Here is a 72,089-nt window from a genome sequence, read left to right as displayed (position 1 = left end):
TTGACGACTTACCGCCACACGGTCAATGCCTGCTTTCTAGTTTGTTCCCATTGATGAAACTAAAATCATTCTCCTTGAATCGATAAGGTCAGATACGATTCGTTTTTACTTCAATGTAATTTTTTTTTTGGTGTAACCAAGAAGTCATACCTATTTCACAAAGCTTTGTACATTAAATTGCTAGTGATATTGAAATTTTGTCACGTATTCGGTCTCTTGTTGGATTCTTTTATTTACTACTTCCTTGAACGGATTTGTGTATTATTATTTTTGGCAACAATTTGATTTTTGTGTTTTTGTTCACCTATTCCTAACAATGTCTTTTTCTAGTTGTATAATAGTACATACAAAGTCATTGAAATCAGCACGTATCCATAATCTGTTCCCAACGATGCGGACGCTACCTATTAAGGGGTTCAAGAAACTCTCGTTACATCAATTGTACCGAGAACATCGACCAATCCGAATACCACAAAATCTCATTATGCACTCAAACACCGAATGACCAAAATGATCAATTAAAATCGCTCCCAAACAAATTCTAAAACCTATTCAACGTCCAACGTTCAACATTCGAGAGGCGTGATTGAGATTCTGCCTCGTTAATGTAATTAGAAATTATTAGTAAACGAGTTGTTATTTTTTTTGCTCATCTACATTCAGAGACATTTGGAATTCGAAAGTCGGTACGAATGAGAGCAATGTAAATGAAATCATTGGTTCCGGTGTTATAAAAAAAATATAATCGAATACATAATATAGAGTTAATAATATATATAATTTTATAAGACGACGAGTTTAGACTAAGTTATTTACTATTCCGTCTTCAGTATAAGTTGAATATAAATGACTCTAAAATATTGTAATTTTTTAGCCATTGATAAAAATTCGTCTCTCGATCTTTGTCGAACGCACAGATAATATCTTATATTATTGTTACACGAATATTGTATTTCGCATTTTAGGCACGTATTTGCTAATTATACACTGTAACCTGACGTCGACGAGTCTCATGTTCAATGTTGTGAATATTAAATAACACTATTTTTTTATGAATCTTGATAGAAAATATTAAGTTAACAATTTTAATTTATATGTGGTAATATTATAGACGCATAATTATCACTGTCTCATCATCATCATGAAAGACTAAATCGCTGAACCGGTTTTGATAAAACATTTTTTGGAGGTAGGATTTAAAATAATTTCTGTAAGGAAAAAAATTTTATGTTATTAAATTTGAAGTTGTTTTAATCTCTTCATGTTGAAGCTCGGTGTCACTAACGAGTAACGTTAAAAGTAAAAACTCCGAGCTCCAACACGGTCGGAGATAGAATGAATCGTCTTCCTGTAATTACTTCTCGTTATACAAAACGCAAAAACTAACTATTCCGTACCTGCGAAATGGAATCCGTTGAGTCTGTAGTATTGAATATGAATTACGTGATTTTAGATACGTTGAGACGCATTGTTGGGATATTGATAATGTTATGAGATTTTTTGCACTTAAAAATTTACTTTAAGGAAGGAAGCGAGATTTCTAAGGTGTATATAAGCATTTTTGTTACATCGTTTCTTGGTATATTCCAGTTTCGATGCCAATACGTGTGGTCAGTTTTGGTGAGCGTTGACAAATTTATAGTTTTATGGGCGTGAATAAAGAACGACATTAATTATGTATTTCGAATGTTTTTGGTCATGTAAGCGCCGTAAGTTAATCTAAAGATTTATCACCCGTCCAGTTAAATGTGTCGGATGACATTAGAATCTTTTATATAGTTTTTATGATTTGCATAATCCCGTTTGCCGTTCCGTTTTGCTTTATCAAGTGAGGTGGGTTTGAAATACCTATTTCGAAAATCATTTTTAAGCTTACACATCATCATAATGCCCTTTTAAAGTATTTTTTTGCTAGGATTGAATTTATTAAGTTCTCAGCCAAATGTATCTCATATTTTTAACCGTGACAGGTATTAATTAAAATCAAAGGACAAGAAGAAACAACAAATTAATATGAATATACATATTACATACATTTACTAGGTCTTATGTAATATTTAAATTTATTAATATTAAAACTTTCCAATTTAGCATCTATATTATTCCATATTCTCCGAAAATAATTCGTTATCCCAATAAAGGTATGAAATTACTTGAAATTTTTTGCGCTTTCCTTTTATTATATGATAAAAATCACAAGGTTGTATTTCGTAATATAATAATCAAGAATAAAAGATCTTACGGCATTCGCGTTGTATGAATATCTCACTTTTAAAATTCATCACGGATCATAGAACATTATAACTGACAAAGAAATCTATTTAAAATACCCACTAAAGTTATAACCTATTCATACATCAATAAAGACGTTAGCACCTAGATTAAGCACAAAGAGAGCGATTTTGTTAAGCACTTACTACCTATAAAACCTGTCCTCCGGCTAACAGAAGCGGAGAAAACTACGCGTCGCCAACGTATCTTGACCTTTCGATGTGGCGCTACTCGCTTTAACGAGTATCGTTAAATCATACTGTTATTGTAGTTCGGACGCTGATCGTGTGCTAAGATAAACTGGTTGTCTGTAGAAAGTCTCGAGTTTACCATATAGAGTGGGCTGTCAAGACCCGCATGTAACTGAATATCATATTTTAATAAGTCGTCTAATATTGAAGCTTTGTTATAAAGTATTAATAGGACCATCCCCGTCTGGTTTGAAGATATTACTTTTTATAAAGGCACATGCAGAACAAAAATCATAATCGAGATATGAACATTCAAATAGTGACCGTATTTTGAAAACATTATGAACGCTTTCTTTTTTGTTTACTTTTGAATGGAACATAGAGAGTATATCCATTAAGTTTATTAGAATTAAATTTTATACTTGTTATGTTTTTATCTTTTCTTTACCATTCTAAAAACATATTTATCTTTTGACATCAACATTTCCGTAAACAGGCCTTTTATTAATCTGTTCTTTTTTGTCAGTTATTGCAACATGAAAATAGTATTGGCCTTAATTAGCACTTTCAAATTACAGAACTGGTACCGGTATTAAATGGTTAAAACTAAATGAATTATGTACTTCATATATATCAAACAGCCCCTCCTCTATATTTGTTATCTGTACACAAAACTTACGTTACGCCAGGTTAATATTCAAAGCTCGCGTGACCAAATGCTTTGAGAGCCATCATTAGCATGTGTATCGGTAATCTATTTTACAGCCTTACATTAGAACATACGTGTAAAAACACACAGAGATCTCTAGATCGAATTACGGACGCTTTACAATGAGCGTGCTACAGAATAATGTAAACATGGCGGTTTGAGAACACCGTTACAGATAAAATATCTACGTCTTAATATGTAAGTAGAATTCAAGCATCTGTTTCAATGCAAACAGATACACAAAATATAAAAAAAATAAGCTTTTGTTACTATTTATATCAATCATTGAAACGGCTGGGCGATTTATAAATAGTATTTTTTATCAGTCAGCTTATATTATATGTTTATTTAATGTTTATAAAAAAACAAGGTGTTAAACAATCAAAGATGTGGACAAAGTTACGTATAGCAACCGGTAAAGATTGCATTCCTAAATAATAGTTGAAAACACTATCACGATACTCGCTTATAATATTACATTTACATATCAATAGCTGTATTATTTAAAAAATATCAACCCAAATATACTAAAGTATTGACAAACCACGAGGTGTTAAAATTATATATTATAAAATATTTTAACTCTTATTAAGATTATAGCATCAACAGCAACAAAAACCTTGAATAAATTCAAATGTAAATTGTTCTAAGATTTTAAATTGTTTATTAAAAAGTCTATGGGATTATAGCGTGGTATCATAGTGTACAGTATGGAGGCTTCGCGGCTTTTGACCTTAGCGAAGCAACAGATGTCAGTGCTTGTAACTGCCAAGTCTCAATGGTTTTATTGGAATTTATGTGCCTGATTGCATGCTTTTCTTACGAAATATTAATTTATTGTCAGCGTCGGTTGAAGTCTGAGCTTCATTGACTATACTAAATAATGAAGACGTCTATTTTATGTGTTTAGCACGAGTCAGTTTCGAATACCTAAACGCTGATTGTTTCTATAAATTTAATGCTAAATAAATATCGTATTTATCTAACTGTCGTCTATGCATATAACCGTTCATATATTACGACCAAAACGAGAGAGTTACGATGAAACTGTGGGTGTCGTAACAGACTATTAAAACACGTAGTAAGCTACATATATACGGATACTACAATTATTTTTGATCATACACATTATATTAAATGAACGGCTTTGAAACTAAAACCATGTATAGCAGATAACATTTTAACAGTTGTTTGTTTCATGGAGATAAGATACCTGACGTTATGTCAGTGGTATTTATAGATAGAAGTAGGCCTGATAAATGTGACGCTATACACTGACGTCAGTTTAAACAAAATTAAAATCTCAGTCTGAAGATGGGAGAGATAAGAAGTAATTACTTCACTGCATCACCGCAATTTCTATATTACAGTTACATGAAAATTGTTTCTCTAGTTTGTGTATCTAAATTCGTATTTTTATTTATGACATTTTTTATATCTGTAAAGATTTTTGTCAAATCATTTCAGAAATTTTAAGATATTATTATGGAATAAAAGGATTATTAATTACACAAGTGAAATTTCACAAAATTTGTCTTTTAATTGTCGACCGATTATTTTTATTAAAATCTCTTGGGTTTACAAAATTGATTTTCAAATTTTTTTTTCAATAAAACTTATCTAGAACGGGCGAAGATGTGCCATAATATGACCTTTCAGCCAATAGCCTATGACAATTGCTATTTAATTTTTACCTTTATCGTTTATCAAAGAAATAATTATGTTGGTATTTAAAAGGAATGTACAATTATTAATGTAAAGAAAAAATTGAAAATTCTTGATATCTTTACATAATTTGCTCATATTCCTAAAAATAATAAATCTCCAAGAATGCGGTAAGAAGCTCAGTTAGCACTTAATTAATTGAATGGAAACAAATTAACCCAGTAGGACTCTACACCCAAAGAAAAAAGGTGACATGACGAATTTTTTATAAGCTTTGAGACGTCTTATTCCAGTTTTCAGACCCTGATTACAAAATGTGGACACGTATTTGAAGTTTCCTATGATAATAAGTATTTTAAAATGTAAAAGTAGACAAAAACATGTGGTCTAAGGAGCAAAAAATTATCATCTTCTTCTTGGTCCTATGTGCCCTAGATGGGTCAGACGACGTCTTCTTCTTCTTGGTCCTACGTCCCCTAAATGGGTCAGACGACGTCTTCTTCTTCTTGGTCCTACGTCCTCTAAATGGGTCAGACGGCGTCCACAGTAAGCCACCATCCCAGCAAAAAATTATAGTACCACTAAAATATATCCCTGATCGTAAACATTTCAAAGAAACTGTTTAGAAAATTCCGATGTTGCTTTTAACTGTCTACTTCTCTTTTAGAGAACGGAAATCTACGGACACTCAAAGCTTATTATAGTATTTGTTAAGATCATTGAAAAAAATATATATTTAATTACTCTATTAACCACGCGGTCATAATGTCCTTGGCTGCTCTATCTAGCTTCTTTTACCTCTTCTATTCAACATGCTGGCTTAATGCGACATGCTGATAGACGGATAAAAAAAATTTATGTTAAAAAATGTTGCTATGTTTGAACTTCTACAACATGTTTTGTAAACAAAAACTAACATCATATTACTGTTGAAAAACTAATAAGTGTTAATTAAAAAGTACATACCCTGAACCAGGTTAAGTAATGGAGGGTCAGATCTGCGTGCAACTGATGAAATTTACTGGTCAGTTCATATACATATATGAATTTTACATACTTTACAATTTATTTATCCTTAAAACGGGCTCCGGTTTGGACTATAATAATGCTTACGTGTGAGAAACAATACAAGATCCCAGAGAATATTTGTGCGTCGGCGTCAAGACCAGGCATATTTCTGTATTCTCGAATTTTATAGCGCTGTGTGTTAATAAAGCTTACGGATCATTGAGAAATCAAAATCCCCAAAGATAATGCCAACGAGGTCTGTAAGTATTACGATCTCACTAACGAACTAAATAAAAATGGGTTTCTTGTAAATTTGTACGCGATAGAGGTGGGAGCGAGCTAAATCCCTAGACAGCGTACTAAAAGATTTGGGCCTGTCCAGAACTAGCATTAATACATTCTTAGAACGTACTTCAAATCTATCTCTAGTAGAGTCGTTTCAAACTTGGTGAGGCACAGAGAGGAGCTTAGATAGGGGCCCCTTTAACCAACACCTGAGTCGCAAGTCCCAGGCACTCTTGAAGCTCCTCTCCCTGCATCTCTCGCACCAGTACGATGAATTCCTGGAATGCTAAGAGTCTGTTTTCTTCGATCATTTTTAAGAAAATTATTTAGTTTAATCCTTATATGTATTGGAATTGTCAATTGATTGTGCAGTAAAATTATTATATATTTAAATAAAAGAGTGACCACTTCAGGATTTTATTAATTCAATATAATACAGAAAATCCATTTCATGATGTTTAAGAATAAAATATGCGAATATATATGCTTCTAAATTTATTATAAGAGTCCCAACGACTTAAGACACGATAATTTACTTTTACCTTTTACTACATAAGATTAGTTCTCGGAGAAATCTTCAGCAATAAGGCCGAAGACATCAGACAGAAACGTTTTCATAACGAGTTTTATTTTCGTTTCATTTTTATTACCATTGGTGGTACAATAAAAGACTTCAAACATTATTACTTCAGGTATTGATTGATTTTAGCTCATTCAGCTTTACATCTAAATAATTAGATTATATATCTGACAGATTATATAATAAGTATAAATTGAAACTAGGGATATCCTTATATAGACCAATATAATCTCGGATTTTTATATACCTATTGTATTTAGAGATATAATTATAATTCCGGAAAGCGTTATGGTGTACTTGAGCAGCACATTACTTGAATAAAAAAATATAGAATAAAATTAATATTTTGAGTCGACAATACAATTTATATATATGAATTACAAAAACATATAGTAGCCATCTTGCTTAAATTCAAACGGTTCTGACATAACAGACGCCATATTGACAATTGTTAATTTGACAATATTAGTGAAACGTCAATTTGGTTCATATTAAAAACAGAGTATATGTTACAATGAACTGTGACACAATTATTGGCAGTCCACTGTAAGCATTGAGAGTATTAAAAATATACATATTTAAAAACAGTAGAAATATGAATAATTAAAATAAATTGTTAGCTGGAAATTGTTAATTATACCTTCATTAAAATTATAATTAGATTATTCACCAATACAATTATTGTTTAGTTCAATGAACTAAACAGGTTTGATAAATAAAATATATTTATATATATATAAATGTATTAAATGTACACATATACAAATAAAATTGGAGTAATGTATGTATTTTAAAAATAGCCAATTTTTACTAAATGCATATTAAAATTAGGATCCCATGTGTTAACAAAGTCCTTGTTATTAGGGGTTCACACGAAAAGGTTTTAAGTGTGTTAAACGAAATTTACCTACGGTTAGAAACTGGCAATACATGACTTTAGCTGTAAGATTGAGATGTATTGTTTTTATTGAAAAACGGGTAAAATTTAAATTAAAGTTAAATAACTTTTTTTCCAATAGAAATATTATATAAATAATTAGAATTATGGGATTACGAAAAGGTATTTTAATATATATTTATATAGAGTAAATATTTTTGTTACTATTAGTTATTCATCAAGTTTTAGAACAAATTATTATACGGATTCTCTGTATTTGTATATGTAAGGGATGAATGAGCAAGCATACCCACTGACAAAAGCTAGTTGTTACATAATCCAAAATTTGGAGGAAGGATAATGTACTACTGAGTGATAGGACAAAACATGACAAAGAGAACTTAGCCACTTGCTGGATAATGTAATTCTCCGATAAGAATATGAATTAGACATTAATTTTAATTTAAGGATGTAAATAAAAATATGAAACGTGCAATTGAAAAAAAAACTGAAAAAAATTGAAAAAAAAAAAAAAAAAAATTGAAAAAAAAAAATGAATACAGATTAAAAATGTATTTTAATTTAAGACATGAAAGTTTTTTATGGCGTCGTTTATCACCGTACAACTAGAACCAGAAGCCTCTATTCTTTCGTTGCAGACCTTCCTGGCATCCGGACCTGCATACGGACGATGCCCTACGCTTCCTTCTTCCTCATGAGCACAGCAAAAGTTTTGACAAGTCGGCTTGAGTCTGTTTTTTTCCAATTATAATATGGGTGTCTTCAAGACTAGAATAAATATGCTGTTAGCAAGACAATGTGATAACCACGTAAGATTTCATTTCCACATACCAAAGTATGGAATCTCATTCAAACCTCATGGAGGCGAAATTGACAAAAAAGTCTGCTTCCTGTCACTTAGAATTTGGATGTCATCGAGGCGAAATTGACAAAAAAGTCTTGTTGTCACTTACAATTTGGATTTCTTCAAGGCAAGGGAAAGGCTTTCGTTGGGACAGCGCATAAACTATATACGTCTCCATATCTTTTACTTCGGAACTATAAAAAGAACTATAAAACTTCGGAACTATAAAGACGTACAACAGCTAAATCACTTTACAACCTACTAAAAGACTTGGGCCTGTTCAGAACTAACATTATTTCATTCTTAGAAAATACTCGTACTTCGAAGGCAGTCCTAGTAGGTTCGTTTCAAATTTGGTCAGGTAGAGAGAGGAGCTTGAACGGTGGAGGTGAGCGTTTAACGCGCGTTAGATAGGGGCCCCCAAAACCTATACCTGGGTCACAAGTCCCAGGCAAAGCTCCTCTCCCTCTAACGCGATGGACCCAGCACCCGCACAGTGAATGTATGGAATGCTGAGAAGTTTTTGTTTTAACGGAAGTTATTAAATGTGAAACGACAAACGCATCGTATATTGTGACGGTGGAAAACTTGTGCTAAACATACAGAAAGAAAGAAAGGTAATATTTTATTCTAATGAATTTATGAGTTCTGGAATCTTCTCTGAATGATATTATACAGACGTCTGTATACGAATAGGTTATCAGTGAGATCACTGATAAGACAATATGTGTAAGTAACAAGATGTGATTTGATCCGGTCTCTTGTAATTGCGATCATAAATAATGGTTTGGAATTATTGCTGCATCACTAAATAACATTGATCTCATTATTTATATCATCGGGAGAACTCTTTAAACTCACTTGTCACGTATATTTTTATTTGTATCTTAAAAGTTTTATATTTCGTTTCTTATTATGAAAACTATTTAACTAAATAATGGTGTTATAATCGAAATTGTTGGTTGTAAATATTATATAGTTATCGTAATGAAATTAAATTATCTGTCAAAGATCATTACAATTCTTTCCTTTATTCTGGCTGATAATATTACGCAAGATTATTTTGGGTCGCTTTATTTTTATTCTGTAATATTTTTTATGTTTACAATTATTTTAAAAATCAAGTTCATTTTATTGCAATCACGACGTTTACTTACAACAAGAAATTTCTGGAAAAATATCACATAAAAATAAACAGTGGGTTAAAGTATATTATTAAAGTAAATTTAAGTAATATTATATATTATGAAAGATAAATGATTATTTCCTTAAAATCGTTAATCGTTCCAAGTCAAAACGGAACGTTTAAAAAAATAACACTATTAAAACACAGACTAAATATAGAATGTAGTTAAAATTTAAAATTATCATAAAGTTTGTACCTAAATATAGTATCTGTAAAATAACATAGAATATGGGCAATGAATCAAAAAACCACTAAGTTCCGGGTACATTCAATATTCTCAAAGGTACTTTCAAAGTTTAAAGCGTTATAAATCTGTGAGCATTAGCTCAGTCTGTCCGCCATTTGCAATTCAGTTAATCATGAGCTCATCATTCATCACGATATACCAACCGGTTCCATTGATTCAGACGTAAGATCAATTCCTATATAATGACATACGTTTTTTCTGAGCTAGTTATTTTGTAACTCCTAACATTCGATTTTGAACTTGTATTGATTTGGAGAAAGTTTATATATGAATATTGGTGCCGCACTTCAATTGGCGTTAACCGAATCCTTATAACATTTGTTTAGTTGTCTGTCTGTTTATAAAATTTGTAAGAATTGCTAAGTTTTGTTTAGTTTTACATATTATGAGACGTTTCGTATGCTCTAAGTACAGGTGAATTGTAAAATAATATAAAAAAATCACGTAACCGAAAATCATAGTTTCATTGTAATTTGTAGACGGGAAAACTTTAAATGTAAGATTTAATTAATACCTTTTTTTGATGACGCAGGGAAACTCTTTTTACGAGCCGTCTCACCGGCCTTGGATGAGGATGAGTGATAGGGATATAATTAATACCTACTTTTTCATTTAATCAGATCAATTTGGATGTACTTAATATTCACCATACATTTAAAAATATATTGTCTAAAATGTTTTTAGTACGGTACCTAGAATACGATCTTTCATATAACGTATTTTTATTCTGTCCTTTTCCTTCAACTTGATTTATTTGTACGTTTGCTTTCTATGATTGTTTTTATATAACATAATTTCACAAACGTAATAACCTGCTTGTGTTAAATCAAATAATAATTAATAAGGTATTCTTGTTTGACAAACTGAGTCTCGGTTCTGTTATTATATAAATATATGTTTATGATTTTTATATAACACTTCTCTATCACATGTCCCATTACAGCCGTCTGCAGAGTGGGGGTAAAGCGAAACGTATTTTTAAAAGGTTTGCTTGTCACGAATGAACTAGGAACTATTTTGCCACCCATTCGTCTAAGTGCGCAACTTTTATTGTGTGCTGTGTGATTTAAATTAATATTGAGCTTATTTTTTAATGTCTCTTTATCTGAATGGTTTATTAGGTGTTCCGTACTGTAATACACAGGATGAAATTAAAATTTATACTTGGATATCTTCTTAACTACATATTGCTTTCTCATAATTTTTATTATTTATCAATCATTATGATAAAAAGTGTAAGTAATTTTTATTTACATTTTAATTCCTATAATCTGAACAAGTTTCATACAGAACATTGCTGTCGTTATTATAAAACTTACACAAAATACAAATTAAACATATCAATACTTATCTCAAAATGCAATTGTCAAAGTTTTGTGAAATTAAGTAAACTGAATATGACATATGATTGAAGAATAAGTAAGTAAGAAGATTACAGACCCGAATCAAGGCGATAGCTTGGTTGGCCAAACAACTGTAACTTATGCCGGAGTCTACAAGTTCGAAACCCGCTCGTGTTGATGAATTTTTTCATTTAATATCTTTTATCTGATTTTTAATTGCATTATAAGCTTAACATTACTTTAATGGTCAAAACACGACTAAGGTTAGTTTATTTTACTTTATAATATAAAACAACCAATTAGTGGAACCCCGTGGATTACTTTGGAAGACCAGATCAGTGTTGGTTTGGTCAAGACGTAAATATATAAAGTAAAAAATAAACAAAATGTCCGCCAATAATTTAGGTCTCCTATCTAATTAAAGGCTTTTCTGTTAGTTAAAATAGCTGTTACCCTGCTGAGATACGAATGCACAGATAATTAAATTAATTAGAATTCTGTTTGAACTAACTTTTTTTTCTATAACATCTGTAGCGAATTTAAATTGTCTTACTTTAAAATGCCATTTTAAGATTGAATTCTTTCAATTGACTTTTCTTTGAATTCACACGGAATAAATATTAATATTATTTTATATTTACTCAAAGCAATTATAATGTAAGCAGGCTAACTAAATACAACGTGGGTGTAACCAGACGTGTGCTGGCTTCGCTTGTACAAATTGCAATAAACTAAAATTATATGAAGTTAAAATTTTTCAGTGTCCGTAATATCACAGAATTATTATTAGGGTATAAGTGTATTGGGCGATTAACGTATTAGTTTGTAGATATAGATGTGTTTAAAATAATAAATTATATTTACCTTCATGTTTATTAATATTTATTAACATAAACGTATGGTTGGCGCCTTTTGTTTTTTTTTTTGTAATATAAAAAATGTGTCACCAAGCAATTATTTTTAAATAATTATATATTATTAACAAATTATAAATTTCTTTGACTATATTAGATGGTATCATTTAATTTTATTTACATAACAATCACTTTGACGGCATTTAACAATATGCGACACATTTCTAATATAATCTGTATTAATGTAATTCACACAATTACGAGTGTTGCCAGCTCATAATTACAGGTTCGTTAAAGTGCATATAGATAGATTTCTGATTAATATTTATATCGAGGTTGGTCTCAGCCGTGCGGCGCCCGCGACGATTTATGTACCGCACTTTATGAGGTCCCAGTATTTGTAGTATGCTAACAATTTACTCTGTAGAGAGTTTTTAGAATAAATAGAGCTATAACAAATAAATATCAATATAGGATAACTTAGCTTTCCATATTTGAATTTATAAAGTTTGAATTTGGAATGTTCAAATGTTTTTTTTTGCGTAGTCCTAGATTTCATTTATAATATCCATAAATTAACAACTACCAGTTCTTAATTGGTCTTTGTATATTTGTTAAATTAACATTGATTTATGTGTTTTGTAAACTTTATCAACATTTTAACATCGAGCTCTGATAAGTTTTCATTTGCCAATCAGGAATTATTAAAATATTTTTATAGTCGATAACCTTTTGCTGACTTGATTTTTTTTTTCTTTATGATATTTTTACCTGCTAGTAAGTTTTTTAAAGTAATTGTCAGCAAAAATTTATCTAAAATAAATCTTTTTATAACGTTTTGCGCTCCACTGATAAAGGTATTATTTACAATATCATAAAAAAAACTATAATATTTATTCACACACGAACAAATAAAATATAAATATCAAAATACACGATGCAAGGATATAATTATGATATCAGCGGCATTAAAGAACATAAATACCGGCACTTTATTATGTTGCACAACCTGTACCATGTGTGAAATGTTCAAACAATATTCTACTCTTGTTACCCTTTACTATAATTAAGACGATACTATTTATTTATTTTTTAAATATGGAACGTTCTTTTTATGTGCCTGCCAAGTATAACATTTTTATCACAAGGCTTTCCAGTACTAGCAAAAACATGATGGCAACAAAAAGGTTGTATAATAAAATAATGTGGGTAGTTTTGAGCGGCTACATTTTGTTAAAATGCCGTAATCGACATTCATTTGTGCCTGTTGTGTGTCTAATTGATAGTTAACGTTATTTATTTAAGCCGCATACCTACCTCGAAGCTGCAAGTTTATGGTTAAATTGAAGAATTCACGATCGACCTCGTTGGCAACTATAAGGAATTTTATTGAGGTAATTGTAATTTTTATAATATTACTATTTTAATACTTTAGATATTATTCCTCTTTATATATGACTGCATATAAATAAGAGTTCGTAAATAATACCTTAGTATATTTTCCAGTGGCTTGTTATTTAAATTAAAATTAATGAGCATACACATGGCTTTATTCATAGACAATATGGTGTCATCAATGCAGTTGCCTCGTTATAAACCTGAATCCATAGACAATAAGTGAAGTCTGCAATGTCCGATATTAGATAATATTTAAATTATAAATCAATGCCAGTTAAGCATGGTCCATTATTTATAGGTGAATAGTTAAAATTTACGTTTATTAATATGTATGAAATGAAATTTGTAGGTCAAAGTCGGTGGCTAGATACCATCTGCATTAACCAAGTTGGAATCATTTATGAATACGAAGTCTTCTTTACTTATATAGCATTATTTATTAAACTATATATTAAAGGCGATATGTAAAATAAACGTAACTATTTTCGCTTTACTTATGTAAGGCTCGACAAACTGCCTATGTAGGCGGATAGCTACAACTGTTTTAAAATAATTTCAAACATAATGTCCTTTTACTGCAGCTGTTAAATATGTAATACATACTACTTATATGTAAATATGTACTAGACTTTTTATTACATTTTAATACACGGTGTAATGTTGGAATATTCTGACGATCTAACTTTATATTGAATAGTCTTCGTTGTACATTGAACGCAATAATTGAATATAAATTTGATTTACATGAATATAGTATTCGATGTATTGTAAATCAAGCTTGTTTTCGTTTAACAAAACAAGTATAAGAGTTGACGGTTTGGTGCGGTCGGTGGCCGCAAGGACGTCGGTGCGCGGGCGGCAAGAGTTGGTTGTTAGTGTGCGTGCGATCGTGCATCTCCGGCAATGTCGTACGTTTCCGAAGTTTGGCGGGGATTGACGCTGAGAGTTAATGCTGCCAGTTTTTAATGTTCTCCCTCTCTTGGTAGCAATATTAATATAAAAATTGTATTTAATATAAATATGATTATGTTACTTGCTCAAATGTTAAAAATGTTAATTTATTCATTTTATACTAGATATTGTAATTCATTAATTAAATTGTTTAAAATTTGAATTGACAAAGATTTTTTTTAAATTACATGTGTTTTTTTTTCTCTTTGATGCTTTATTTATTTTTATTATTTTATCAATCTTTATTATAGTTTTATCAATATTAACGGTTTATCACTTTATTATCGCATCGAAATCAATGTGTGAGATACTAGCAACACTATCTATCAGCCGAGGTAAGGCGCGCATACGGTATGTTCATTCAACCACACACACATTGTCGCGTACTTCGTAAAGTCGAGAGCGTGTTGTGGGTTGTGGCTCGGTCTGCAACTTTTATTGTTTTTTTTCTTTAACTTTCAAGTCCACCAACCGCTTGTACGGTCGTCTTTACCTGCGGCTGTTTTAAATTATAAACTTTTATTCCTTATACCTTTTACAATACTCTAGTGCTAAGATAGTTTTATGTTAGTAATTAGGAAGTGAAATCGGCAAAAGACCAGATGTTTTAACGTAATACATAAACTTCAGTGTCAACAATCAAAACAGTGTTTAGGACAAGTTACTCTGAGGCTTTTCGTCTTGTGATGCATTATACGAAGCTCTAACCGGATATCCAGGACGAGAATGGGCTTCATTTATCGTTGTTTTAACTCGATTTTTTTGAGCATCGCAACTTCACCTACATTACATTTATGGTAAGTAAAAAGTTTCGTGTTTCGTTTCGTAATATTCAACTTTTTCGCGAGTCGTCGCTTAGTTGCTTTTTTTTTTACGATGCATCCAAGATTTGTCTCGTTTGTTTTATAACATGTTTAAAAGTTGCGGGGGCAGGTTGAAGTTTGCGAAACTATGGTAGGCTGTTGGGCGTAAGCCCACGCGTAATATAGTAGTGAGGTTTATAGAAGATTAAGTGTTATAGTTGTGCCATTAATATTTGTAGAGTTATAAAAAAACTCGTATAATTCACTTTTTGAAAAGTTTACGGTAATATTTAATTAGTTTTTGCAGATGTTCGATAATTATTTTTGCAATAAGTTATATGTGTATTTTCGTTTTATAATTTATGCGTAACATTGTATATAATTAAAACTCAAATAAAATTTGTAATTATACTGTAACAATTTCACAAACAGAAATAACATGTGTCCTGACCATAAATAAACACAAACCATACATTCATTTTACAATAGGAAAGAAAACAAAAGAAAGCTATACAGCCCGAGTGTTATGTCTTCATTTAAGAATACAATGGTAACTAAGATTGTTAGGCATCTTTCAAGTAGACAGTTCAAATAGATGCAAATTGCTTACAATGAGTACAATATGGAGTCATTATGGCCCTGTGCAATTTAGATGAGAACAAACGAGTGATTTTGAAATTACTTTCGTATGTATAATCACCTTTAATTTATTTTGTTTATTTTGTTTATTGATATAAGCTTTTAATATATGTATAGAAATAATATGGTCAAACTATTGTATAGATTTCAATTTACATAAGTTTTATTTCTTAAAGACAGTCTATATCCAAAAAAATAAAAAAATTATTGCAAAGAAAGTTGTAAGAAATATTTTTTCTCAAGTACTCCCTGTACTTGTCTTGCATATCCGGAAAATGTTAATATAAAAAAATACCTGATTATTTTGATTATTATTTTTTTGTATTTTATACCCTATAACGTAAACAAAGTATGTTTTCACATTATTTTCATAAATATAAAATTGTCATATATAAATAATGTAAAAAATAGTCCAAAATCCCCATAAGCTATACACCGCCCATGTTGCATTACAAGGAGCTAGTAGGTCCGAAGTGTTTGGTACCGAGCAATAATTCTAACCAAGTCCAGTTCCGTTGAACCTTTCCTTGAACCGGCGGGATACCGGTTTTAACGCTGACCTTCCCAACCCTATCATTTATGGTCCTCCTTAAGACACCCATAAAACATAACATATATCATTAACTTAGCTATTACTTTAAAATTTTAATATTCCTTACAAGTTACGTACATTGAAAATGGTTCGCTAATCTTATCCGGATTCCTTATCTTTATTACAATACTCACTGAAATAAAACTACCGGTATTTTACATTAGAAAAATATATATTTTTAATCTACAACCATTTTTGATACAGCATAAATTATAATTGAACAGCCTTAGGTACGCTATAAACAGGGGGTTATATTTTATAGCTGGTTAAAAAAAAGTTTATAGGCGAATAGGTAAGGTTATAGCTGGTATAAAGTTTGATCGCGTCCGTGATCTTAACCAGAACAGCTTTGATCGGGTTGAACGACACCGTTCGTATTCCAAGAAACAGTAGCTCCTTGTGTTCGATGGGTTTCTGTGAGACTTCCATTGTTCCTATAGTTTATAGGTAATCGCCGTTTTGAGATACGTTAGCTCATTGTGACCGACATGACGGCGAGCACGTAGCTTTGTACAGTGGTGCAAAAAAATTTAATAATACAGTAATTTTTTGCGTAACAAAGCTATCGAGGCTTTTGTTTTTATTTACCAAACAAAGTTACAACCAAGCCAGTTAGCTTAGATAAAAACTCTTAATAAAATCTTCTTAATATTCGGATCTAATTTCGTTGTTATTAAGCTTTGCTAGAGATATGATGGCAAGTATAAGGTCATAAGTAGGGACCTTAGATAAGCCTTTTTTGATGTTATTAGCATGCAACAATTCGTTTGAAGTGTACTTGTTTCTAAATATATTATTGAGACATTTTAATTCTTACATAGAAATATTAAGGTATTAAAGAAGGCATGGGTATGAATTTCATTAATTTGGTAATTAAGGATTTCTGGATGAGCGTCTTAACAAGTAATGAGAAATTTAAACACTCCTGTTAATTGTATGTAATCATCGGGGCGTATCATGAACCGTAGTTTATATATATAGGAAAAAGACTATATATATATATATATATATATATAGTCTTTTTAATGCGAGCGTACTCAGTAATTATAAGTTTTTTTATCAGCTTATCAGTTAAGAAGTTTACTACTATGAGTAAACATGTTATCAATGTCGGTCAATTGACTTGATGCGTCTTATCAGTTTTAAGTGCTGTGGAATTATCTAATAAACTTTCAGTATTTACTTTAAAATTACAGTTTTGCAATGCGTTAAGGGCTGTGTACGGTTGCTTGATTTAAAGAAAAAATCATCTTCAATGAGCCTAATATAATAATAAATTTTCATAACCCTAATTCATATATATATATTCATGTTATTTTAAAATCAAACTACAAGAAATTTCATATTTTTTTGGAGTTTAGTGTTTTTTTAGTGACTCCGTCCTTGACTTCGAACCCACAAAAAATATAAGAGCTAGAATATTCGCACACGTTTAAGAAATGTTGCCATATATCTTTTTAGATATTGTTTATTATATAAATACTGGTAACCCTGATTTTTAAGTCCAGGATAAAAAGCACTTATCAGAACAAACACTTAATGCTGGTAAATATCCCGACCATCGACCAATATCAAAACAGATCTCGTTATCGCGACTACTGAACCAGCCACACCTGTTGCTGGATGCGGTAAAAGCATTTATTTATAGATTTTATAACTAGTCATAAATATTCACAAATCGATTATGACTTAATGTTTTTTGGAACTAATCTTCGCCACTTCCAGTAATTTCGTGTCTGTGCAGAAATTTCTCAAATACGTATATTCTATATCAAAAATGTTTAAACGGAAATGTCTCGTTGCCCTCTCATTATGTGTTATGGCGGAAGCATAAATTTGCTAGTGAATTATATCATTAACCGACTTCTTAGTAGCAGGTAATGTATTTCATATTAGTATAGTTGTAAACACTTAAATTATATTTATCAAATATTCACGTCATTTAATGGATTTATATTAAAAAATGGGTTTTAATGAGCGTGGAAAAAAATATTCTTATAAGGATAATTTTATGTACTATTTGAAAAAGATCTAAGAACTTATCGTAAGTACAAGTAATTGGAAAATAATAAGTTTCTACTTTTGTCCGTATATCACACCTAACAATTACAACCATTTCGATCGCCTTGAAACTATGACAGTTTTCGTTAACTAAAACTCATGATAAGCTCATTACTTAGTACAAATATAGAATGTAAAACGCTATCGTATTTGTATCTATCAAAATTAACGATTGCCTAATAAATAGGCCGCGTCTGGCCAATCGAAGAGGTAATAGGGGCAATAATTTAAAGTTACTTGCATTCAACTATAAATGCTTATTGGTTAAAGTGGTACATGTATTACTCAAATGTATACATACAAGGTTTTAACAGCGACTTCGTCTACGAATTTTGTTCAAATAATTAACAATGAGATTCGAAAAAAATGTACATGCACACAAAACGGCAGTTCCATCTTACGACTGTCTCATGACTTCAAACATAACACAACTATAAGACTGTGTTTCCGCTAGTACTAAACTAAATTATATGAATGGATATAGGCTATAGTTTATTTTGATGTATTTCCTACATTATTGTAAAGTATCGTTGATGTAAATTAAGTAGTTTTTAAGTTGAAGAGTTAAAAACGTACACATCCATACAAACCTGTACTTTAAAATAATAGTGGAATACCTTGATACATATAAGTATTGTAAGATCAAAGCTAAAACATTCTCATTCTAAGACTACCAAAGAAAAAATTCTTTAAAAATCTTCAAGTAACATCGCATTAAGAATCCAAGAACGTTTAACAGGAACCTGGCTGTTAAGAACATGAGATAAATGTTACGTATCAAAGAGAAACTCCAATACTATTAAGATATATTAATTTGTCATACTAATAGGAGATCATGCGGAATTCAACAGCATTGATTGCTAACAGGTGGTTTATAAAAACAGGATTCCGGCCGTAATTACACGAGAATATTAGAGACGGATCGTTTGTTGTAAAAAAAAAATACATCCTCTACATACTGGTTTTCGTGTAGACTTTTTTGGAGTAATATTTGGACTGACTTTGGCCGAAATGTGTTTTTTGTTTAAATATTTAATGTCTTATACAAGGACGGTCAACATAACATATTGTTATTATATTTAAGACGTTTTATATTAAAATTTGTGATAAGAGATGTTTGTTTAAGTAAATTTTAGCGTAATCGGAGTTTTCTTTAAAGGTCGCGTCAAACGTTTGATGTTCCCTGCGTGATACAGTAAATAGTTTAATATATATAATTGGACAAATTACACTATTAATATTCTTCTTATAACTACATTAAATCAAGTGGTTTTTAATGTTAAACTTCGAGTCTATTTACATTACTAGAACGCTATCTGGCATCAAGCAGATAAAGTCGTAAGCAAAGACACGTGAAGGCAAAGTCAAGATAACAATACACAGTACTCTAAGTTGTGAGTATAGATTGAAATTTACAATACATTAAATAATAAAACAATAGGTAGGTGTAGTAAACAATTTAATGTTAAATAAAAGTAAAATTTTTGGGAAAAACTGCGTTTTGTATTATTTTAAACTACATATGTACTGCTAATATTTCGGTCACTTTGCAGCAACCGTGTCAGAATATTCATATACAAAGTATTTTTTTGGTATCGACCTGTAACTTAATTACACAATTTATATATTATAAAAGATTTTCGCGAATTAAAAAGAAAATAATTTAAATTACTAAATTACTTCTATAACTGAAGTAACAATAATAACAATTATATTCTTGTGTGACATTTAATAATATCTTATTTCATGTTAAAAATCCACTTGAATTTTCAATTTCAAAATCAAATTTTTTTATCAACATAGGTTTAAAAACAAATAATATCTTAGAAGACTCGTAAATTTCAAATTTTATTTAAAGCCTACTAAAGTTCATAACAAGGCCCTTAACGTCTATCTCAATTGTTTAAGCTCAAAGAGATGAATACGGCAGTAAACATGAGTAAACTTATTTATAGAGTAAAAGTTCTATAAAATATCAATATTAACAAAGTAAAAACCGTTTACTTATAAACTGGAATGAGCAACAAAAATCCATACATTAAAAGATACATATACATACATATATTATGGTAGTAAATTGTATTGTATTTTCATGTTTTTTTTAAAGTGGAGAATCCATTAAATGACCCCTCTTGTCCTGGGTGCAAGAGGGAGTGTCAGACTCCTACTGACTAAAACCCCCGCACCTTCTTCTGCTTCGAGGCCGGCCGCGGTACATCATTGCGCTTGCACCCGCAATCCGGCTTGAAATTGTATTGTATAAGACTATAAGTGTGCGTTTTGTTCCAGATTGTTGTCATTAAGTGGTCAGGATGAGTGTAATATACAAAGTGACAGCGATCATCTTGCTTGGAGCTCTCAGCAAGGGGGAGTTACCGGAAGACGAATTTAGGATAATTAATAGACAAGGTATGTATGAGTACACCAGTAATATGAACTACGTTAGTTATATTCCCTACAATAGTTGAATCCAAATACAGTATCTTTTATATGTTACGTTGTAATAAAAACATATTTCCCCCAATACTTTTTGTTACGTTTCTTTAATGATCCAAATTCTAAATCACTCGCCCACAAGACGGTGTGAGTAAAAAACTTTATAGGCAACCAAAGTTATTCGGCTATTGTTATTATTTGTGTTCACGAGCGTAACATAAAATATGGCGGTAATATTTTTTTTTTTAAGAAATAGGTGCTGAGTAAAAAGGTTTCTTATTTTGTAATAATATAAATAGATGCATTAAAATTTTAAACACATTTGTTATTTTTAATATAGAACCGTATAACTTATTGTCTATGATTTGACACGTGGCCTGTAAACTTGGATTTTAAATTTAAATATGGATGGCTTTAGTCGGAGGTTTTTGGCCGCGTCTGAGCTCAATAAACTACATTTTTTATATTGGATCTTTTATAATACCGTTATAACTCTGTCTATGTAATAAGAACATAGAAATTTTATTATTACATTGTCGTAAACGAGATTACATTCTTATAAGAACTTCTGGAATATTTATATGATAGCGTAAACTTGAGTGTTTTAAACGAATGTTTCTTTAGACTAAGTATAATATGTTTCTAAAGTATCTAATATAAGTCATAATAAATTGTACACAAGATATGGTCGCTATTAACGGACCTCGCATATCTGTAAAAGGAAGTTGACAAACCTAGCCAATATATCGCAGGATGTCGTCTGTAGGAATTGCACAAGACCTATGTACCTACCACGAACTTGATTTGTTGCCAGCTTTCAAAATTACTATGTAATGTAATTTTTTTGCGGGGAAAGTTTTTTTTGTGGAATTTAATATAAAAGTTTTGTGTTTGTTAATCACGTAAAGTGTAACAACATTTCGTATTTAGGTAATTTTGATGAATAACTAAAGCCACGGGTAAAATCTGTTCAACATACATATTAATGTCAATCAGGCAAAAGCAAAGATAAATAAAAGAGATTGTCACAAGGTCGAAGTTAAATTGCCACCAATTTATATATAAGAATAGTATAAGCACATTTTTTTGTTTCATTGTAGTATAATTAATACTATTATCAGTAGTACTATTAGTTTATTAGTACTATTAACTTTGATTATATTAAGAACATAATTTATTAATAAACAATGGTCCAAGTCTAGACGACAAGACAATAAATTATAGTACAATAGACAAGTTATAATTCCCAATAGTTTTGTAGAGTACTTTATCTACCTGTGCCGTCTCAAGGAAAGCAAATAAGCGTTTTACGAACATATACCTTACCATATAATTTGCTGGAATGTTTCTTGTTCTTTTATGCTAAAATATGAGAAATACATTTTACGGTTAAATAATATGTATATACGTATAAAATTAATTGATGTTGCGAGCGATTCCGTGTGAAGCAACTAGTCAGTAATATAATAACGATTGTGTGGTGTTTTTAAAATAATTATACACCTCTATATGAAAGGTGTTTTCTAATAACAGCGTTTTAAGATTTCTAAAAGCTTTTTAGTATTCATGTCATAAACTTCTCTTGTGGAGTTCAATATTTAGATTTTGGAGGATTACCTTTGAATAGGCAATGTGTTTAATTGATTATATTTTGCTTATTTGTTTTGTTTTATATATGGTAAATAGCATATTGTTTTTGGATGTATACAGGATGAGAAAATTAAGGAAGGAGTAATAAATTATAGAAAAAATACAAAAAAAATTAAATAATTCAGTACTACTACACATTTAATTTTATTCATAAAACGTATTAAAATAAACGTAAATGGGTGTTGGTTTTAACGAAAAATTCGCTGAAATTTTAGTTAAATTAACTTAATAACATATTGACATATAAATATTATTAGAGTCGAACACCATTGTGGAAAAATATATGGGTCGAGACAGACCAACTAATAGGAATGAGATTGTTTGAAGAGTGACTTGAGATGCTGATAGGTAAAAGCTAATAGGTAAGGTAGAAAATAAATACGCTGTAACTCTGTAGTGAATGTGAGCTGAGAAATCAATAGCATTGCAAGCAATATAATGACAATAAATTAAAATTATTTATTATTATACTAATAAATTTATATTAAAATTACTTAGTACTATGTTTAATGTTTATACATTCGTATATGTCAACATTAAATCCAAAAACAAGGTGATTTCTGTTACGTATTTACTAACAATATTTGCATATTATGATGTCTGATTCATTTAGTATGTGATTATATCTATTCGTGAACTATCGATTTAGTGATCGATTATAATTTAAATCGATTTTATACATATACGTAATAATATTACTGTAAATTTTAAAATAATTTTATTACAGGTTAACTTTTTATTTTTATTGTTACCTGATTATGACTAACCAAACTTTTATGACCTTCTTATATAATTAATAAAGAACATATGATTTTAAAGATATGTAAATCACCTTATAATAAACAAAATTATTATTTTCTTTGTTGTAACATATATTGCGTTTGTGATTTTCAAATAATCAAGTTTTTTTCCCCGTAAATTTAATATTTTTCATTAAAGAGGTTTTAATAACATTGTATTATATTCATTTTATGTCGCTATACACGAAGATTCATTTAAACGAAATCAATCGATAACTTTACTAATTAAGAGGGAACAAATTTATACACATACATACATATGGATGAGATGAGATAAAAATTATTTCATGGCGGACTTATAATTAATAGAAACCCATAAAAATACATACATTTATATATAATTATACATAAATCCTTATATAAAAATAATATAATAAATGTGTAACATATGACTGTTATTTCCAGACCTGCTGGCGTCTGATAGCGATGTCTTTGAAGATAACACCAGCAAATCATTTTCACAGCTGTTGTTCGATGTAGCGAGAGACCAAGTTATAGTGGGTGCTAGGTGAGTTATCGGGATTGTATCAAAAATATTTATATTAATGATAATATATAAATAGAGTAATTAAAATGAACATAAAATTAATGTTCACAGAGTCAATCAGTAATAAGTAACGCGTCTTTGAATATATATGTATTTATATAAAGAAGTGCTGACATAATTCAACTAAGATCCCTGTACAGTCAATTTATTTAACGTAACCACACTTACATAATAATAATATATTAATAATAATAAACAAGAGTCGCGGTGGCCTGGAGGTTAAAGGACCGCCTCTCATGCGTGAGGGCGCGGGTTCGGAACCTGGCAAGTACCAATGTGATTTTTCATAGTCATATGTACTTTCTAACAGTATTTAGACGCCACTGACGGACGGTGAAGGAAAACATCGTGAGGAAACCTGGACTTATAATTTCAAATTATAAGTTTGAAATCGCCAACCCGTCTTGAGCAAGCGTGGCGATTAATGCTCAAACCTTCTCCATGCGAGAAGAGGCTTATGCTCAGCAGTGGGCTTCCGATAGGCTGATGATGAATAAACAGCTACACGATTTACATATGTACATATAGATAACTTACATTGAGAATAGAATTATAGCTTAAGGATGTCTAAGGTTTTTTCACACATTTAAATGAAACTAAGATTTTGGGGTACTACGCGTTTTTTATTATATTATAACTAGATAATCCCGACGTTTCGGTTCCTTTACAGCTACGTGATCTCGTTATTGATGAGTGAATTAATAATATAACAATAATTGCTATTAAACAAGGTTAAAATTAAATTAAAGCGGACTAAAGACAAAGGAGTTTGTTGTCTAATTACGCGGTTTCCGTCTTATGACACAGTATATTTAGTAAAATTGTGTATAATAACACTATTTAAGCATTTTCCGTTTTTCATTTGATAACCTACGTCAATACCGTGTGCAAAGAATTATGAATGAGATACTGCAAACGCTCCGTATGTCGTGACGATGCAAACTCGTGCTAAGCGTAAAGTAAGACTAGATATTTTAATGTTCTCTATAATGATTTTTTTTTATTTATCTTGGGTATATTTTCCGAGTTATCTTTACTATTAGTATTCAGACACCACTGACAGGCGGTGAAGGAAAACATCGTGAGGAAGCCTAGACTTATAATTTCAAATTTTGTAATCGCCGATCCGTCTTGAGCAGACGTTGTGATTAATGCTCTAACCTTTTCCATGTGAGAAAAGGCTTATGCTCCGATAGGCTGGTGATGTTTTATTGTGTTCTGTAAAGCATAATATCCTTATGTGCCAACAGTCATCTTCAATTCTGACAGTTTAAAACGATTCTATCAATACTTTGAAGGTGACACAAGTATTATGTTGTGGACTAAATGAAGAACGTTTGAACTGTAAGTGTTCATGTTAAAATAAAAACTAGTACTAAGGCAATCCAAACGTCATTTCGTGTATTAAAAAAATGCAATCTAATAAGATAAATACGATTATAATATATTTTAAAAACGAATGTATGTACCACAGAAGTAGAAACGTACCTCACGTTTTTGGAGTTGGTTTATTTTTATTGTATATGATGAAACAATTTCAGAGTCAAAAAAAAAATTTCAATCATTAAAATACGATTTTAAAGATTACATAATGTTATAAAGAAACGAATCACGAGCTTTTAATAGTCTTTCATTACACGGTACTAAAACATACAGTTAAGGTTTTTTTTGAACATCTCAATATAAGTAAATGTATGTTTGTTTACAGTTACGCCACACTGACGTTTAATTTCGTTTTTACTTAATAAATATCGCGTTACCGAGTATACAAATACACGAAATATGAATGTGGAAGATAATCAATTAAAACAATGATTTCTTTTTATCACCTTCTAACAAAATCGAACTTTATTTTACGGATACATTCGTACATTTATTATTTTATGTAACATTTTAAAGGCGTGACCACGGGCGGACACTTTCTTCGGGTTTGAGGATGATCATTGCTGCTTAATGTAACCGAAATTTCGGTTAAAATAATATTTTGACTGCTCGTTATATGTCCTACTCTTCTAATAATATATTTACAAAAAAGGAATTATGGAAAAAATGCTATAATTTTGTGTTTTTCTTGATCCAGGTCTTAGTAAAGACCAATATAGATTACTAATTTTTGCCCGCGACTTTGTCAGCGTAAATTGCAGAATTAGTAATATATAGCTTTTACTCGTGACCTCGTCCGCATAAGATAGTTTTTTGGATAGTAGTATGAAAAAACCTGAGCTGTACTTTTTTATACGTATGTTTGAATTGCGTTGAAATGGGATAAGGCCGTACTAAGTGTGATTGTCATAGGTTAGGTTAGATTTATACATTTTAAGAAGAAGATACGTTACTGCAATACATTTTTATATACGATGTTTTTTGTTTTTCCTTCCTTGGCCAAAAAAGTAAGTTTTCCCGTGGAAATGCGTTGTTTTCCCGTGGTTCAAAGTAACTCATGTCCTTTCTTAAGGCTCAAACTATCTCCTTACTAAATTTCATTTAAATCTGTTCAGTAGTTTAGGCGTAAAAGCGATCGGCGCGCCTGAATTTTCCCATGGGAATGCGTCATTTTCTCGGGGTAAAAAGTAGCCTATGCCCTGTCTCGGGTATTAAAATATCTCATTACCAAATTTCATGCGAATTGGTTCAGTAGTTAAGGCGTGATTGAGTAACAGACGGACAGACAGAGTCACTTTCGCATTTATAATATTATAGTATGGATTTGACTATTTTTGCGACTATTATATCAACAAAACAATTATACTTTTTGTTTATAATAATAAATATATTATTAAAATTTAATCAATTAAAATTATTTATTGTTTGAAAACAAATTAAATTAAATGAAATATCACGCTCTTATATCAAGGTTGATAACTTCGTGTACTCTGTTGTGGCGACGTATTTTTTTTGATTCGTTCAAATGTTTGCTGAGCGTTGTAACAAGATAGCGTTTATAGGAACAGGTTCGTAAACGAATTTAAGTTTTGTTTCTGAGAAATTCAATTTTTCTTGTATGAAGCTAGTAAAGCATTAGATTGAGACATATGTTTCAAGATATGAAATTTAATTAATTTTTCTATGTATTATATAAACCTAAATAAATAAGTGTTCCAATCTGTTGTATAGTTTATGTAATTTTATATACAAAGAGTACGAATGTTAGTTTTATTACTGTGTGCTCTCAAACTTCCAAGTAATGATAAGATCAAATGTACGGAACCAATCGGACCGAGCCTGTAACGGTATCGTCTAATGCATACTAAACACTTACTGGAATAGAACTCACTATGACTGTGAAGAGTGCGAACTGTATTTAATTAAAACATCCTTACAACCCGTGTGAATACAGCTTAATAAATACGTAATTTAATACATTGTTTACAAACAATCTTATCTAAATTACGTGTTACACAATTCATATTTTTTAATATATGTCACGTAAGATTTTTACGTTTTTGTTCTCGGTTGTTTACAATAGTTAAACAAACGATAAAAACTTTCATTAACTTTTGGTTCGATCAACATTTCGTGTGTCTATAAAAGCAGCAACATTACTCCGTTTTAATCATTCCGTTGTCTATTTCATTCCTCGTATTGTATTCGTCACCGTAACACATGATATATTTTATTCGTTCATTCATTCGTTTCTCAAATATTCATTCGCGTATCATTAATCGTTTGTAGAATCATTCTTTCTTAACGAAATTTAAATATTTTTATGATTCTATTGTAACAGATCGAACACAAAGCTAGTGTTTACATTGTTGGCGTATGTCCAGTGTGTTTCAATTAATGTTATCCAGTCTCCATGTCATTAACTACACATCAAAGGACGTTAGAACTTGTTTGAATTGAATTCAAACCTGTGTTAGCTAGAACATTCATTCAAACTTATATTTGGTAACTCCTAATTTCCCTACATTACGTCAATAATAAGAAAAATAATATCATTCGTGTGTTCATACGATAAATAAAATAATTAAATGTTCCTTTGTATTCGGAGGAAATAGTGAGACTGCCAGTAGATAATGAATTGCAACATCGGGCTGCATATTTTATATACCATACAAAATTAGTAATTTCTTTTAAAAATATGAAAGATGATCAAAGGAGTTTGACTATGCCAAAAAAAATATTAATTAAGACACCTTAAAGTTGGGAACACCTGTCATGGCTAGTAACTTGTAGTTAAACACATTTTTAACTTGCATGAAACGCATTGATGGGTTATCTGTATTTGTTTATAGAGTTTTATCACGCCACGTGTCCTATCTCAGGGTCGATGAACCTAAACTTTTTCCATGATGTTAATTGCTGTACCACTTGCTGCGGATGTGGAGGAAATAGCTGGAATTGTTTTTAAATACTCGGTAATCCCATACTATATAACGACTCAGTACAGCGGAATATAATTAAACAACTGTTAAGAAAATTCACATATTTTCTACTTAAATTGGCTTAATATATATATATAAATAAATAAAAAATTTATATTCATAGTAATGTTAATTTTATTATTTCAATAATTTATTATTGAATAAAATGTAAACGCTGCTCGTTTAACAGTTCTTAGAACGATTATTTTATCATGGGACAATAAAATATATTATCAAGTATACATAAATGTATGTATGTTTGTTAGATTCTCACGTTTATACAAAACCGACTAGAATTCCCTTTTGCAATCCGTCTCACATAAATTATCAATTAACAGCTAAACGCCTATTCAAGTCAAGGGTACACATAAATTATATAAGTAAAGAATTTCTATATAAATTTAAAGAGAAACCTGGAAGGTAGAAAACATCTCAATGTGATTACTATTAACGGGAAGATAGCTAGAAGTAATATATAGAGAAAAAATGTCGAGAAAATGTCCAATTAAAAACATCTTCACGAGACTAAACCTATATACATACACGTATCCTTACTCGTTGTTTATATTCAAAATATAGACAGCTTCTCATTAATTTGCGTTTATACTATCGATATTTAATATTCGAAATTTAAAAAAATCTGGACTATAGTTAAACGTTACATTTATGATAAGTTTGTAGTGACATTCATTAGTTTATTTAATACGAACCGGATACCTTTCTGTATGTAGAGTGACAGTAACTTGTGCTAAGTATAAGTTTATTACTAAACACGTTACGTCTAGTAGAAAGTTAGTGTTAGCGTAGAAATTGCTTCTATGTCGAATAGTTTCGGACCTACCGTAACTATGCAAACAATTAAACAAACCCGTTAATAATTACGTAATGTTACGAAACTCGTTTAATATGTTAATATCATTGGTATCGCTTAAACTTTGACCTACTCGTTTCGCTTATAATGTGAATAACTTTGTATTATAAACACTTTATTTGGCTGTATCAGAGGGTTCACTTAAAAGAATAATGAATCAGACAGTGTTGACGCCAATAATGTTACAGAACGGACGATGTTAATGACATTTTATATATTTACTGGTATTTTTTCGGTGTACTTGTGAAATCAAACTACGACTATATTTCTTCGTTTTTATATAATGAAAAATGTAACTGTAAATTTTAATCTCAAATTCGTAACAAGCTTCAAATTAAATGAAATGAGTATACATCGACTTCATAGATGTTAAATTTATGATTTCACTAATTCTTGCCAGCTAATCCCTCTGCTTTGATACGGATTAATGTAGAAAACCTTTAATTTTACAAATATTTTCTACCTTTAAATAGAATAAATTTAACTTTTAGCGTTTCATTTAAAAACGAACAAAACGACATTCATATTTTTGTTTCTTAATTATTTTTAATGTAGTAATACTTATATTCACTTCTAAAAACAGCAATCTATGACCGAGTAACAAAAAAAAAAAAAAATCGAAAAATATATAAAAAATAAATACATTTTGTTTTGTAAATAAAATTATTTTGTTGTTAGAATGCTTTAATAGATATAACTTGTATATTAAAAATGTCTTATTTATTAAAGAATTTGTTTTAAACAAATCCCCGGCTTCAATTAACCAGCCAGCTATTTGAGTATGTTTGATCAATTGCTTCGTATCAAAAACTGGTCCAATTACTATTTATTCGTAAGACTACCGTTATGACTTAATGGCAGTTTGTGAAATATATTTATGAATTAATTATTATTAGAATATTAGTTCACTTGTTAAAAAATGTAGAATAAGTAAGAATTGATTTTGGAGTATAACTTTGTTTTAAGGCTTACATGAGATATGAAAAGTTTCCGATGTCTTCGAAATCTCACTGTCTATTAAGTCTAATATTTACTATCTTTGGCTGATAAAGGAAACGAATTTGACATACTTTTACACATTCCTTAAAATATAATTCTGTGAAAATAAAATGTAGCATGCTGTAGACTACACCCAAGTTGGTGACACAACGAATGTTGTGGAAATTATTTTGTATGTCCTTACCAATATATAAAAAAATATTTTGTCTATGGAAGACTAAATGCTCGAAACCGAATCTAACTTGACTGTTTTTTTTTTTATAAAAATTCAAAAAATATTCTAGAATTCCAACTATAAAATTGACTAATAACAAATCTGATTCTGAGTTATTGAAAGTGTTACGAATTGTTAATACTTTTGAGATTTTAATAAAAAATTTGAGAGATGCAATAAATTTAATTAATGTGCATATCAATTACGGTTTTACGTTTATATGATTAGTGTCTATTGGAAATTTGATTACGCTATTCTTATAAATGGCCACATTGATTTTGATTCCCACGATATATCAGATGAGACTGAGTATATGAATGAGAAATATGCTGAATAAAAAGGAGTTATTATAATAATATTGTAAATGCGTAAGTTTGTTAAGACGTAAAATCCTTAATGACTTTTGATGAAACTATCCCGTGCCAATCTTTGTGCAGGAATTTAATTTACCCCTAATCCACAGACTGGTGTAATGCGACATGCGATAGAGAATAAATCATTTGTAAAACCAATATATAATTATATGGATACATATAAAATACATTGTACATACTGAGATGTTAATTTAGACAGAGCCATTATATAATTTGTCAAATAGTTCTAGTAATATTAAAAAAGCGAAAGTTTATGAGGATGTATGGATTTTTATTGCTCTTTCACTAAAAAAATTCTGAACGGATTTTTATGAAACTTTCCAATGTTGTAGTTTAGACATCAGAATAACATATAAGTTATAATTTATCCCTTTTTACTGTGTAGTTTCTGCGGGATCACGGCATGAGATTTGTATTTTCTATGACGTCACATGACACAAACTTTAGAAGGTACCAGTTGGTTTATACGCATTATGTGGTTGGTCTTTTGAACCCAATTCCGAATTCCACGCGGACGAAGTCGCGGGCATAAACTTGTATGTAATAAAATTCTTTTATAAGGAGCATACTTATTGCAATGTTGTAAATGTAGTCAAGAGGTTCTACCAGTCGTAGATATGAAACTAGAGAGATATCGTCATTCCGGTTCCATAAGTCGAGCCTTCGTCTTGATTTAGAAGTGTTGTTTATCATACTATCAGAATGATAGCATTTGTCTTTGGTAATTACGATAATCTAACATCTAACTGGTAGGTGTGCGGACTCTAATTTGAATTATGTAGTACATTACCTTAAGATTTACTCCTTATAGTTACAAATAATCACATTTAAATTACACCAACAAGCTTTAAGTCCATAATATGTTATAGTTTATTACATTATAACTTCATATTTCTTGCTTGAAATTATGTTGCTATAAACTAATTTACCTTAATATATTTAGACTATTTTTTTTTATTTCCCAACGAAAACCATGAAAAACATAAAAATTTCAAACCACGTTGAGTGTTGCATCATAATTCAATGAGCTCCAATTCCCATCTTGGTATTGCTCTAACGGATCGTTTCCTAGGAGTTACTGTACCTGATATGTGATGCGTGTACATTACACTCTGCAATACAACACCGCGGTCAACCGCTTGCTATCAACGAGACATTTCTATTACGATATCATGACAGAATTCATTTTCTGTTATAATCTATCACACATCATTACGTGTCCGTTCTAATTTAATTGAAATAAATCTAAACATAATTATACCTTTGAATTTATTTTATATTCATATAAATCAAGTCCGCTACGGAATATAGTTTGATTGCATTTTATTCTTAGCTCAGTGGGCGTAAGACGATACCTGACTTATATTTCATACTTATGCACATATTTACAATGAAAGCAAACACGTAAATGCAGTGCTATGTTATTAATATGTTCTGCGAAACGTCGTATCTGGTTCTAATGATGTTGTTTGTGTACCAACGTCGCTATCACGTTAATTTTATACCGCATACAATTATATTATGATGTTATAGCTTCGAGTTGTAGTTAAATTAAAAGTAATATGTTTATGTATTGATGAAATTATTCCTTTCAGAGACACGTTATATCGTTTGTCGCTACGCGGTCTCAGGGAACTTGAACGTGCGAATTGGCCCGCACCAGAGGGTAAGACAAAATTGTGTCAAGACAAGGGTCAGACCGAAGACAGTTGCCGCAATTACATCAAAGTATTGCTCTCTTACGGGCATAAGCTGTTCGCGTGCGGCACAAACGCTTTCAGTCCGATGTGCAGTTGGAGGGAGGTGTGTATTCGCCCTTATTTGATTTATTTATAGTAATTTATCATAATGACATAATGTCCCTTTATTATAGACGATTCTAAGTTTCCGTTCGGATATTAAATCGTATTTCCGGGAATATCACGTTTAGTAACTTATTTGAAATGAAATCAAAACATGTCTTTCGGGTAGGTATAGGAAAAAATATTTTGGCGCTGCTAATCGATGGTTTATTTTATTTTACTTATACAAAAATTTCACAATCTATAACAATAAAAAATCACAGAGATATGTTGGGGACAAATATTTCTAAACATCCTATTGCTAAGAACTAATCTATCTCGTGTATCAATGTTTTTATTCGTACAAATTTATCGATGTAAATTAATATACATAGTAAAAAATGTAACATATCATTAAATTATCATTGAATGAGTTCTATCATTACTCAGACCGGTGACAAATAGTTTTTTCCCGTAGAGCTTGATCGTATAACATGTTTTAAAGCAATTATGACTTTTGGTTAGTCGACATTAACTAAAAAATTAATTGCCTTTCGTGAAACACCAACATTATTTATTATTATGAGTTATGCGTTCGTGTGTGTGTTGATTATAGCGTACGTACACATTAAGTGCGTAAATTTACACTTGTGTGTGTAAAAATATGCACATGTGTTTGTAAATACGTGCTTACACACGTAAGCTGAACATGTTTCGCTAAAATAAACACGATCGTCAATCAATACAATATATAACTGTTGAGAGTTGTAAAATTTAAATACGTATACCTTTTCTGGAAATCGAAATAAAACCGATATGGTTATGATAACCTCATACAGATGATTTAAACAGACGTACTTGATTTATACAATCACCTTTTATTATACAGCCTGCTTTCATTACTGTTTCATGACACTATAAAAATTAAATGTTTATCGATATAATTTAGTGATGTACTCCATAATTGCAATTTTATTTAAGACGCAAACAACAAAACAAACATAAATTCGAAACACTTCTCTTAGCGGCAGAATCGGAAGCCTTGTTTCTTTATCTTTCTCGAATTTCCCTTCTCTTTATTACTGACAGAAAGGGTGATATTGTACAAGGATATCTGAACCTAAATCCAAATGTAATACTTCTACTGACATTTCTTATTTAAGGAGTTAAAAAAAAGGACGAGAGAGAGAGGGCATATGGAAGCTAGGCAAGGGTTGTGAGGCATCATGTTGAAATATGAACGCAGTCCCAATTTAAATATATTTGTGAACGCATCCCAATTTGTGACTTATGACTGTAGACGTCGTCTCTGTCTCTCTCTCGAATAAAACCGCTCATCGTTGAAACCACGCTCCGTTTTATTTTTATTTCAATAATCCTTAATCTAGCTAGTCACTCCATAATCATACAATAGTTTTCATCACATCAAGGAATTTTTGAGCAATAAAAAGATACTGATCCTTTGTTACACCTATTAGTATGATCGAGTCCATGCATCAGTTGTATCGACTTAAACGAGCCATCATCAGCTTAAACCCTTGCGTTACATTTACCAGAATATCTGGAGTCGATTAATACTATCCCCAGTTTCCGGAACTTGTCCCACAATCTGGATCATATCAGTGCAATCGCTTCAAAAATGCTTTAAATTTAATTATTCCAATATTTGCTGTTTGAACTTAACATTCAACATCCAAAACCTCAATGATAGCACATTAAGTTCTGTCTATGTTAATTCTATGACATAAAAAAACGCCTTTAAATTTTCTCATCTACATTATTTCTGACGCCAGATCGAATCGATCAACATGGTATCGGAACTGGTGAGTGGGGTGCCCAATTGTCCCCACAATCCAAATTCCAATGTGACAGCCATCTTCGCCAGTACCGGCGAGTATTACGCTGGTACCCCAACAGATTTCTCCAGCTCCGACACAGCGATATGCAGGTTTGATATTTTGCATGGAATTTTAAATATAATTCCAATCGAAACTTCTAGATAGAAATAAATATGGTAGTGTGTATGAGCTGAACCCGAAAATAAATACTCTCAAAGTCTTAGTAATATTTCTTCATATGCATTGTTGAATTCTGAAAAGTTTTAATGTTTTTCATCAAATACATTAAAATTTTAAGTAAGAAGTTGTTTATCGCTGTTTCGAATAAATAAATTTTCATTTATATTTACTGTGATATTAATATTATCACACATTACTGAAAATTATGAAGATAATTTGAAATTAAAATATGTTTAATTTAAATAATGGTCTATATATATATATATATATATATATATAGACCATTATTTAAATTATATATAATATATAATATTATATAATATTGTTTTTATTTCAGGAGTCGTGGCGCTTCGCCTCGTGAGACTGGTATGTTGAGAACAACCCAGTATGACCTGAACTGGCTCAACGAACCGCAGTTCGTGGGCAGTTTTGAAGACGACTACTTCGTATACTTCGTTTTTAGAGAAGTCGCAGTGGAATATCTTAATTGTGGAAAGGTAATAATGAAACACGTGAATGTCGCTACCAGAATGCTTTAAATTGCTAAAAAAAGGAATGTCTTTTTTGTACCACAGATAATACAATAAAAAAACTTTTTATATCAAACAATAGATGGCGTTACTGGCAGTTAAACAAATACTTTTTTATTTTTATTTTCATATATCCTTCTAACAATAACCTTGGTCTATTTATAAATTTATATTGTACTATGAATTGACGATAATTCCAGAACACTACGTTTAAAATTAACAAATTAAAAAGGCATTGCTTACAAAAATTTTCACTTGTGAAATCTGTTACATAATGTTGTATATATAATGAAATGTTATATACTCTTACACCAATTACCTGGCAATAAGTGAAAAAAAAAAACAATAAATCTAGAATCGAATAATTCTGCTAATAATTCCTTGTTAATAGATTATTCATTTATTTATTTTTCTTTCAGACAATATACTCTCGTATAGCGCGTGTATGTAAAAATGACTCGGGCGGCCATCTTGTTATGAAAGACAATTGGAGCACCTTCCTCAAGGCACGTCTCAAGTGTCCCGTGCCAGGGGACGTGCCGTTCTACTACGATGAGGTCCAGAGCGTTGAATATTTGGCCCAAGAGAAAATTCTTGTAGCGGTCTTTACTACACCCACGTAAGAATTTTATAAATACCTATCAACCCTGCGTTATTTGGTCGTAGATAATATAAAAAATATTATAAAATATACCATAATTTTTTGTTTGAGTTGACATGATTCGTCCAATCTTAAATACTGTTTGATGATTTTTTACAAATAATACGTAAATTATTGACTTGTATGTTTAATTGATAGTTATAAGAAAGTTTTTACAGTTACCGTCGATTCAAATACAGACTCAAGAACTAAGATTTTTTTAATTTATTAGACAAAATTTTTCTTTCAACTTAGCACAACATGCAATATTTCATGACAATCTGTCCAGTTAAAGAGTTAAAACGTAACAAATAAACATACATAAAACGTTTTACAGAAACAGCATAGCCGGTAGTGCCGTGTGTATATACAACATGTCAGACATACAGATGTCCTTCGAGGGTCAGTACAAGGTTCAAAACTCACCGACCTCTACTTGGGAACCCCTGACACCAACAAGAGAAGCCAGGGAACACTTTAGATGCAACCCTGATCCCAGGTAATATTGGTATACATATTATATCTACTGAAACATACATACATACCTATTGATATAACAGTTCGATTTCACTTAAGTTAAATTTACAAATTTTACATACATAAACGAATTTTATACAAAATTATATTATAACTGACCAGTATTTTCAGACCCCATCACAGTATGGAGTACCACAAGTATCATTTAATGTACGAGGCCATACAGCCGATATCGGGCGAGCCGGTGTACAAAGCCATACTAGAAAGATTCACCCACGTCACAGTAGATGTTGTCACGACAAAAAATATCGCCAAGCAATTGGTCGTGTTCGTTGCAACCGAGAACAGTGATGTGCTGAAACTGGCAATACTGCCGCGGTACGAGGGCGCCTGCCTGGTCGAGATATGGAAACTCAAGGACTCCAGAGGCGGATACAACATACAGAACATGCAGTTCGTGAAAGATACGGTGAGATATTTATGTTTCTTTTTTTTTATAAAACATTATACCTTAGATAATAAAACGCCCGGAATGACATACTAGGGCTGATCGTATCCTGCTTGTGTGACTAATTTATTTTATTACTATTTATTATACAAACATTTTACTTATACCCAAAAGAAATAATAAAAAAGCAATAGTGTTTTTTCTCTAGTGTTTACGTTCTTTAAAACATCAATCAAATCATGATGAAAAATGTTTTATACTTAAATCCTTTGTTGAGTTTAAAAAAATGACATTCCAAATTCAAATGTCGCTACAGATGTCGCTGTACATCGGCAGCGACACGGGCGTGCTGCGTCTATCGAGCGAGCGCTGCAGCCGCTACAGGAGTCGGGCGGGGTGTGTGGGGGCCGCGGACCCGCACTGCGGCTGGGACGACGGCCGGGAACAGTGTGTGAAGAGTTCACAACACTTGAGAGGAGCTTCCTTTGTACAGTCCACAGCCAGCTGTCCCGCTGATAACAGTCAAGGTAACGGCTAGTACAGTTTGAAATTCATTCCCGATAACTTGCACAAAATGTATAAATTGAAGTATTGATAATTATACAGTTTTGGATTTACATGCGTTATTTGAACTGTTGTTAAGGATAGGTTGAAGGATGCCGACATTGTACTGAAATTGTGACATGTATCCATTGTGATAAGTTTTTTCTAAGATTTTTCTTTTATCAGACGTCAAATAATTGTTTTGTTAGCGTCAATAAAAACTTCCATAGTAATGTAATAAACCTTTGAATATTTGATATTTATTTATTTAAATATGTACCAAAAGTAGAAATAGTTACATTATTATAAAAGAATTCTGATGAACAACGGATAACTTATTTTTTAAAAGAGATCTCTACCAGAAACCCTTTTGATAGAGGAAACTAGAAAAGAAATGTGGTGTTGGTACAATAAAAAAAGAGAAGGAATTTATAATATAAATATACAATTAAAATTGTTATAATAGAAAATTTAGATATAATATATTTGTAGTATATAATATAATATAGTACATTATAATGTTCACAGTGGATGGCGGCTGGTCGTCGTGGTCGGAGTGGGAGCCGTGCATGCAGGATGAGTCCACGCACGTTGTGTACGGAGACGACAAACCTGACATGTGCATGTGTCGCACCAGGAGCTGTGACAACCCTAGACCCGCCAACGGGGGGCAAGCCTGTCAAGGTACTGTCAATATAGAATTAAATAAAATGTATTAGAACTTTAATAAAAATGTCGACCGAGTTGTATGTCATCAAAACATTAATATGGTATTATATTGGTTCGTTCTGTCTATCAACTGTCATCCTACTTCATCTTATGTTACAACTAATTTAACCCGTAAATAATATTGGCACCTGACATCAAGTGTACACGTATGTTATATGTAGGTGCCAGTATAGCAGTATCCAACTGCACGGTCCACGGCGGCTGGTCGCCCTGGTCGGGCTGGTCGGAGTGCAGTTCGTCGTGCGGCATCGCTGTGAAGTCTCGCCGGAGGTCGTGCACCTCGCCGGAACCCAAACACGGCGGCCGGGTCTGTGTGGGCCTCGACGTTCAGGACGTATACTGTGCGGATCTGCCGCCCTGTCCAGGTAATCAGAATTTTTTTATCGATACTGAGATTGCTCATTTTTATCGATATTGTGATTGCACTATCATCAAACTCAAACATCATCAACCATTGAACGATGAATATAAAACTAGATTTCTATGTAGGCTTCGGTTCGTTAGTAACAAGTAATTAATTTGCATATATTTCATTATTTCATTACTATAGCATGAGATATTTTTCACAGTTTTTATCACTGATTGATGTACATAGTTTTGTGAAGGAGAATTTGGAAACTTAATATGTTATGATGTGACTTAGTCTTTTTCCATATCATAAAAATTTTCTAATAGTCTGAAAAGTTACTATGTATATACAAACCACGCGACAAAATCATATACAAGTATAGACAAATAGCGAGACGCGGACTAAGTTACCTGGCATTGCGTATAGTGATTTAAATTATTATATGTAAATATCATAATTTTTTTCATATTAAATAATAATTGAATTCTATATAACCAGATCCGGCCCTCGCTTCGATAGACGGGTCGTGGTCCCCTTGGGGCCCGTGGTCGGCATGTACCGGCGCAGGTTGTGGTGTGGGCGGGGGGACTCGCGAGCGACGCCGGGTCTGTGGAAGCCCCGCCCCTCGACACGGGGGAGCCGATTGCGAGGGGCCTCGCTTTGAAAGACAGTCTTGTGACCTACGACCATGCGAGGTCAGAAAGGCGACCGCTTGGACCCCGTGGGTGCAAATACCAAGTAAGCATTGAAATTAACTATGAGTATTTTATTTTTATAAGTATAATTATAGTAGCATTTTCATAGACAACATTATTTTTTATTACATTTAATCAGTGATGTTACCATATTTGAAACAATACTACTTTTTCTTGTCCATACAATACGTAGGGAATTTTAATACAATGGTCCGACTCGAGTATAGGGCAATAAATTTGGTAATTATAATTCCATTATCTTTATCTAATGCTATTGAATTCTATAAAATAATTTATTCTATATTATATTATTATTTATATATTAAATTTTTGAAATAAATAACAATATTTTGCACTGAATTAGTTAAACATGTTTTAACAAATAAGTATTTTATTAACAGGCAACACTTCTGACGGTAGTTACACCGAGAAGAGATTTAAGTTCCTATGTAAGGCGCCCGCACCGGAACAAATCAGGGTGAGTTGGAATTCACATAGCCTTCGCTTGTATTTATTTTAATATATCATAATTTTATTTATTTTTTTATGTGCCGTAAAATTTATTTCGATTAATATAATTTTTCTTATAGCTTTCTCTCGCCCGTGAGGAGGAACGCTATTGTAATCCTCGTGGGGTATGTACTAGTACACCTCCTGAGGAGGATCCGTCGTTTGACGGCTGGGGGCCCTGGGAGGCCTGGGGGGCCTGCTCCGCTGTCTGCGGCGGGGGCCAGCAGCAACGTACACGTCACTGCCGAAGGCCCCCCTGTACGGGGACCGCGGATATGCTGAGGCCATGCAATACGCATGCTTGTCTTGGTTAGTTCACTATATTTAGTTATGCCGGTATAACATATTAACGGGAGCAGAGATTTGTTACTGATCCTCGGAGTTTTAATATTAATTTCCCCACAGGCGAATGGTCATGCTGGAGCGAGTGGAGCGAGTGTAGCGGTGGATGTGACTCCACCGGCCACCGAACCCGCACCCGTATGTGCGTGTCGCCGCAGGGCTGTGTCGACGCCGGGGCCGCCCTGGAGAGACGCGCCTGTGTCAACACATGCACCGGTACGAAGAATACTATTATACTCTCATTACATACCAGTTTTACATTATACAATATAAATGTTTTGATATTTTTTTCGCACAATGTTTACATTTAATATATAATTGTATATAGAATCAGAGAGTGGTTGGGGGGCCTGGGGGGCCTGGAGTGAGTGCGAGGGCGGTGAGAGGGTGAGGCGGCGCAGCTGTGAGTCGGGGGCCTGCGTGGGGGCCCAGCTGCAGGCGGCCAAGTGTGGAGACGATGATATGGATAATGGTCAGTAAATAAATATATAGGGGGGCTTCAGTAATACATATACTTTTATTATTACTATGAAAATTCTAAAGGGGATCTCTTATAATAATATTTTAATGTCACACTTAAATAAAAAAAGCATCCAATTTACTGTTTGATAAGATTCAGTATCTTTAAATAAAAATAATAAAGTAATATATTTTGTAAAGGTATTTTATTTCTATCATCATCTAGAACTGTTGTTATATTATAGTTGATGGAAATTAAATATATGAACATACAGAATATAATTGTTGTCTTTATATTATATTTAATATGAAATTAATTTATAATATTGATTGTATATTTTGTTACAGAGTTATACGCGATGCCGGCATACAGTCAGAATGTTGAGAGCGCTTCCTTTGTAACAATGTCCAGCGAACCTCTCGGTGTTGGGGGCATTGTTGGCTGTGTCGTCGGAGCTTTTGTTATGGGTAAGTTTATTACCAAGTCTATTGAAATCTTATTAAGATAGCCACAGAAAAAGTATTAAAAGATTATATGTTAAAGTGAATATATGATCACAATCAATATGCAGATTATTCAAAAATTTACAAACAATTATATACATTATATAATACCTTAAAATGTATAAATACTCTATTAAAATATCTCATCTTACTGATAATTATAAATCTTTACTTTTTTAATGGTAAAACGGGTTACTTTACTTTTTTTCATGATAAAACGAGTACTGTTTATTATTAACAAAAAAAACGGTCACATTCTTTACTTTCGTTTTGGGCACAGATTTAAAATATACAGCCGATATTATTGAAAAAGTTATAATAGAATATTTTTTAAATTTTCTAATGGGAATATTTTTCAGGTTGTCTATTATGTCTGGGGGTGGTGGTGGCGTGTTACCGTCGTCCGTGGAGGTCGGCAGCGCGCGTGCCGTCCAGTCCGCATTACATCACCGCTAAACAGAACAGCTATGTCACAGTGCCGCTTAAAGATGTGGTGAGAACATATGTTATATACTAACTAATTAAAAATGGAACACTATTTCTATTTTTACTAGCATAACATCAAAAATATTATCTTCATTTATTATCGCTATGATTCTTTTTTCAAAAATGATACCAAATTAAAGATCTGTAGCTAATGTTTTAAATATTCAGCCTAAGACTTTTCCACAAAAATTAAGTAATTATTATTCATATATTAACTCCAGGATATCATTACTTAACTCTAAACTGAAAATAACATATATGTAAACATAGACATATAACAGAGACAACGAAAGTTAGATTAGATTTAAAACAGCGTTCATGTTATGTAAAATAAATATTTATCCAGTCATCACAGAAACGCTTATATGTTTTTGCTAAAGATTTAACAGTCATGGCTTAATTTCCACAGCCGCGTAAAGCTAAGCGCCAGCCATCATTCTCGGGTCTTGGCAACAGTAGTGGCATCCTCGTTAAAAGCAATAACTTGTCTAACGCCAACCACAACAACACTATGGCCACCCCCAAACTATATCCCAAGGCCATCGCCAATGAGTACGACTCAATGGGAACACTGCGGAGACATTCCAACCAACCGAACAACAAAACTAATATTGATATTGAAGAGGATAAGTTCTATTGAGAATGTTCTAGAGCACACTGGAAAGTTCTAGAAGCTTTGACTTTCTATTGACAAATTTTATCTGACTTATATTTCAGATGTTCTTTTAAGAATGTTCTGGCTTGTTCTAGAATATTCTGGAAAGTTCTATACGCTTTGAGTTTCCATTGTCAGATCTGATCTGACTTATGTTTCATATGTTCTGCTGAGAATGTTCTGTCTTGTTCTAGAGCTTTCTAGAAAGTTCTGAAAAATTTGGATTTTCTACTTACTGATTCTATCTGCCTTTAAAAGAAGTTCTATAGAATGTTCCAAAATCTCAAAAAGTCGAAATGTTATGAGACATTAATGCGGATGAGTAAAAGGCATGTTACTTAATAGGTTTATTTATGTTAGCATGCGCTTCCAAGAAATTTTTTAGTTATAATGTTATATTATAACACAATATTCATAAATCCTTAGTTATATACATTATAAAGTACGTTATATTACGAGGATCTTTGGCTGTCTTCTTGTTGATGAATTATTATATTTTTCTATAAAAAAACGTTATTTTGAATGTTTCGGATACAAGTACTTTTGTTTTCCTAACTTCTGTGGAATCTATATTTCCTTAAAGAGCAAAGTTTTAGAAGCTCCTATTGTATTAATAGAATATTTTTATATAATTTAATATTTTACAGCCATCTGAGGTTTATTTATCTGTAGAGGAATTAAAGTATCTTAAATTTTCTTAATTAATAATCTGTTGTGAACTGTGCTTGGTACAAATGTATCGGATTAATTGAGCTGGTTAAAAAGTGTAAGCAATGCTCTCATTCAAATATAGAACACACGAGATATTTAATAGTTAGTGTTCATATATTTGGCATCTGAGAATATATTTACTATGATAATGAATATTTTCTTGTTGTTTGCCTTCAAACGTATTTGTTGATTTTATATAAATTTTAAAATAAACTTTTATATTTCCTTTCAATCAATTCACTGATTACATTTATATATTAAAATTGTATTAAATGCTATTGTGATAAATATATTGGAATGATTTGTTAATTTTAATTAATTCGTATGTTCTGCACTAGGTGGCGCTGTTCGTTTTATTTTTGTGCTTTCATAATATAAAACAGCTATATTATGGTAAGCGCCATCTAGTCGAATCAAAGAATAGTTAAAGAATACAGTGCCATTTTAACTAAAAGAAATGTATGATATAGATTTTTTGTTTAATTGATGGACATAACATCATTTTATTCAAAGCTATGTGCCATGTAAATAAGTTTAAAGTAAATGCTTCGTTATATATCAGTACAAATAGTGCCTTGGGAATTATACATATGTATGAAATGAATAGTTATAGTGATGTTGAATTATTTCGACCTGATCTGACTCATGTTGAGTCTATGTTGTTATTTGATAGCTATTTGTATATTTAATACTGTTATATTATAGTTGTATGGATGGTGGGGATACATGTGTTCTGATATATGGGATATAAATTGGATGTTGTAAAAAAAAAATTATATATATATATATATATGCATGACTGATTTTGCTGATGGACATAGAATCGTTTATTTTTTGAAACCTTAAAATATTTAAGGCTATGATTTACGCGACATAGTCTCATATGTATAAATATTCCTATTATGATTTAAATATTGAAACATCAATATTATGAGCTGATTAATTAATTCGGCCTAGAAAAACTATTTTATTATATCTCGGAGGCTTTCAGGGAAACTCACCGATTATATTTAGGGAGATGATGTTTTTGTATCGATCGTCCACGCTGTACGGAAGTTGATTTTAAATTTTTGTTTATTGTTGTAAGCTACTTAACATTAAAGACTGCTCTACATATGTTTATATTATTTTCTACAATCCCATCCCAGCAGGAGCGTATATTTTTCGGTTTGTCTATAAAGATTTCCGAGTTTATTTTTATTTTGGATACACTAATTCAAATGATGTTAAGGTTTACCTTCCCTAACATTCGCAATACATAGTTCTGTATTATAAGTACAAAACTGTATTATATGTAAGTACAAAATTACATGTATGAGTGGAGAAAACGTTATATTTAAACCGTCAAAGCCCAATATCAATGTAATGTTTTTGGGAGGACCTTTTTAATACAAACTTTTTTTACGTGTCCGTATTGATATCTTTTTTTCAATGGCAACTCCGTTGACTTGTAATCGCGCTGTGAACTTAGACGTGAATATTTAACGTAAGAGATGAACAATTGATCGGAGAGCGTTTATAACAATTTAAATAGTGTGAAATGAGACATTTTCACTAGACACTTGCACCAGTAGAGGCAATTGAAAAGCAGCTATAAAAAAATAATGAAATAGACACTTTTATTCCATTCGACAAACTCTTTCGTATCTCCTCCACACAGTACTCAAGATTGTAACAAACAAAAACGTTGATATTGGCAAAATATTCTACGATACTAGTTTAAATGAGGCCAAAGCTCCAAAAATCAGCTATAAGCTGAGTTTGCTTCCCTTTTGCTGCAATCCTAAATTATTTTCACTTTTTTTTTTCGTTATAACTATTTTTGGTGATGGCTTCATTAGTGAATTTTATTAAACAAGATTTTTATCATTATTATCTCTTTGATATTCATTACATTGTCACATTGGAAGCACATGATTCTTTACAGATAATAATCATTACGTTAACGTGGTCCAATGTGTATAAAAGACAATGAACTTTGATTTTGTCGGTTTTTTCGTTGCTTAAAAATATATTTACAAAGAAAGTGGCATTAAGTTATACTTGATATTCTAATGAGATATAAACTTCGTTCACAATTTTTGCGTGCATTTTTCAGAATAGCAATCAAAACTATTCACGGATACGAGCTCTCAGTGTGTTTTAGAAGTGGGTCACACTAAATATTACTGGCCATCAGCTTTCAAATCGTTTTTTTTGTTTTGAGGCACGGACTTATTGCTTGCGTGCAATACAATGCCTTGAAAGCTCATACAAGTTCACAATATCATAAAATATAGTTGTATTATTATTAATTTATAGGTTAATATTAAAAATCCAAGTAATTTTCCAAAATGTGCACTTTTCCAAATAATTGATTTCTAAGAAACAAAAGCTAAAGGCAGGCCAATTGATATATCCAATTTTTAATATTATTTTTATTTTTAAGGTTGTAAAACAATATATCTATATATGTAGATATTCTTATTTGGTTGATCCCATGAGAGTTTATTAATTATACATTTAAACGTCGTTATGGAGCAAAATATATTAAGTAACGTAACAAAATGTTATTGAGAAACCATTAAAATGCGTTTTAATTATAAAAAAAAATTTTTTTTTTTTGTATTATTGCAATCATTTCATTTTTAAATTAATTAATGTCTTATCTTCAAGGTTTAAAAGTTGAAGTAAAAGATCGATCTATTGGTACAGATCGTATATGGAAAATATTGAAGTTGTCGAAAATTAGTTTTGGCTAATGTTACCCTAATAAAAAACACACACAACTCCGTTCAGGAAACACATAATAGGTTTATTTTTGTAACAAAGGACTGTCATATCTTTTATTTTCCGTCAATAATATAATCAGACTTTGTATTGAGTTATCGTAATAAGAACAAATAATTTTACTGCTGTTTTATTATTCATTTTCTTTTTTTTCATGATTTTTTAGACTATATGAAGAAAACTTCTATTGGTGAAATTTTTGTCTCCATCTAACATAACTTGTATATAATATAATATACATACATAATATAGCAATTTAAAAAAAGATTCTACGAAGAATTGAGACAAAAAAAAAAAATAAAAATAAAAAAATACGTATAATCCTTTCATTTTTGTTCACCAAAATACATCCGAACAGAGTTTTAATTGAAAGTAATAAATTAATTAATTCAAAAGAATAGACAAAGGCTTTCATATTTTTTATTTAATTAACATAAATAAGTCAAACATAATGAAGAATAAATTATAAAGCAACATTAATGCATTTAAATCTAAGACCAGATTAAAACGAATCACTTTGTTTCCTGCAAAATAATAAACACGCCGTATAAATGCTTCGTTGATTTATTTCCAACAAAATATCACTACTTCAAAATGTTATCCGTATGAAATGATGCTCCATAAATTCGTACAAAGAGTCTGAAAATTCAATTTGTTCGTTCGAATAAAAAGAGCAAAACGAGATATATTATAACTTACATTAACATGACATCATTAATAACACGATATAGAAAGGTAAATATAAAAGAGTTTCTTACTTTTATATGGGAAATATGAAGTACACATAAATAGATATAATAGATTATTATATATTAAAGAATATAAGCTTGTTATATAGTATTCCATTAAAGTAACAATTAAGTTATAATTGTGATAATTCTTTTACAAAGACTACGTTACGGTTAAATTTTGCTCTTTCTCTATGTATTATGCCACTTGCATTTCTAAATATAAGATTGGCTGAAAGATAATTGGAACAATATTTAATCACCCGTCACGACATTTTGGTAATCGGAATTTCCTGTTACGTTAATTATCTGTTTTAATATAAAAAAATATCACAAGAGCTGTTGTTTTAGCACAACAAATAGTTTGGCTTTCTTGTGACAGGCCAAGGTCTAGTAAACTGACCAAAAATGGATTTTGACAAAACTTTTGCAAAAGGACACCGTCTGTAATAAATAATAAAGTTTGAATCAGACATGAGGTTACAAAGATCCATCAAGATTTATAAGTCTAGACGAGATGAATCGATTCCGTCAATGACGCAGAAAACTGAATGCATTTGATTCCTGATAAAAAAACACAGCCTGCTTAACATAGCTTGAAACGTTTACCAATCTGTTATAGGATCAACAGTTATAAACAGACGATACATTTTAAATTCAAGATCAATCATCGTTTATGTAATTTTGGAGGAAATTAAACAATCTATATTGTTTCATCAAAAGTACATAAAAAATAAGTACAAGTTGTTGCGTTCATAGTAGCTATAGAAACGAAATAAAGTGTTTCATAAAATTTTAAAATGTTATGTTTATGTGTGTAGATTATGGATTTAGCATAATTTAGACGTCATTAAGCAGGTGTCTTTATTTCATAGCGATGGCTTTGTTTTCGTATGTGTTTCCTTTTCCTATATGTATATATTTTATAAATATATATCATCAATATATTATTTGGGAGGTAATATATCGTACAATGATTATTAAAAAGTATTGCGTATTTTATGTAAGTTAGAATCATTACGCTTTTAGGACAAGAACCAATCTCGTCAGGGAAAATATTTCGTTGTTTCTACAAATATTTGTTAATATTAACATTTTTAAATTCCTCTGCAACTATTCATGGTTTATACTTATAATAAATACACGCAATTTATTATCCCAATCGATCGAATTTTACTGAAACTGAGAAAAACTAAAATTATATCCATACCGAACTTTTTATTTGAAGATCTTGTAAGGCGATTATTTTGCACTTTTTCATCTTGGAGTAATAATATTAAAATACAAATATTACTCATAAATTTGTAATCTATTTATAACTGTTACTTAAAATAACACACAATGTGCTTATTGTGCTTATAATGCATAAATCACCGGTGGTAATATTTGTGTCTGTAGATAAAGCCGCAGGTTCATTAGCATGCTATTGGAAGCCATTTTGAAATGGCGCGCGACATAAAATACAGTTGTATGTTGAATGCAGTCTGGCGAATTAATATGGAATTGATTACATGAATATAATGTGTACAATTAAGGAATCACGGTTTGCTTGAAAATGTTATTTATTTTATTTACATTTTGAATAAACTTTTAATAGAAATTAATTTATTCCTTAAGTAAAAGAAATCAGGAAGAGTAATTATAGGTTACTAGTTAAGTCTCATTACCATTTCTGTATTCTATAAATTCATTCAATTGAAGTTATATTAATACTGATTTTATATAAATAAATGTATTTTTCATAACGTACAGTATAATATGTCGATAAAAACTTTAAGAGACGTTAAAGTTGCAATGGAAATTTATATGCCATAAAATTTAATAGTTAATTTTATTTTGGGAGTGGATAAAAGACAAGAATCAAATATTCTTCGTTATAGTTCAGTGCATTTGAGTGAAGATCTCCGTTTAATTTATTATTATTATGGTTTACTGTACTTTTTTTTTAATAATCTATTTTTATACATAACCTATCGAATTGACAGCAGTATTGCATACATTGTATTGCAACGTTAGGAACAGTCAAGGTCAGTCGAGAATATACAATATTTATGAAAAAAAATAAAGTAAATAAATTATGAAAAACACAACAAAAGACCTACTTTTAAAAATGTGTTGTATAATGTAGCTGTTATAATGTAGTTAACTTGAAGATGACGTTTATTAACATATGAAAACAGTTAACATAAAATGCAGGCGTGTTAAACTTTCCTTCAAGCGGGTGAAGTCTCTTGTTTGAGCTACATAGTAAGTTCATCCTAACTTTGTATTCACACTTAGCTTAAACTTAATGCATATTTTGGACGCACAATTTAACATAATGATGAAATCGTTTTATAATTGACCGTTATTTATATTGTGTTAACAATAAAGTAAGGAGCAGAAAAAATACAGGAAAAATGTAAGCTTGAAATGTAACCCTTTGTATATTGACAGTTCGAGACGTGAACATTTCATAGGCAACCCTCAGTAAGGATGTTTTAGAAACTTGTGTTAGAGTTAAATACAATTTCATTATAAAATTAGTGTAAGCCGGGATTCTTGAAAATATACTTTTACAACTCTTAATTTTTTTGATATTAATATATGAATTACACTAACCATGACATAATCGAAAGCTGGAAAAATAAGTCGATATTTTATATTAGCTTCTGCAAAACAAATGTAAATATTTCTGTCTAATACTAATCTAAAAAGATTTACTATTCAGTCTCTGTGTTGTAAAAATGTATGTATTCAGTATGTTAGACAAGCCAAAAAAATATTTTTTACTAATTAGTGAGGTTAGTTTTGGATGAAACGGAACGTAATATAACGTCTAGTTAGCGCTAAAGAAATGGTTAGCAGGATGCGGGGATTCCTTTCCGCATATTTAAGCATTCTTTTTTATCACTTTTTGGATCAACGATAAAATATGAGAAAAAGTTCGTGTTACATCGTTATAAGACTTACGTTGTATAAGGTACGAAGTTCCTACACCATTGGTTACTTGGCAGTTTTTTCTACAGTTACTTAGTTGCTTGAAATATTTTGGAACCGTTTCAATTTTCCGAATGTGGAATTGCAAAATCCGTAATAATATCGATTTAGCGTTCGTTTACTATCTGTTAGACCTTCTGCACGTTTGCTTGTAAGGAATACGTCCGAAAACCTTTCGTGACTTAATTTCGTATTTTATGTTTACGGAAGATTACAAAATTTAAAAACCTTTAAATTCTTTTGGGGATTAAACTATCTCTCTGTCTTTTAAAATTAAATCTAACAGACTAAGCAATAAACATGAATTAAATAATTTACTACGGTTATTACTTAACCCTGTTGTATCAGGGTTTTTGGCAATCTGCCGAGGTCATACCGAATTCCAAAGTCAACGACCCGACAGCAGCGTTCATAAATCATCAACGATATATGTACCTCACCTGTTTATTGAGACGTTTAATTAGAGAAATCAAAATACTTGGCAAAAATATTAGATTACAATTAGATTACATAATCTTTAGTTAGAAAATTTGGAACTTGTTAACAAAAAAGTATCAGCAACTATATATGTACATACATCTGACTTAAACGGTTTACCTAAAATTAACATTTGTTTCGTGACAAACAGTACAACATTTTAAATAATATTGTAAAAAAATATATAGTTTTTTTGTTGAACATTTTCGTATAATGGCTATAAGAAATATCTTATTACTTGATTTTCATTTTATTGACAATTAAAGGTATATATAACTTTTTACTATAGCAACACTTTATTTAGTTTCATGGCGTATTAATTAATGTCCAAATCTCGAATCCATTGGCGCCATTTGCATGAGTCGCGTCAGCACAGCGATTAGATATATTACTAGACTAACAAAACAAAAGAATAAACAATATAGGGAAAGGCTATATTACTTGTTTCAATGCAAACAAAATTTTTTTCTTGTGGAAGTTTATGGATGAACATTATTTTTTTTAACTTTTTCCACATTAATTTCAAATATGTTGTAGTGGTTTTAAAGCTATTGTTTGGTTTAACTTAGTTTACCTTATCTAGGGAATGAAGGATGGCAGATTATACTTTATTTTGTCTATATATATGTAGAAGACTATAATAATTTTTTTTTCATAAGAAAAGTACACGCAAATAACTTTTTTATCCGCTGGGCTTGTAAAAGTAAAACAATTTCATTTTTGTACAGCAATTTACGCATTTTTTTTTGGTCGGTTTTGTTATGAATCGTATTTTCAGGGGAATCCGTATTGGTTTATATATTTGTGTTAAATTTGTTATGTTATACTCTTTGTTTCGTAGAATAATAGTAACAGTAAAGAGGTTATATCCAAAAATATGTTGTTTATATCGATATTTTTAACAATAAAATATAACAGGCATTCAACTCATATTATACTTCCATAAAAAATAGTGCATGGAGGGAGTGAAACTTCGTAATGTTGGAATGAAAACAGGGACAACACTTCCTTAAAAATCAATTTGTACCCCACAAATTGATTTTTAAGGAAGTGTTGTGTTTCTTAAAGACAAACTTTATTAACATTACTTACAAGTTACAATTGATTGCCCGCATGGGTTCGAGCGCCACACATTCCCTCACGCTCTGTCTTTTTTACCCCCTCCCTAGGAGCGTTAAAAGTTTAACGCAACCTAGTGTTAAGAATACTGCAGTTCTCACGTGACAGTTTAATAAAAGATGCACGCATAAGAAGTCTTTTATATTAATTATATTATTGGAACAGTAGGATACAACTATGATAGTATTTTCTCATGCTAAGGAGGTAAACAGCAAGAATAATCAGAAAAATGTAATAAAACGCAGCACCAGCTTCAAACACCTCCAGCATTACCTATGAATATATATGTGAGAAATCTTTCGGGTAAAATACAATCACCGTTAAATTTTATGGCCGTAGATTGAACTCGGAACGTTTTTGGTAATGTCGTGACTATTTCTATTTATATGTTTTATTGTACTATTATAAATTATAATTTATACAGAGTGAGGGTTTAAAAATCGAGTTTGTTTTATTTGTACGCGTCAAAAACAAATTATGAAATAATACAAATATACCTTTAAGTTTAAAATCATATATATTCAATTTTATTGAGCGTTATATTTGCTTATGTTTTCTAATCGTTGGCAAACAGCCAGCACTGGTTTGACCTCACAAGAGTCAAACGCTAAAGCATCTTTGTAGCTTGTTAATAAAAATTTACCTGAACTTTATCTAGACTAAAGGAATAATCTATTACTTACAGTATTCGAAAATAGATTCAGATAAGCTAAATACAAGAAAAGATACGAAAAGATATGGTGAAATAATTTTTTATGAGATTAAAAATATACGTATTTTCTTATCTTGAAATTAGGGAAAATATATATTTCTTTCAAATTAAGAAAAAATTATTATAAACAAAATAATGATATATTTAATTGTAACTGTAAATCGAATTTCTTATAAACTCTTATTCTTTGGTAAAAGTTATATCAATTTTGTTCTAATTTCATTTCGTGTTATTATTGTGATGTTTAGGCTTAAATGAGGTACAGTCGTAATAACAGACGACGTAGCTGCGTACTGTAATTTTGTTATAAGTTTCCTTCAATTCCGCATAATAAATAGGTCGTCATAGAAACTTGGATTCGCGCCAAAATTATAATCTATTTATATAAATTTTTTTTGAAGGAAATGTATATGCCTATATTTATTTGATATGATCAATCATGGGCGTTTCTTGGTCACGAATAAATATTTTTTTCACTAAATTTTAAATTAATACTTACTCAATAATATAATATTTTATATATATGTGCAATTTACCGAATATATTTGGAAATTAACACCAGTTGGTAAATTTGTAGAATAAGTATATTGCTATCTCACATGACTAGAAGTTTTTTATTTTTATATAAAATATACAACCAAGTAATCGTTTTTCTGTAATAGTAAGTAATTATTCGTAAACAAAAAAATGTATCTAAAATATTTGAACCATATTTCACAATAATGAAATTAAGTAATTAAATACAGTTTGAAATTTTTATAACTAATAAATGAATTTTTATTAAATTTTCAAGCTATTTTTGGAGAAAAGATACTATATTCGAATAAAATCAAGAATATATAAATACAAAGTAAAAATACATAGTGGTACCAAGAATATAAAATAAATAAATAAATAAATGCTAAACGAAAAAAAACAAAATTTATGTTGAAATCTATATGTATCTAAATTACCTTCAAATAGGTTAAAAGGTCTAAGATAAAATCAATAACTTATTTCATTTAATATGAAATAATTTATTTAATGAATTAATCCAACCAGTAATCTACTCTAACCAGCAGCGGTTGGCTATTGGATTAAAAAATTGAATCATTCCCTTCATTAGCTTAAACAACTTTCAATAATTTTAAAGCTTTAACAGTTTGTGGTACTAAACTTTTAAATTTGCATATGTCAATCAAATATCGATTTCTGTTCGAAAAATATATTAAATTATTCTTAAATTAGGAACAAAATTTATATAAATTTACTTTCACTCAGTTAATGTACACATAAATATGTATTGATTTTTTAACGTCATAAAAGCGGCATTAGACGCGTAAATCACGAAACCGTGAACCTTCTAGGTTTAGGCGTGAAGCCTCATTGATCAGAGTTCCTTCCGAGCCTCCGTAGACCGAACGCGTCTACGACACTCGCGCTACGGTAGTAGCACGCTACGTACGTAGCTCGCTCGTAGCGTACAAATGTAATGCGTTAAACATTTTTTATTAACAAAGTGATTAAAAAGTGTTGTGCTTTAAGTGTTGTTGTTGCTGAATACAGAAATACTGAGTGAGTATTTGTTAAATAAATACCAATATATAAGAAAGAGCTATCAAATATCTGATTATGGACTTTATAAACTTAATTATGACCTGAAGCAATAATATAATAAATTCATAAAAATAATAAATGTGTAATAATACATTTGTACATACAATTGTAGGCTTTAAATAAACTGCTTTGTAATATTAAAACTAAAAATTCTTTTTACATATTTTTTTTTAAATGACAGACTAATAATATGGAGTTTATTATAATTTTATTGTAAATATTTAATAAAAAAAAATATATTTTTTTTAAATCCCTAATCACATTATATTTAATTAAGTCTTTGGCACTTAATGATAGAAATATCTATTTGTATATTAGTTAAGGAATATTTTAAATTTAATATTAATGTTGAGTTAAAAAAAATAAACGAAATACGATGTATAATTACTTACGTACAAAAATACTACGTATAGAGTATTTCATACTTAGGTACAAACATTTTGATATTTTTATCGTAATTAATTGTTAGCCAGTAATGTTACCGATGTTACTTCACTTAAAGTAATATCAATTAAGCATCATAATTGAACTTTAATCCGAAATTTCTACTTTTATTTTTAGTTGTTTTGTTATTTTAATTTAAAACATTTCAGATTTAGTGAATGAATAAAGATTTTAAGCGTTTCTTTTTTAATAGAAACTATTTTTCTTATTTGACCTATTCTTGTAAAGGTCTGAGATATACCAACGTTAAATAACTTTCGCTTATCCTTGACGCATATTTCATTTTATTAGGACAAGAAAATATAGAATAAAATCAACGAACTGTACGAGTCTCACAGAAGATATTACAGACTTATCATACATTTAAAATTAACATAATAATTATCGTTCTATTTTAAATAAAATTTTACCAGACTAAGAATTTCAAATTTTACATATAGAAATATAACACTAATGTTATATTCTCAACACACTTTATGTTCGCAAACATTATTTAATTTATATCTGTTTTATACGTATTTTTTTGGAAAACAGTGTTACAATTTAGTTTTTAATATCTTTGAGATTATATGTAAAGAATATTATATATTAAATATAATTTGAATCATGTTTCATCGATTTGCTATTTTGTTTAACATGCCTCTAAAGGTTTTTGCCACACTTTTTTTTAACTCCAATACTATCACACTCTATGATATGACAGCAAATTAACAACATAAATTTATGTCATCTTAGTTTTGGGTAGATTCATTTTTCTTTTATCGGTTAGGTGTTCAAAAATGTATAAAAAACGTGTCATACCATACAAAGTATCCAAGAACACTTACTATATATAATTTTATATGCAAAAAAAATAGTACATAAGTGACACATAAGTAAATTAGAAGAGGCTTTGAAGATGTCGGTCAATCATTCAACTTGTCGAGCAAATATTCAACCAGTATCCCAACCGAGCAATTTGTCATTCAACTAAACCAGCTATTTAGATATGCAGACATTTCTAGACGACATAGTCAAGTTAAATGTATGGCATTTCTGTAATACATATGTTAAACGCATTTGCCAAACGGCTTAGCAATTTAGCTTAGTAAGTTCTATATGTAAGTTCGAATCAATGAAATAAATTGAACAGGATATTTAACAAGAAAAGTTTTAAATGAAACTAGTGTTATTCGGATTTACTAGGCGGAAGTAAATCCGAATAACACTAGTTTCATTTAAATGAATACTCGCGAAAATCTTAGATCTCATTATGTGAAGAAAAGTTTTACTCGTGTAAACTTACTATAAATTCAGTTTCATTTCATAGAGACCGGTTTGTATATTTCAAACAGTTTTCCAAATATTTCGGTACAAAAGAAAACGCTTTAATGAAAATACATTATGAATGCTATTAAACCTTCGTCGAATGGTTGTAGTAATTGAATTTCATTATGAAGATTACACATATCAGCTTCAGTGATTATATTCCTACATATAACTTTAATATTTAACGGTTATGGCTATATCTTATAATTGCGGCTTCATTGAAATTGGACGGAGGTACCTCTGACACGCTAACAGACTACGAAATGAAGGTAACATACGAAATAGACTATTAAGGTTTTGTTGATGAATTTATGAACGTTTTATCGGACTTGGAAACACCCAAAATCGTAAAGAAACAATATCATATAAAAACTTTTTAAGGTTAACTTCTAAGGTTTTTTGTCTATTAATTGTTGTATTCATAATAGCAAATTAAGCTAGTGGATCCTATAATTTTTGGTTGGTTTAAATTTTTTTGTCTATAAGCATTCTTTCAAGAATTATGAAGTAGGCAACGTTACATTGAATTTATTGTTAGGAAAGACTTTACAACTTGGTCAAATTTGGTCCATAGAGTGTTGATACTGAAAATGTATTTCGTAGGTCAAATAATAACACACAGCTTATTGTTACAGACTGGTTATGTTGTAAGTGCTTAAAAATGTAGTAAATAATTTTTGTTATATAATATGTAATTCAAATATATAATGGTTGTTGAAAAATTCATTTTGCTTTAAAAACATAATTGGTGCATGCACATTAAATATCTTGATTGCTGTCGCAACAACAAATACATTTATTTATATAAATGGTGTAATTCAACTGCCTCTTTTGTTTAATGATGATAATTTAAAACAAAACGTAGTATACATTTCTTTTCGAATGATCTGTTTTTTTAAGTTATAGATAGCTATTGATCTAAACCTTATGTATTAAAGTCAATTTATATTATACTAATTATTTATTTTAACTATAAAATACTCGAGGAATTAGTTACGTTAGTATGACGTTAGAATATATTTATACCAGTTAGACATTTTATTTATATAAGAGGTTAAGATTTATATTAAGAGGCAATAGTTGAAATTCTGATACATAGCCAAAAGACTGATTTAATAGGTCAATGTACGTTTTGCTAGGTTCGTGCTATTGTGTACTAACAACGAAGGCTTAGGTTCAGTGATTTATAATATATTCAAACGGTTTTTTTCTTTTAAAACTTACTTAATTTAAATGATAAAATAATAATGGCTATAAACTTCATCATGTCGGCTTTTAAATACTATAATATTTTCATATATTTTATTGATATGAAACAAAAAGCTTCTCCTATCTCAGAAACAAGTAAACGAAACATTCTGAATACTGGGATCAAAGCAAAGTAATTGACTAAACATTTAATCAATTCAATAAACGCTGTAAGACATTTACACATTGTAGGAATATAGCTGGGGTATCTATTTAGTTCTAGTCATTGAACTGAAAGATTACTGCTTTAATTTGATAATCTTTAGACATATGTAATTTAATAAGAAATAGTCATTCATTTGTAGACGATGAAAAATATGAATAGTGTTGATGAATAAATTAAAAACGCCGCTAAGTGGAATGCCAAATTAAAGGTAGCAAAAACATTGAATTCAGTGTTCATTTATAATAAATGGTTTGCTTTTAAAATAAATTTAATAGCAATACAATTTAATAACTTATTATCTAAACTGTAATTTAATTTCACGAAATGATTTTGATAAATCAAAACAAAATTGTTAAATTAATTATTTGTTAAGTATCAACAATATTTCAGTTTGATTAAAATAAAAAAAGTTGAGTATCAGTTTGATTAAAATAAAAAAAAAAACAAAATTTAATTCCGTGAAGTACACTTAAACACACACACATACACGCACACACACACACACAAACATATATATATACAAGAAATCAATCTTATACTACCACATAACCTTATCAAGGGCACATTAAATATGTACTTGAGAGATACCAGCCTTGGTTCACGAGTATTGTTGCTTGAGGAAATGTTTCATTTTATTATCATTCGCTAACCCATTTTATGAGTAACATAGGAGGTGATGTGTTTATATTGTCTCCGCCTTTAATAATGTCACGAGTAAATATTAATATCACAGTATTCTGATTTTCTTGAATTTAGTTTTAGTAAAGTTTCAAAGCACCAGTGAATGGGTCGCTTTATAACAGCTCACTTAATATGTTTGAAGTTATTTAAAGCGCTTAAAGCTATTTTAGTTTAGTAATGGCACAGTAAGCGTTTGTATTACAATGGACGTAACGAGAACAATGCCGTGAAACATATCTCGAATCTCAAGCGTGTTGTGTTATCATATGACAGTTACCCCTCCTCCGATTTCCCTTGAGGTAAAAGAAACTGATAACTGAGCATTTCTCGCTTGGGAATAAAAGGACTATGAATATCGGACAGTTTAATAAAATATCATCGAAATATACACCCTCAAAATCTCCCTCAAATCCCTACAAAATCTTGTGGCACACAAATATTACACATAGACACACAGTTGGTTTTTATATTTCTAAGAATATAGACAAAACCAAGAACACAAATAAACATGAAATTAATGTAATTTATATAAATGCCCTATATTCTATTAGTCTAATTATATTTTATCTGTACGTCTTTTATGTAGTTCGAGGAATTAATTATTTCAGTACGTACGTTATGGGTATGTCTTAATTAAGCGTTCGTTAACTTAAGTATACAAATAGAGCTATAAACAAATTTTTACGAATAGTTCATGGGTAGGAATAATATTTTGACCTAGAATTTTGACTAAACATATTTTTATTATATCAAAACAAAGCGACGAAAATTATTATCAATATAAACGTATTTATATATATATAATAAACTATATTTTTAAGAAAAAGTACTCCTATTTCAGGAGTGGAACAGTATGAGAGTGAAGAGTGTTCCAAACAACAGAAAGTGTCTACCGCTGCAGCCAAACAACTGGGAATAGCGCCAGGTGTTGTTGCCTTACCTATTATTTAAAGGAATTATAACTTCCAACTCTCTCACCAAAGAGCCGCTGCTTCCGCGACCACAAACAAGAGAACTATTTTATCAACAAAAATTTATCTTCTGTATTACATCTAGTTACCAGACCGTCTGTATTTTTGAAATATTTTGTTGTTTCATGTACAGTTTCAAAATTCTAGAGCATTTTGCTCTATTCATATTAAAAGACAATTGACTGAGAACTACTTCGGTTTTAATTTTTTTATATTATACAATATTTTTTATACAATAACATTGAATTCCTGTTTCGTTTGGCTACAGTATTAATTCTAATTGAATTCTTTCATAAAAACGTATAGTAGAGGAAAATTTCCATATAATTTCCTCAACGTACACCACCGTCGTCTCCTTCCTATGTATAATTCATTGCGGATTCCGCGTTTAGTTAATTCATTCCTTATATGGGTAATAACCTCCACTTGACGTAAAAGTTCCATATTACTACTCGTAATTCGTTTGTTTTTACTCAATTTGAAAAGCGGATCATAAAAAGTTTTGGAACTTAAACCAAAATTCTCAGGTCAAATTAATTAAAATTATTCTTTGGCTAATTTGAAAAGACTATTGTATTTAAAAAATATATATATTTTATTTGAAACCGAAATTCAATCCTGAATCCAAAACAAAATGATTGGATTAACAATTTTAATATAATCAACAAGTTATGCTGATAAAATTTTTTATTTAATTTAATTTGATAGTTGGATTTGTTTGCCCTATTTATTTTATCGGTCTTCGTTTCATTATTCTTAAAAATAATTTTAACTTTGATCTAGAAATGGTAAATTTCATTTTATTTCAGTAAAAAAATTTGTAAATAGATTTGTAGACAATAATATATGTAGCGCCGACAGCCTTCTCGTATCGAAAATATTCCTTTTCGTGTATTCGTTCATTATAATTGTTTTCAAATTAGCCACTTCACCGATGTTAATAATTTTATTAATACAACAGGTGATTAGTTTTTCCACGAGGATCCCCTCGCTCTCACATATATATATTTTTTTATTTTTTTCCTCATAACAAGAAGATTCAAATTCTTTATTTCAGTATAAGAATATTAAAAAAAAAACATACAAAACATCAAGAAAAATAATAAGTGTATTAATACTGGATAAACTTAATGTGATAAATTTAAATATAATATATTGTAAATCAAATCATCAGCCATTGGTGCCCACTGCTGGGCAAAGGCCTCTCCTCACATGGAGAAGGTTAGAGCATTAATCACCACGCATGCTCACGGCAGATTGGAGTTTTCAATCAAATGAAGCTTTGAATGAATAAAATATATATAGTTATCTATCAATTCGTATCACAAGCCTGCATGAAGCCATTGTTATTTAAATGGAATGAATTGTTATATGAGTGAAATAGACCTATCTCTATATAACAGTCGGTAGGTTTTCATTGTTGAATCACGGGAAATAATGATATTACTATTTTGAACAACTTAAACTGGTAGCGTCGCTAGCTCGTGATAACGTAAAGAGAGATTAGTCATAATGGGATGATGCTTGAGTTTCATTAAGACTTTTGCTAAGAATTTGATGCATTTTATTAAAGGAATAATCCTTTATAGAAACTCACACTTTGTCTAGTTTTAGGTTCATTAGTTGATTATAATTTGGAGTAAATTAAACGAATATGAATTCCAGATTTGGCAGTGTTAAGAGATGTTAATCACGTTTTTACCACTCTCGTCCATGACTTCAGAAAAGGATATATATGTATCTGTTGTCGTTTTACATATTGTTATTGAGAGAAGTGTTGTGAGTGGATGACTAATCACCTCCAGGGTACTTCAGGAAGTCCTCGGTTTTTTTCTATTAAACTGATTTAATATAATTTGGGATAACATGGTTTGTTTTGAATTTAAACACTGCAATGTACTAATTTTATGCCTATGACAATTCATAAAATATATTTTACGTTTTTTTTATTTGTGTCTATTGCGACTATCTTTCAAAATTCAACAAGCCGATTATTTAAAGGTCTCAAAGGCACATTTACGTACGTGCGAGGGGTGTGTAAAAATTTTGCCCTGTGCTTCTATGTGTATAATGGATGGGAAAGGCTCTTACGGTTCGTCACAAAAAAAAAATCAATCAAAGCTTTAACAACTTCTTTGTAGACTTACATCAAGTTGTAATTAATTTTGAAAAATAAATCATAAGTAAATAAATTATTCACACATAAAACACGCATAGGCTCAACAGTCACCAGAATCAGTGTCTATATTTAGTTTGAGAAAACACTCAAGTATTGTAAGCAACCCATTTGAAACGGTTTTTTATGACTGTGCTTTTTTTGTTACGTTACACCCTCTTTATTTTATATATATATATAAAATAAATATATATTAAATTCGTGAATGATGTTATATATGTACACAGTAAAAGAAACAGTTTAAAAATATGTCTAACTTTTATATAAAATTTGTAAATCAGAAATTAATAAGTATTTGATATGTCATTGAAATGGTTATTATACATTTCCGTGAAGTCTATTCTTTTTCAAATTCTACACATAATTATAAAATATATTTTGTAAGTAATAGCTTATGTATTTACGTGGTTTTGAATTACCTGAAACAGCTCTTTTTCTCTATTAATGTTAAATTTCATCTATAAGTAAATAGTTCTGTGTATCTTCCAATAAACCACGATCCATCAATAACGGACTGAAGATCGTACATCATCACGACGTCTTCAATACAGTCCGTAAATTATTTCTGCTTACAAACTATTGACAGAATTTGTCTAGAATCTTTTGGCTCTTTTTTCAGTATAAAGGAACTGGTATTTGATATTATACAATGTAAAGAAAATTAACGAGTGTTTTTTTGAATCATTCCAAGGATTTTAAATGAAATAGCGATAATAAATTATATATATTTGTAACTAAATTATTTTACTTTTCTCATTAATTCATTTTGCAAGTTTGGATATGTTAAATAACTTGTAGCGCGACATGAATTACTATCAAGAAACGTTTCAAATTTCAAAATCGTATATTGAAACGATCACTATAGGAACCTGTAAATTGAAAAGCAAGTTGAGTGTTCGAAGCACTCGGTTTACAAATTTACAATAAATTGATTTAATTCCTAACTTAATTCCAATAAGAAACATAGATATATATGTTAATCTATTTGCATATAATTAAAATACATAAAATAAAGTAAAATTTTGCCTGGAATGGACTACCTATAAGAAGTGTCTGCAATTAATTAAACAAACGAGGAAATTTGTTAGGTTAATGAACGCTGACCATATTATGTAGGATCTGCTTTTACAGTAATTGTTTTTGGATGAATTATTCATCGGTGTTGTTTAGTAAGAAACAAAACAATTATATTTAGAGATACATTTGAGTACTAAATTAATGAAGCGTACTTTGCGGATGTAATTAAATTAATAATTGAGGATTATTAAATAAAATAAAGAAGGTTTAAACTTGGAAATGTTATAGGAAAATAAGTCTAATGTACAACACAATACAGATCAATATATGCTACAGGTTCTAATTAAAAAGTTGTGCATACTATAACTGGTTCATATTAACTGAAAGCATTGTATTTTTTTGATATAGGTTTCAGAATATCTGTCCCTAGAAATTTATTTATTTGTTGACATCATTTCAATATAATGTATGTAATTTAATACATATTTTATTTCACTTCAATTGGGGATATCAAATAAACTAATGTCATCCTCGTAATTTGTTTTTTGTGAATGTTTTTTTACAAAGCAAAATATGATGATAATAAAATTACTTTATTAAATAAATGAAAAATAAATGAATATTTTGTTCAAGGAAATGACTAGGTAGTAAAGTATCCAATTCTGAGAATTGGATAATTACTTTAATTTTATTCATATACGAGTATATACACTATGATAACTTATATTATACATATTAGCACACACATATATATTTATCTGCAAAAAATTTATTGACCTCTCTAAAACATTACACTTGTAGGTTCATCATTTCCTAAATAATATTTAAAAGAAAATTGCGTCTATGAAGCTAGCATTTAATTCGAAAATAATCTTTTTATAAATAATATCATGTTATTTTTTATACAAACAATCGCTCAGATTAGTACGGAATGATTTTAATTAAGTCAAGTACATCTTTTATTACACCTTTTAATATTAACCGTTATATGAAATAGCTATTTCTTCACTTTACACTTCAGGCTATTAATTACAAACTTCACGACATATACGATGTGTTCTAAGAAAGTCATATCGTCAGTTTTAAACTTTAATAAAATTAATATAATATCGTTAATGATATGACATAATAGAAACGTTATTTCAAATTCAAACCACGATCGAGTTTACCTTAAGATTATTTTTCAATAAACATAATCTTCTATACAAATAAAAAGCAGTCGTACTACACGGTAACTTACAAATATATTTTGATACTTTTTATTTCTTAAACATTATGGCCATATCTCGAAATATATTGCGTTTACTTTATTTAATATAAAGTTATCGAAGTTTTGTGAAATAACGATGCTTATAAGAACATATTGTTCAATGTTATTTGTTTGAAGTTTGGTATCGCCTTGTCATATAAAATCTGTTACAGGCCACAGCAAACACATCGAAATATACTTTTAAAACATAATTAGATAGATAATATTACTAGGATTGTTACTCACGGGTAACATTTATTAAAAAAATGCAAATATCCTTTTCTTGAGGGGGAAAATTATCAAACGACCGCTCTTGCCCTGGATGGGGCAAGAGAGAGCGTCAGAGTCCTACTGGCTGAAAGCCCCCGGACCTTCACGTTTTCTGAGCCAAAAAGCCTTGCGAATATCCAGTGAACAACACATTATGCGCCTAAAGAGGTACATAGCAAGTGACATGGATGTCGCGGTGGAATCAAAACCTGGTCGAGGATAAGATAAGATAAGATAAGATAAGCATAAGATCCTTGTCAATAAATATACTGGCATTTCTACCCTCACATTAGTACAAATGTTAAGACTTAGGCTAGAAGCTATATTCAATCTTTACTGTAATATACATGGTTTATATTAAACTCATTTGGTTTACTTAATTTTTCTGAACCTCCTGGCTGAGTGTTACTCGCACTTAAATAACTGTCTCTTATTTATGTATTAAATGTTATTAGCTATATAAATAACCAGAATATTCGATTTTAAAATTCGATATTAAAAGAAATCGTAGGTTTTCGTTAGTTTCGATCACATTGATCCATTCAAATTTGGAACAGTTTTTTAAACTCCGTACTGGTTCGTTGATTGTGATGAATTATCTGCCGTCCGGAGACATGATGACACTTTGATACTGTGATATATTGGTTTTTGTTGGAACAGATATATGTTTTATAAAGAGTATTCTAGTTACAAATCTGTCAATTTCTTTGTGATATCTTCTCCTATACGCATTGTGTTGTTTTTATTAGTTTATTACTATATATTGTCTAGACTTCAGTCTCGTTAAAATATACAGCTTATATGGAGATAGCTGTCAAGTTAAGATTTTTTATTTTTTCTGGATGAGTTATCTGATTATACTTTAACGATATATCATATGTATGTATAAAACAATATTAAAATAATTATTATCTAATAATGTTGAGTGGAAACTTTTTTCATGATATTTAATAATTTTTTTACAATGCTTAGTATTCCTTACCTCTACTTATAACGTTATACTTGTAGCTTTTATTTGTACATGTTATATATATAATATGAACTAATGACACGATTTATTTAGAATATAATCTGTTCAATTACTTACCCTCATTATGTGACAGTTGTTTGATTTTGTTTTAAATAAAGAATATATTAAAACGTAGAATATCAGAAAATAATATTTAAAATGTTACTCCAAGTCGAGCGGACAGGATTGAATTATTTACTTATTCAGTAAGTGCAAGTCTTTTAATCATAAAAGACTTCTTTCGCAATGGAAACTAGGTCAAATCAAGTGTTTTCTTTGAAGCAATATAGATAGTTATTATATTTTCAAACTTCTTCAATTAAATGGAGTGTTTGAAAAATGCTTCATGGTTTAAAAAAGCTAAATTATGGTTTTATTTCAAAGATTTGTTGGATAGTTGTCGGTTATTATTTGTAATTACACCTTCTTACTTTTTTTTTCATTTTGTAGGTTAATAATTGGTCCAAATTATTTGAAAAGGATGGATCTTCAAGATGTTTGAAGCCCAATCTCTATAAACCAGCCACCGCAACTTGCCTGTACACAAGTGCATTGTTGAACAAAAGGAGCTCTTTTGTTAAAAAAAAATCTCTTTTCTTTTTCACAGGGCATCACAGATTTTAATGGTGTAGAGCAGCATTGGTAGTTTACAGTGTATCTTTTTGTATGTAATAATGATATCAAGAATTTTGCATGTTACCCTTAGTTCGGCTTTGTTTTTTGTGGCAAGTTGCTTTGATTCTGCTGGGTATAGAATATTCAATTTCAAGCATTAATGCTCCCGTCGACTCTAGTCACGGTCAAATTTGTATTTGTAAAGTACTCTACTTGTAATTCTTGACTACGGCTAGTAATTTTGCCCTCAGGTCCGGAAAATAATATAAAGCCATGTACTCATAATGAGATTTGGATGTAAAAACTTAAAACTAATTAGAAAAAAATACTTCTTTATACTCTGTTATCATGAGTACGACCATCTCAAAATTGTTGCAACACAATTTGACAATTAATTTCCATAGTATTTCAATATTTATTACAAAAAAAGGAGAAGTCCTGCGTATTTATCATCTCAAGATTCCTTTTGAAGCATTTTTTGACAAACGTAGAGTGTTAAAATAGTTGAAAATCGTTGTCCTACGATATAATATCTAATTACCAATATTTTAAAACCAATAATAACTGGTAGTTAATTCATTTTTCTTCAAAAAACAAACTACTGCGATACGAGTTTTACGAGTATATTTATCTATAAATAATTAATACATCATAATATCAATTTTATTTATGAGAATCAGTTTTAAATAAAATTTCGATCGAAGCCAATTAAGGCTTTTATGTAGGATGTATATCGGGATGATTAATGAATGAAAACCGTTGCCCGTTAGATGAAGTGGAAACTGACACTGATGGAATGGCTCAGACTTCTTGACGAATTTCGGTATTAGATTTCTGTAAAATATTTTTTTTCTATATTAACACTCCAAACACAAGAGCAACATTGGACTAAGTTCTGTGTAAACATGATTACTTTAATCTATATATAGTTTAAGGTATATCAAACGGCTATAGACAATATGCTTTTCTTAAAAAATAGTTAATTGAATATTATCATGAATTTCTTTTTAATTGACCAAATATTTTTATCGCAATATTTTGGATCGTATTACGTACACGCTACATATTATAAAATAAATGAACATCGCCGGACCAACATCGTTGTATGGATAAAATATCATATAACAAGTGACGCCGCTAACTCTGCGGAACGAACACCAAGCCGTGTGAACCAGAAGATTCCTGATACCACACAAGCTATGGAATGGTATTGCTATCCTAACATCGGAGCAATCATGTAGTCGTAGGTATAGGTTATAAGTTTTAATATGTAATTTTTATTATAATATACATATAAGTATGTTTCGTAGTTTTCCTGGAACCTCCGGTCGCCACCTTATATAATTATCGTGTGTAAATGATATTGTCTTGTTTTTTATTCCTAGTTGTTGCATTATTTATTAATATCAAAAGCATATAAAAGTTGACACAAAATTGGTTGAATGTTTCATACTTTACATATTTGACTTTTACTTTTCTACTTAACTTTGCACTGCAACTTATTAAGCGCTTGAACCACTAACTGTGAACGATTGAAACTTGATTGTTGATATACGAAAAGGTCTTTATTACTTTCAAAATTTTCTCATTAACTATTCAAAATAATTTTCCTAGAATTTTATACGGCTTAGTTAAAATTTGTGTTATTTTTTTTTGTACTTTGGTCAGTTCTTTATAATTTGAGGTTAATTAAAAACACTTTTGTATTTTTTTTTTGTTGGAAATGGATCTTTGGACTATTAATTAAATGTCTGAAGCCATGTATTTGAATTATTCATTACATCTTACGAACTTGAGTGCCTCTCAAAAGAGATTTTGATCAAAGCAACTAAAGAAAAATTCTTAAGTATTCTTTTTCTTGCTACAAAAGCAACTTTACGGAGGTTATGGTAATCCTTTACGTTCATTTTATTTGATTTGAATTTGGCCGTATTATTCGCTGTTTGTTCATTATAAATCATCTCAAATATAAAATAACTAAAAAGTGAGCCGTATACTTAACCTACTTGGTCAAATGTTAAAATTTGTCGGCAGTAACTTAACGACCTAGTTTTATTGTATAATTTTTGTTTTTCCAAGTTTGAGATGGAAAAAAAATTGACCTCTTTTTGTTATAACAATAATTTATATTCTCTCACTATAAAAAACTATTAATAATGTAATAAAAATATACTTTTCTGAGAATATTTTTTTGTGATTTTTCAATAATTTATTGACTGGAATATTAACAGTTTTATTTTAGTTCTGTTCTTTTAATATTAAATTCTCTTACAGAAAAATGTCACTCGTTCCTCCTGGTGGAACTGATTCTCCGAGTCCACGGAGGGCTGTCAGTCCGCTTCTTGAGTCCAGGCGACCTCATTGCACATTAGCCTGCGACTATTGCGCTGCTATTTTGGAAGATAAATTCAGACGTATGTATTTCATCTTTAAAATTATAAACAGCCAGGAATATAAACTAAAAGTTTTAAAGAGAAAAATATGAAATAAAAAAAACAATCGTCGCTAAATTTCTATTGTGATATTTATCGATAAAATAATTTTCATCATTAATGAGCTATAAAAAAAAATCTTTCCGTCGTACAGAATTCCCGTCTTCTTATTTCCTTATCACAGGGTTATCAAAATTTTAAATCATACCAAGTTTCATAATTCATCCTCATTAAAAAAAGACGTAAAATTTTTTACCTGGTTGCCCGATAATTACATTAAAAAAACAGACAATAGAGAAGTTGAACTCTTTATTCACATCACATTTTGGTATTCAATGAAGTCTTTTAACCTATCGGTGCAAGCCTCAAAAGATAATTTATTATTTACAATTTAGGTTGGAATTTTTTATGGAGCTCTTTCACATTTTCAGCATACTAAGTGGGATATAAAAAGCTCTCCATCCATTAAGAGAAACTGTGAAAGGTCATTCATTATCAGGACCCTAGATTATATACAATATAAACTCGTTAAATATTTTTATGTTGCTCTATCATTTTATTTGGTTTTCAATAGTAATATATACGAAGGTATATTGAATATAGACGAATTGCTTCCTATTCCTATTATCATCAATGTCATCGACATGTTATTGAGCTGACATTTGGTGCTGAAGTTCAATTATCTGTCCAATTAACTAGTCCCAGTCTGAAAATCTATAACAGTGTTCCAATTTCATTAACAAATTCAATAACCTGGCTGTATAATCAGCTCACAAAATTTCTGAATTAGTTTGCACCAAAGCCTTGATATGTATAAAGTTCTTAATTTATTTTCAAGCCTTTCATTTTAGTGGTTCTAGGAAATATGAATACCACTTAAAGGGTTATATATTTTTTTTTAATTTAATTAAGTATATCTTCGTCATATTGAAATCATTCAATAAGGGTTACTAGCACTAATCATTCCCACGGCTAGTAGGGCTAATTGATACATTTTGAAATAAGGACATCCAGTTCGTAACCTTAAATTGCATTATTTCATTCTAAATGTAATTATGATGAGGTTGGTGCTACAATTTTTAATATGAGTATTATTTTTACTTGATATTTCGTAATGGTAGACAATTTTAGACAATATTGGACAATAACTGGATTACTATTAATACAATATACTTTCAAGACTGGACGTAATATCAATTATAGCAATTGGAAAAAATAAATACCCAGCAACCAGTCCTATCGAATAGCGTACAAAATTGGCCTAAAAATCTTATAAAATATTCCTGAAATAAGAAATGAATAATAAGTAAACTCTATTTAAATTTTATTATACAATAGCTTAAATTTAACTTAAACAAGATAACTCATGTTACATTTTCTTAAAAGGACAATCTTATTAAAACAACTGCAAAGATTTTATATAATTTTTATATAACAGTAGTTTACTATATTTGTATTTATAAGTACATACCATATATTTTTTTAATATTTTCTACGTTGCTCCTTTTTATTTACAAACTAATATTGATTATATGTAGTAGGTTTAGCGTCAGAAATATTTCCGTTTTTCTTTTTTAAAATTTTTTGTAACTATAAAATCCATTGCTTTCATAATTTAGTAAAAGAAGACATATTTATAAAATGTTAACTAAGTTTTCCGGTTCATAAATTGATCAAGTTGGTACTCGTAGACGAAAAATGACGTTGGACTTCCTCCGTGCCTGGGTCTACTAAAAAATTCCGTTTAAAGTGCTTTACAGAATTTAATAGAATTTAGAATACAAGTTCGTCAAGTATTGATATTTACTCGTCCGCAGGAAATGCTGATATGCGGAATCGAGGCACTTCCCCACTCTCTGTATCACCGCGTCAGTCACTTACAGGGGAACCTCCTTGGACATTACCTGATGACGACCGACCCGATTTTTCAGCTCTAAAGGAAAATATACACAGAATTAACAAGTACATAAAAACAAAAACAGACACAAATTGAATTTTCAAACAGTAGACGAAGTTTGATATACAACAGCGTAATGTTTCTGTCAACAGGGACTGCGAAACTTCAACACGGCTTGACATGTTGTTGACACAAGTGGAGCAATACGCTAACAACTTGGAGACTCTGGTTGAGGAACGGACATCCGATTATTTAGAGGAGAAACGTAAATGCGAGGAATTATTATACCAGTTGTTGCCGAAGTAATTATTTTCATATTTCACTTTAATCGTAACAAAGTAATTCACCTAAGTGAAGTGTTAATTATGTCTAACGGAAATATAATTATATTGGTACATAGTGTTATAAGTTTGATTTAATGATTTGGTTAGATCAGTCGCATCTCAACTTATAATGGGCCAGCCGGTGATGGCGGAAACGTACGACCAAGTTACAATTTACTTCAGTGATATAATCGGATTCACTCAGCTTTCCGCTGAATCTACGCCTCTGGAAGTTGTGGATCTACTTAACGACTTGTATACTAGCTTCGACTCTATTATTGAAAACTTTGATGTCTACAAGGTGAGATCATCTTTTGTTTGGTATGAGACAGTATAAAATAATACACTTAAATATGCTTAATGTGTATTATAATAAATTTTATATATAAAAATTACAAGTGTTTATTTACAACAAACAAAAAATAAATTAGGTGGAGACTATCGGGGATGCTTACATGGTGGTATCAGGACTCCCAATGCGCAATGGAAATCGTCATGCCGCTGAAATTGCAAGAATGTCTCTCGCCCTCCTCCGAGGAGTCAGGGTAAAGACCGTTCCACATCGACCAGGGGAAAGATTACTACTGAGAATTGGAATGCATTCAGGTAGTCAAAATATTTGTTATTGTTACACACTTTATCATCATTGTTTTATTTTCTAAGGTCAAATGACTGAATCGTATAACAAAAAATATTTTTTTCATCTATAGGGAGAAACCTTAAGTTATCAGGTTTTCATTCCTTTTAAAATGAAAAGTTATAATCTAGTAGTACCTAAAACTGTTTTGTTTCTTATAAAACAACAGGTCCGTGTGTTGCTGGAGTTGTGGGTTTGAAAATGCCAAGGTATTGTCTTTTTGGGGACACGGTGAATACAGCGTCAAGAATGGAATCACACGGAGAGGCTCTTAAAATTCACGTCAGCCCTAAGACAAAAGAAGTTCTCGATTTATATGATTGTTTCGAGCTTGAATGCAGAGGGGAAATCACAATGAAGGTAATTTTATTGGACGTTACAATATTGATAATGGAATAATTTTATTTCATGAATGCTTTCTTAATTTAGGCATTGGTTTGAATTCTTATTTAAGGCAAATTATCTTCTAGTCTTAATTATGTCAAAGTATTCCTATTTATTCTTCGTAATATAAAATTCTGTATCTCAAACGAACTATTGTTTAATAGGGAAAAGGAAAAATGACTACATATTGGCTGTTGGGAGAAAAATCCATACAAGTCGAAAGACAGCCAAATTACAACGAAAGTACCAATAACCCAAGCATAACATTTCAAGGTCCAGACAGCCCCGCCTCCCATTCACTCACGCACAGCCAAAGTCCCGAAAAAAATGATGCGAAAAATCCAGTCGTAAATAAGCCGCTGGAATTAATGTCCGAGCGAGATCGGATAAAACATGAGATTGCTACATTTGTTGCGAAAGACCTTATCAATAATATAGATAACGCTGTGAGAGAGTTTAGACTATCCCAAAGCGGTAATTTGGCAAGTGTTCCAAGCAGTAATAAGCCAGTTTGTAATGGTAATGGTAAGGGTCTAATCACACCCACATATGATAAAGGTCTTGTTATTAATAAAGGAAAAGTAAGAGATGTCGTCAATCGTTTTAACAACACAGTGAATAGTTCCAACGACGCTGTCAAGAATAAACAAAAGAGTACTAAAAGTAAAGACTGAAAAGTTGGTCTCTCCTTTATCGGAATCTTTTCTCGCAAGCCTTTCGGTTATAATTTGATTAGTGAAATAAATTAATTTAGGCATAGGGTAGTGCAAAGCACGTAACTTAATGAACTAGTCAATAATTATACTTGAAATAAAAATCTTTTACTATTAGCATTTGTTCTGTGGGTGACCAAAAACCTACTCCGAATTTTAGATTAAGGGTATAAAACAATATTATATTTAGAATATAAAAACGTATAGTATATTAAGATATCGCAATTGCGATGAAACAGAAAGTAGTAGTGAGAATTTGTGTGTATGTAAATTATGACGTCTATTGTACTATACATTTGAACCTGTAGTATTTTTACCAATCTTTTGTACTCCTCTACCTTTTTTCGTAGGGTAGCAGTTTATAAATATAATAAGTAAAGTAATAAATTCTTCTCACAAAAATCTTCATTATTAGTTCCTTGAGGTATGCTTTAAATTCGTATTAGAGTTGTTTAATATTTTAGGTCCACTTTTATTTATAATTGACACTTAAACCATTAGTTATTTAACATTTGATAAGTATCGCACATTTTAAATGAACACGTATAGTTTATGTAGTAAATAGAGTTTATGTGATAACCTTATGTACAAGATGTTTATAAATGCTCTGAAGTAGTAAAAAATATATGTATTTATTTGAATAATTGGAATTCGTAATGTTAAATAGGAATTATTTTAATCACAGTAAATTATGTGAGTGAATAAATGTTCTACTTAACGGAATTGTTTTTATTTATCGTTAGCCTGTTTGGTAGATATATAGCTTGTATTAATGTATTAAAAAAAAAAGTCTTCTTCTTTGTTGTGTCCTCGTGGTCAAGGGACGTGATCATCGTGGGTTTAAAAAAGTATATATTATATTATATACGGCCTATCATTCAACCTTTTTGGTAAAATAATACTAACTTTAAACTTTTTAATTTTAATATGAATACTATAAAAAGTAGCTCGCCGAAAGTTTAAAATGATCTATAATGTTGTAGTTAAACGAAAATACAAAGAACTTATTAACAGAGTAACAGTGAAAATGTTTAATTTTTTTCATCATAAATATCTTAAAAATCTATTTAAAGTACGAAATGAGTTAATTTGATTTTAAAAAGGTTTCGTTAGTTTGAATTTGAAGTACTCCTTAGTATTACACGATTTTTCTTATTATGATAAAATTGTTCTGTTATGTTACTCTTGCAGGAGCATGCAATTTATTTGTTATTTCCCGTTTGTTATGTAATTTTTGTTCATAGTATCATATCTTTATAGAATTTTTTTTTTAATAATATTCATAGAATACGTGATGCTCTAGAAGCGTTATGGATATGGTGAGTGTTTTCTGAGCAAACAGATTTGTCTATAGAACATTGTTAACCCACCTTACTTAGTATTGTTAGTCCACCCAGTGTTTGGGTTCACTATTAAAATTTTGGAGTGCATGTTTTCAGTCTACGAGCCGTGATACGTGGATCCATATAAGGTATTTTTTTTATAACGCTTTAGTCTTTTTCGTCTCAATTT

At 30.3% G+C, this 72,089-nt stretch overlaps 2 protein-coding genes across 3 annotated transcripts; both read left to right on the top strand.

Moving 5' to 3' along the window:
• The first annotated feature begins 13,287 nt into the window (after positions 1–13,287).
• Positions 13,288–43,771, top strand: LOC116774150 (semaphorin-5B-like). 2 transcript variants are annotated; one of them, XM_061523858.1, is made up of 20 exons: positions 13,288–13,475; positions 20,815–20,934; positions 23,817–23,919; positions 32,376–32,583; positions 34,355–34,509; positions 34,917–35,076; positions 35,529–35,728; positions 36,087–36,248; positions 36,398–36,695; positions 36,991–37,201; positions 37,746–37,901; positions 38,108–38,311; positions 38,794–39,033; positions 39,392–39,468; positions 39,581–39,809; positions 39,906–40,058; positions 40,171–40,314; positions 40,650–40,769; positions 41,165–41,298; positions 41,701–43,771. In XM_061523858.1, the coding sequence occupies exons 2-20, from the start codon at positions 20,838–20,840 to the stop codon at positions 41,929–41,931; spliced, it is 3,282 nt and encodes a 1,093-aa protein (XP_061379842.1). In that variant the 5' UTR covers positions 13,288–13,475; positions 20,815–20,837; the 3' UTR covers positions 41,932–43,771. The 2 variants fall into 2 exon arrangements, with proteins under 2 accessions (XP_061379842.1, XP_061379841.1); XM_061523857.1 differs by lacking the exon at positions 13,288–13,475 and adding an exon at positions 14,794–15,227.
• A 22,698-nt stretch (positions 43,772–66,469) lies between these two features.
• LOC116774038 (atrial natriuretic peptide receptor 2-like) lies at positions 66,470–71,250 on the top strand. Its single transcript, XM_032666644.2, has 7 exons — positions 66,470–66,605; positions 68,441–68,585; positions 68,673–68,822; positions 68,952–69,144; positions 69,275–69,449; positions 69,650–69,840; positions 70,029–71,250. The coding sequence occupies exons 1-7, from the start codon at positions 66,470–66,472 to the stop codon at positions 70,536–70,538; spliced, it is 1,500 nt and encodes a 499-aa protein (XP_032522535.1). The 3' UTR covers positions 70,539–71,250.
• The last annotated feature ends 839 nt before the right edge of the window (positions 71,251–72,089 follow it).

This window comes from Danaus plexippus, chromosome 20, assembly GCF_018135715.1.
Source record: "Danaus plexippus chromosome 20, MEX_DaPlex, whole genome shotgun sequence".
Taxonomy (NCBI): domain Eukaryota; kingdom Metazoa; phylum Arthropoda; class Insecta; order Lepidoptera; family Nymphalidae; genus Danaus; species Danaus plexippus.
This window is presented reverse-complemented; position numbering and strand designations above follow the sequence as displayed.

Bases quoted from the DNA above. Each gene is read 5' to 3' on its own strand.
- LOC116774150 (XM_061523858.1), top strand. From the start codon at position 20,838: ATGAGTGTAATATACAAAGTGACAGCGATCATCTTGCTTGGAGCTCTC. The intron at 34,510-34,916 runs GTTTGATATTTT...TTTTTATTTCAG, and splicing joins TCCGACACAGCGATATGCAG to GAGTCGTGGCGCTTCGCCTC. The intron at 39,034-39,391 runs GTAAGCATTGAA...TTTTATTAACAG, and splicing joins CCCGTGGGTGCAAATACCAA to GCAACACTTCTGACGGTAGT.
- LOC116774038 (XM_032666644.2), top strand. From the start codon at position 66,470: ATGTCACTCGTTCCTCCTGGTGGAACTGATTCTCCGAGTCCACGGAGG. The intron at 68,586-68,672 runs GTACATAAAAAC...TTCTGTCAACAG, and splicing joins AATATACACAGAATTAACAA to GGACTGCGAAACTTCAACAC. The intron at 69,841-70,028 runs GTAATTTTATTG...ATTGTTTAATAG, and splicing joins GAGGGGAAATCACAATGAAG to GGAAAAGGAAAAATGACTAC.